Source organism: Cyprinus carpio, unplaced genomic scaffold (genome assembly GCF_018340385.1).
Source record: "Cyprinus carpio isolate SPL01 unplaced genomic scaffold, ASM1834038v1 S000006776, whole genome shotgun sequence".
Classification (NCBI taxonomy): Eukaryota; Metazoa; Chordata; class Actinopteri; order Cypriniformes; family Cyprinidae; genus Cyprinus; species Cyprinus carpio.
In genome coordinates this window covers 651956-724044 of record NW_024879365.1, presented here as the reverse complement: position 1 = coordinate 724044, position 72089 = coordinate 651956, and the positions used below count along the sequence as shown (strand labels likewise).

At 39.6% G+C, this 72089-nt stretch overlaps 3 protein-coding genes across 4 annotated transcripts; all 3 read right to left on the bottom strand.

Annotated features, from left to right (window-relative positions):
* Window positions 1-40942: 40942 nt before the first annotated feature.
* On the bottom strand, window positions 40943-47722 carry LOC109067640. 2 transcript variants are annotated; one of them, XM_042756033.1, is made up of 5 exons: window positions 47530-47722; window positions 44631-44936; window positions 42864-43169; window positions 42415-42447; window positions 40943-41959 (listed from the first exon to the last, which is right to left on the bottom strand). In XM_042756033.1, exons 1-5 carry the CDS (start codon window positions 47642-47644, stop codon window positions 41856-41858), a joined length of 864 nt encoding a protein of 287 aa, XP_042611967.1. In that variant the 5' UTR covers window positions 47645-47722; the 3' UTR covers window positions 40943-41855. The 2 variants fall into 2 exon arrangements, with proteins under 2 accessions (XP_042611967.1, XP_042611968.1); XM_042756034.1 differs by lacking the exon at window positions 42415-42447.
* Window positions 47693-49176, bottom strand: LOC122134324. Its single transcript, XM_042756043.1, has 3 exons — window positions 48888-49176; window positions 48280-48597; window positions 47693-47835 (listed from the first exon to the last, which is right to left on the bottom strand). The coding sequence occupies exons 1-3, from the start codon at window positions 49165-49167 to the stop codon at window positions 47693-47695; spliced, it is 741 nt and encodes a 246-aa protein (XP_042611977.1). The 5' UTR covers window positions 49168-49176.
* A 319-nt stretch (window positions 49177-49495) lies between these two features.
* Window positions 49496-55334, bottom strand: LOC109055065. Its single transcript, XM_042756042.1, has 4 exons — window positions 54818-55334; window positions 53877-54218; window positions 53427-53552; window positions 49496-49830 (listed from the first exon to the last, which is right to left on the bottom strand). The coding sequence occupies exons 1-4, from the start codon at window positions 55095-55097 to the stop codon at window positions 49496-49498; spliced, it is 1083 nt and encodes a 360-aa protein (XP_042611976.1). The 5' UTR covers window positions 55098-55334.
* Window positions 55335-72089: the final 16755 nt, after the last annotated feature.

Sequence of the window (72089 nt, the reverse complement as noted above, 5' to 3'; positions counted from 1 at the left end):
TGTGTGTGTCTCTTGATGGTTCGGATTAACCCTTTCATTGCTGTATGCCTTAATTCCAAACTGCTAAATCAGGTGTGCCCAGTCCCGTTCCTGGCGATCGACTGGCCTGCAAAGTTCAGCTCCAACTCTAATCAGTCACACCTACCTTTAATTTTCAAGCAATCCTGAAGACATTCATTAGCTGCTTCAGGAGTGTTTGATTAGGATTGGAGCTAAACTTTACAGGACAGTCGATCGCCATTAACAGAGTTGGACACCCCTGAGCTAGACGATTACTGTTTATGTGCCGCTGGGCACAGTTTTCCTGATGGCACCGGGGTGGCGTTTGCGCTGACGGCTCGGGCCCGCCATCGCTGCTTGCAGCTATATTTAGGGCTCAAGCCTGGAGGGCGAGAGCCCTATTGTATTCCTTATTACTATAAGGGCTCAAGCCTGGAGGGCGAAGAGCCCTATTGTTTTCCTTAGGATTATTAGGGCTCAAGCCTGGAGGGCGAGAGCCCTATTGTTTTCCTTAGGATTATTTATTATTATTATTAATTTTTTTTTTTTCCAAAGTCTCGGGGGCTTTTGGGGCCCTTAACGTGCTCAAAAACTCTTGAAAATTGGCACAGACCTTGGAATCTGCGGCCATTAGGTTCGGGCAGAGACTAATACACAGGCGTGGCACAGGGGCTCTACAGTGCCCCCTGGAATATGGAGGGCCATATATCATACATACTTGCACGTAGACGTATGAAACTCGGTACACATATAGATCTCATCAATCCAAACAACTTTCGCACTGCATGTCATAGGCTCCGCCCAACAGGAAGTTGGCTATTTAGGATTTAGTATGCTTATTTTTAGTCAAAGTTTTTGGGGCTTTTGGGGAACTTAACATACTCAAAAACTCTTGAAAATTTGCACACACATTGGAATCTGTGGCCATTAGGAGGCCGCAGAGGCTGGGACCCGGGAGTGGCACAGGGGCTCTACGGCGCCCCCTGGAACACAGTCAGAAATGTTGATGTATAGCTCACACATACTTGCACGTATTCATATGAAACGCAGTACACATATAGATCTCATTGTGCCGAACAACTTTCGTATTGCATGTCATAGGCTCCGCCCAACAGGAAGTCAGCTATTTAGAGCTGTGAAAAAAGCACATGCTCTGGAATTTGATATACTTGTCATAGGTTTTTTACCCGATTGCCACCAAACTCAGTCAACATGATCTCAAGACATTGGGGATGAAAAATTGCCAGGGGATTTTTTGATATCTCGAAACGGGTTTGCTCGAGGCGAGGCGTTGAAATTATGGCAAGAAATGAGAAACAGGAAGTGTCTAATAACATCCACATACAGTTCCTGATTTTAATGAAACTTCATCAGTTTTATTCGTTGTATGATGTCAGTCACATAGATGTCACTATTAGGAGTCAAAGTTATAGCGCCACCAACTGGCAGCAGGAAGTGTGTCATTTTCAAAATGCTTCAAATTCAGCATCTTATTTTTACTCAATTTGCTTCAAACTTCATCAGAATAATGTCAAAACATGGCCCATGTAAAACTGTTGAGGGGATATTGATAACTAATATAGTGTTGCCATGGCAACATGTCAAACTTGAATATTTTTCCGGTGATTTTGAGGCAGATAACATGCTCAGAATATCATGAAAATCAAAACACATATCAGTATTAATGATAGCTAGAACATGGCAATATCTCATAAAAGGGCGTGGAGGAGGCACTCTATAGCGCCACCTTTTGTCAAAAGTGGGGGGCTTAGTTTTAGCTACAGACCCCAAACTCTGTAAATATATTTTTCTTATTAAGATGGACAACTTTCTAAGAAGTTGGCTATTTTAATTTGAATGTGGATTTTTGGGAAAATATTAATAAAGAAGAATAATGTAAATAACTACAAATGAATTAATGCATACTGCTCAGAGGAGAGTAACACTATACACACCAAACTTTGTCTACATGTTGAAAAAACATTGAGGAACTTAAATTGTGAATGGATTTTGGATAGCTTGAACGGTTTTGTCGTGGTGATCTTTTGAAATGACAGTAAAAAGGAAATAATTACTTGTCTTGTATTTTTAAATTGCAGCTTCCAAATACTTCAAAACCTTTTTTTCATACAGAAAAAAAATCATTCTGAGTAAGAGTGTAACGATACGCGTACCGTGTACCGAACGGTTCCCGGGCAAATTCCAAATGGAAGTGATCATCCCTGTCCCCTTGGAGTGGGGACTTTGGAGTGAGCAGGGCACGTGCATGCCATTATGTAGTCGTTTGGAATGCACTTGGCAAAAGGAGCGATGTCATTTCCTCATTATCTTCAGCTGGGATGTTCCTGTGACAACGCTGCACGGCGTCCGTCAGCAGATTCGCTGATGGACACCAGCATAAAAAAAAAAAAAAAATTATATATATATATAATTTTTTATATATTATATAGCATATTTGAAAAAACTTTTTTAAAATAAAAAAAAAATGTTTATTTGCAACAGTTATGCTAACAACAATAAAAAGTCATTTATGACATTAAAACAGCGTCATCTGCTGACGGACACCGCCGTTGTCCGTGCAGATGACGTTGTCACAGGAACATCCCAGCTGAAGAGCTAAATATTTGTAATCATTCAAAAAATATTGGCCGCTTTCATAATGTTGTTCAGAATGAAGGCCACAATGCTAATGGTTTCCACACGATGGCGCCACAGGATAGCAAATACTTCAAGATCTGTTCAGAGTCTTGAAAATGTTTCATTTATGTGCATAAAAAAATGCAAATACATTCATTTTTTTCATGAACTTTAATAAAGCCCAATATAGTAATTATGCAAAAACTATCATCTCCTAAATACCATTACTTTTTTTATCTTATTTTAATAGTATTGACAACATATTTCTCAAGTTATCACGCATTACTGAGAAAGTGAAGAAGGGACACTATATTTGTTATCTATTGTCATGTTGTGCATATAATAATTTACTTGAAAAGAGACACGTCCATTGTGTAACTGCATCATCTACACAAACCATTGTGCTTTGACCCCTTATGATCACACTTAAACCACATTGTCTCAGTTACCTTCTGTGTCTTTGGCCACAACGGTTCAATGACAGGAATGTGAAATAGCAAACAGGAGACAAAATAAAAGGCATGACTTTATTTGCATCCAGATAGCCAACTGTATTACAGATGTTCCATAGCCAAGGCTTTTATTAGAATAGAAAATAGCAAGGGTTCAAATAAATAGATTATTAATCATATAATTTCACTTTCTTAATGAATATTGAGAAAAACCTGAGTGCCAGAGGGTTACTGTAAATGCATGTGCCCGCTGGGCACAGTTTACCTGATGCCACCGGGGTGGCGTTTGCGCTGATGGCTTGAGCCCGCCATCGCTGCTTGCAGCTATATTTAGGGCCCGAGCACCGATGGACCGATCTGCTTCGTTTCTTCTTCTTCTTCTTCTTCTTCTTCTTCTTCTTCTCCAAAATGAATCGCATTTTTGAGGGCCTAAACATGCTCGAAAAGTCCTGGAACTTTGCGCGTCAGACCTGGTGAAAATTTATGTCTGATATAGGTTTCAGAAGAGGGTGTGGCAAAATGGCTCGACAGCGCCACCTATCGTAAAAAAATCAACAGCCCTCGAGCTGTGTTTCACGTACATGCACGAAAATTGGCACACATATGTAAAGCATCAGTACCTACAAAAAAGACTCTTGGAGCACATATCCGAAACCCAACAGGAAGTCGGTTATTTTTAATTTTATGAGCAAATTTTGCATAATTTTTGTCATTTGCATGCCTTGTATTTTAACGAACTCCTCCTAGAGATTTATTCAGATCAACACCAAATTTGGTATGCCTAATCTAAAGGCCTTTGCGATGTTAAATTGCGAAGATCTTCAGTTTTCGTTGAAGGGCGTATCCGTGGCGGCCTGACGAATTTCGATGATTCGCCATGAAAAATGAAGTTGCTATAACTCAGACATACAATGTCCAATCTGCCACAAACTTCACATGTTTGATAAGACTCCTGACCTGAACAGATTGATATGCCCATATTCAGTTATAGTCATAGCGCCACCTACTGGCAACAGGAAGTGACATATTTTACACTGTATTAAAACTACCCCAAGAAATTTTATGACATAAATGTTTTTTTTTCAGTCACTCTATTCTAAAGGCCTATGCGATGTTAAATTGTGAAGATCTTGAGTTTTCGTTAAAGGGTGTGCCCATGGCGCCGTCACAAAGTTCGATGTCTCGCCATGGGAATAAAAGTTATTGTAACTCAGGCATAAAATGTCCGATTATGCCCAAACTTCACATGTTCGATAAGAGTCCTGTCCTGAACACATCTGAAGGCCAATATTCCATTGGGTGTGGAAAAATGCCTCGATAGCGCCACCTATACATCTTCAACGGAGTGCGCCTCGAGCTACGTTTCACGTACATGTACAAAAATCGGTACACACATGTAACACACCAATACCTACAAAAAAGTCTCTTGGTACGAAATTCGAATCCCAACAGGAAGTCAGTTATTTTGAATTTTCTCTGCAAAATTTGTGTCGTTTTTGCCATTTTCAGGGGTTGTACTTTAACGAACTCCTCCTAGAGATTTATTCAGATCAACACCAAATTTTGGTCAGTGTAATTTAAAGGCCTTTGTGATGTTAAATTGCGAAGATCTTGAGGTTTCGTTTAAAGGCGTGTCTGTGGCGGCCTTACAAATTTTGATGTTTCGCCATGAGAAAGGAAGTTGCTATAACTCAGACATACAATGTCTAATCTGCCCCAAACTTCACATGTTTGAGAAGACTCCTGACCTGAATATATCTACATGCCAATATTCAGATATCGCTATAGCGCCACCTGCTGGCAACAGGAAGTGACATGTTTTACACCGTAACAAACTGCTCCTAGATATTTTATGACATTTTATAATTTTTTTTGGTCAGTCTAATCTAAAGGCCTTTGCGATGTTAAATTGTGAACATCTTGAGTTTTCATTAAAGGGTGTGGCCATGGCACCATGACAAACTTTGATGTCTTGCCATGGGAATAGAAGTTGTTGTAACTCAGGCATAAGATGTCCGATCTTCCCCAAACTTCACATGTTCGAAAATAGTCTTGGCCTGAACACATCTGAAGTTCATTATTCCACTATAATCATAGCGCCACCTGCTGACAACAGAAAATGGCTTATTTTACACTAACTTAAACATGCAATGTCCAATCTGCACCAAACATCAAATATTTGATAAGAGTCATGGCCTGAAGATATCTAAAGGCCAATGTTCAGTTATAATCATAGCGCCACCTGTTTGGCAATAGGACACAACATGCTTTATACTAACTCAAACATTCCATGTTCAATCTGCACTAAATTTCATATGCTTGATAAAAGTGCTGGACTGAAGAAATCTACATGACAAAATCCAGTTATAGTCATAGCGCCACCAGCTGGCAGCAGGAAGATTGGCACATATAAATGACTCTGACATATTCCTCTTATATTTACCACATTAAACGCATATTTCTCGCCGTTCACAGTTTTACAAAAGCCACCCGGTGGTGGTGAGCCCGGGTGCGAGGGCCCGTTCATCGCTGCTTGCAGCTTTAATTCTTCTTCTTCTTCTTCTTCTTCTTCTTCTTCTTCTCCAAAATGAATCGCATTTTTGAGGGCCTAAACATGCTCGAAAAGTCCTGAAACTTTGGCACACGCGTCAGACCTGGTGAAAATTTACATCTGATATAGGTTTCAGAAGAGGGTGTGGCAAAATGGCTCGACAGCGCCACCTATCGTAAAAAAATCAACAGCCCTCCCGCTGTGTTTCACGTACATGCACGAAAATTGCCACACGTATGTAAAGCATCAGTACCTACAAAAAAGACTCTTGGAGCAATATCCGAAACCCAACAGGAAGTCGGTTATTTTTAATTTTATGAGCAAATATTGCATAATTTTTGTCATTTGCATGCCTTGTATTTTAACGAACTCCTCCTAGAGATTTATTCAGATCAACACCAAATTTGGTATGCCTAATCTAAAGGCCTTTACGATGTTAAATTGCGAAGATCTTGAGTTTTTCGGTGAAGGGCGTGTCCGTGGCGGCCTGACGAATTTCGATGATTTCGCCATGAAAAATGAAGTTGCTTATACCTCAGACATACAATGTCCAATCTGCCACAGACTTCACATGTTTGATAAGACTCCTGACCTGAACAGATTGATATGCTCATATTCAGTTATATACACATTCAACCTTAAAAATGTATTTTAAAAAGGTGACAAACATTAACCTCATCAGTCTGCGGGTGTTTCTGCTGAAAACATACTAATCAGTTCTAGAAAGATGCTGACCACGAGTGAAAAAAAAAAAAACCAATGAGTGTGAAAAGAAAAACAGCTGACCACATTCACACGGTCACAAAAATAAACGTGTGAACATCAGTCACGTCTTCAGTTTATATTCCACTCTACTCTTGGTTGATCTTTATCTCTCATCACGACTAATTTAACACATTTTTAATTCATGTCTGTTTAACTCCATGATCTACAATTTTGGTCTGATCAAGTATCTCCACTGTGTTCAGATGTTATAATGATTGTTTGATCCAATGTTTTTTCTCCCACAAACCATCATCAAACTCCACACACTGACTAAACCACCAACATCAGCTTCATCAGTCACTGAATCACCACAAGAGAAGATTTCAGCAAGAGATGAGTTCAGTACAACAATCTGAATCATTCACATAAAAAATAAAAAATAAAAAAAATATTTTGTGTGAATGTAGTATAGCAAATGATCAACTGAGATCAAATAAGAGAGAGGAACTGTGAGTGCAGAGGCACTTTAACCTTTAAACACACTGTGGTTTAATGAGCTTCTGCTAAAACAAATGCTGCTAAACAGTGCTATAAGAAACTGAAGCTCTCAGGAGCCAAAAAGATTCTGATACTTCTGTGTTTATGCATGTGAACATGTGTGAGAGAGAGACGGAGTGAGAAAACCAGAGAAGAAACTGGCCAGTGCATTTAAAATATTATTTTTAATACTAAACAATAACATTCAGATCTGCTTTACATAACATGTTGATATATCACATTAGTTTAAAATGACAGAACAGTATATAAGAGTACAGAGATAATGAGAGCTAGTACAGGATCAGCTGTGTTGACTGAAGAGAAAACTTAATCCTGATGACTCAATATGACTCACTTCTACAGGATTACTCTTTTTAACAATATTATATCAATTTTGAACCATTTACAGTTGATTTTTGACAGTTTAAGGTCACTGTGTGAATGATTTAGACTAAAGGTCAAACTGTCACACATCACGCACAGAGAGTTGATCATTATAAAATATGTCTTCATGTCAAAGTGTTTTTAATCTTCACACTCAGTCATTTTAACTCAGTTTAGTGGTGTACAGACAGTACATCTCTCCTAAAGACCTGCTGGAGCGCCAACTAGTGACCGAACATGTCAAAGGCCTAAATTATTTTATGAGTTCTGTGATCACCACCTGATCCTGTTTTTGATTTTAATTAAGATTTGATCTGATCATCATCACTAGAAGCTCCTGTGAAAATTTCAGTCTATTATTCAGTGATCTGTGTTTATGAGGAAATATCAGCAGACTTGTTATATAGAGCAGCTCATTTTCCTCACTGAAACTCATAGTGAAGGTTATTAAATCCTCTGTTTTGAGATGATATATAATATCTGAAGGAAAGTAATTGTATCATCATGTCTCATGGTGTGTGTTGTTGTTTTCTCTCTTCTCTTCCGGTCCATGATCTCCTCTGCTGGTGGATGTTGTTATTACACTATCTGGAGACACAGGGCTTCTTCTTCTTTTGAAGGCCATTCACACAAATATGTGTAGTTTAATGAAAGAAATGTATTTTCAAGCAACATATGAAACTGGAAATATTTCATTATTTTATATTTTATTTGTTACCAGGTATTGAAGGTGAGAGGAGTGAATGTACAGTGCTCTGTACCACGACTCCTAGCCCCCGAATCCTCCCGAGTGTGTGTTTATTTTCATTTTCACACACAATTTTCATATTCAGTCACAAGAGAGAGATACAGCAGCTTCATCAGGAGAGAGAAAGAGAAAGTGACCGAGTATGAGCTCTGCATTTATCCCATTCACACACACACACACACACACACACACACACACACACACACACACACACACACACACACACATTCACAATTTCATTCATTTATTGTGAGTGTGTGTAGGTGTGTGTGTGTGTGTGTGTGTGTGTGTGTGTGTGTGTGTGTGTGTGTGTAGGTGTGTGTAGTTGTGCGTGTATGTGTGGTGTGTGTGTGTGTGTAGGTGTGTGTAGGGTGTGTGTGTAGGAGTAGGTGTTGTGTGTGTGTGTGTGTGTGTGTGTGTGTGTGTGTGTGTGTGTGTGTGTGTGTGTGTGTGTGTGTGTGTAAGTGTGTGTGCTTGTGTGTGTGTGAATGGGATAAATGCAGAGCTCATACTCGGTCACTTTCTCTGTTCTCTCTCCTGATGAATCTACTGTATCTCTCTCTTGTGACTGAATATGAAAATCATTCCTCACTCTGATATTTCAGTCCTTCAGGAGCTGATATGTGGAAAATTTGTTAATTATCACTTTGCTTCTTTGATAATTTTTATACTGATTGGCAATCATGTTGATATCTTTCTCTTGTAATGTTTGGTTTTTCGCTTATTCTTCAGTGAAAACAGTTGTGCTGCTTATTCAAATCTGAAATATGTTGTGTTTTTTTGTTTGTTTTTTTGATGATGAACCAAAAGTTTAGAACAGATTAAAAATATGTAATAGAAAAGTGAATTATTTAAAATGATTTAAAATAGTAATGGTTAATTGTAAATGGTAATTGTAAACATCTTTACCCTTTTTTTTTTAAATAAATTTTTGCACAATTTGCACATTACAATGCAAGACAGGGATCATATCCCATTTACTAACATTTCATATTTCTATTTTCTTCTACTGCCATCATGTGCTGAAGAAGATGAAGTGCATTTAAAAGTCTTTTCATGGCATCACTTTTGAAATAAATGCCTAGATGGTACTTTTAAACTGTAGTACAATAAAAACAAAATGTAATAAATATAATTTAAAACGTCATATTTCAATTGACACACAGGAATTATTATTATTATTAGTAGTAGTATTATGCTGAACTTTTCATTCTCTGAATAATTAAAATAAATCTGATTTTATAGGCCCAATTTCAGTCCCTGGGTGTTTTTGATTTCAATTAACACAACTAGAAAATACTGTTTTATTTTATGTGTTCCCCCCCTCAACTATATCTGGTCATATTCAGTCACAGCTCATATTCAGCTGCATATACAATCTGCTATTCAGATCTGAGATTTGTGAATGAGAAACATTAAGTTCAGAACATATCTTTGGATAACATATTTAATAAAAAAAAAATTAATTAAACTGGATAAAAAAAAATTATATACTTAAAATATAATGCATGTTTTTTGCTTTATCTAAAACCAAATAAATGCAATTTAAAAAGCTCAAAACAGATTAATATCTTACTTTCAATGGACGGATTCTAGAGGCTCATGAAAGCAGAAACATGTTTGTGTTTTTTTTTTTTTTTTTTTTTTTACAACCATACAAAAACAGGGAAGCAAGACATAAATACACTCCAATAAGAAGCAATCATAAAAAAATAAATAAAAATAAAATATTCTGGATTTGCATGACAAATTATATTATTATGGATACATAAAAGTGCAAAAATAAACTTACATTCTTTTGAACATGTTTGTGTTGTTGAAGCTGGAGCTGAAATGTTGATGATGTCAGAGTGATTGGTGGGCGGGTCTTATGTTACTAAAGTGACATTCACTACATCCACATCCTCTCTATTCAACTCACGTTCTCAGTTCACACATACAAGTTTTAAATTACTATAATAAGCAGTTTGAACTGAATTAACTGCAGAAACAGAGCAAGAGAATGTATGAGGAGAGCCATAACTGCCCCATGGTTAGAGAATCTCCCATCAGCAGAGTTTTTGTGAAGGCGTTTGAGTTTCAGTGTAGGCTACCACACCTGCTTTTTAACAAGAATTAATGTATAGACACTGTTGTTTCAAATGTACTTATATTTATTTCATTTAACATTTTTGGGAGTTTATGAACATTAATGTGATAATAAAAACAAGGTCAAAAGGTCAAACGTTATAACATTATCCCAGTTAAAAATGTGATATTAATGGATTATAATAAATGGCTTTTGAGCAGTGTTATTGTCTTATTTATGTTTGTGTTAATATCAATATTTTTGTCAGTCCTATGTGTCTCTGCTGATGAATCTGCTGGAGCGCCACCTACTGGATAAACATGCTATTTCACTAACAGCTCCTCAGTCACATATTAGATTTTATAATGTAAAAGTTCTTACAAAGCTGGTATGCATCTGTATTATATATATATATATATATATATATATATATATATATATATATATATATATATAAACTCACCTAAAGGATTATTAGGAACACCATACTAATACCGTGTTTGACCCCCTTTCGCCTTCAGAACTGCCTTAATTTGTGGCATTGATTCAACAAGGTGCTGAAAGCATTCTTTAGAAATGTTGGCCCATATTGATAGGATAGCATCTTGCAGTTGATGGAGATTTGTGGGAAGCACATCCAGGGCATGAAGCGCCCGTTCCACCACATCCCAAAGATGCTCTATTGGGTTGAGATCTGGTGACTGTGGGGGCCATTTTAGTACAGTGAACTCACTGTCATGTTCAAGAAACCAATTTGAAATGATTCGAGCTTTGTGACATGGTGCATTATCCTGCTGGAAGTATCTATCAGAGGATGGGTACATGGTGGGTCATAAAGGGATGGACATGGTCAGAAACAATGCTCAGGTAGGCCGTGGCATTTAAACAATGCCCAATTGGCACTAAGGGGCCTAAAGTGTGCCAAGAAAACATCCCCCACACCATTACACCACCACCAGCCTGCACAGTGGTAACAAGGCATGATGGATCCATGTTCTCATTCTGTTTACGCCAAATTCTGACTCTACCATCTGAATGTCTCAACAGAAATCGAGACTCATCAGACCAGGCAACATTTTTCCAGTCTTCAACTGTCCAATTTTCGTGAGCTCGTGCAAATAGTAGCCTCTTTTTCCTATTTGTAGTGGAGATGAGTGGTACCCGGTGGGGTCTTCTGCTGTTGTAGCCCATCCGCCTCAAGGTTGTGCATGTTGTGGCTTCACAAATGCTTTGTTACATACCTCGATTGTAACGAGTGATTATTTCAGTCAAAGTTGCTCTTCTAACAGCTTGAATCAGTCGGCCCACTCTCCTCTGACCTCTAGCATCAACAAGGCATTTTCGCCCACAGGACTGCCGCATACTGGATGTTTTTCCATTTTCACACCATTCTTTGTAAACCCTAGAAATGGTTGTGCATGAAAATCCCAGTAACTGAGCAGATTGTGGAATACTCAGACCGGCCCCGCCTGGCACCAACAACCATGCCACACTCAAAATTGCTTAAATCACCCTTTCTTTCCCATTCTGACATTCAGTTTGGAGTTCAGGAGATTGTCTTGACCAGGACCACACCCCTAAATGCATTGAAGCAACTGCCATGTGATTGGTTGATTAGATAATTGCATTAATGAGAAATTGAACAGGTGTTCCTAATAATCCTTTAGGTGAGTATATATATATATATATATATATATATATATATATATATATATATATATATATATATATATATATATATATATATTGTGTGGCAAGCCAATGTGGGAAGGAGAAACCCCAGAACAGAGGAGCAGGCCCCCCGGCTAGGAAAGGTCATCAATCATGAGTACTTCCACCTGCTCACCCTCCAGACATGGAACCACTCACAGCTGTAGTCAATGATGACCTGATGGAGGTCGTCATAAAGTTAGGATCTCTGCTTCAGTCTGGGTGGGTGGCCACAGGAGAAGGTGCTGAAACCTTTGGATGGTCTAGAGTGGACAAGCTGAAGAGTAACTGAAGGCAACTGGCTGAAGAGCAAAGCGGGTGAATTTTGTTACATGTTGCTTACTGACCTGCTTTCTTCTATGCTCTGTCTCCCTTTCTAAGGTGGCTCTGCCATGAAATGGACAGAGTGAACACCTACAACAAAGATAAAGAAGATACCCCAGACTGGGAAGAAACTTAAGTTTGCGTTTAGATTTCTTTTTGGACCCTCCATTTTCCTTGGCTGAATAAAAGCCTCAGTTTGGTTAACTCTGCATCTGCCTTTCTTGTGGTTGTGTTTTGTGGCAACTAAAACCTAATTTCACCCTAGGAGCCCACAATATATATATATGAACCTGTTTCTGTACATTGTTAAATAAACATGCTTTGATATATTCTTTAAATATTCTTTAGGCCGCTTTCCTGATCTTTGGAGAGAAAAAAAACATTGCATCAAACATTGCATCATATGCATTTGTACCATCATTCATCACTTTATAAATACTGAAATCTAATATAAAAAGTGTTAACTATTGAAATCTCAGCATAAAGAGTGTTGAAATGGATTCAGAATAAAGTTTCTTGCTTTCACATGAGCAGCCAAAAAGACCAATCTAACCATTGAGAATAGAGATCTATACAGAATGACCCTCTGGAAATAACATCCACTGCTTTTTATGACATAAAACAAAATCACTTTATGTTTGTCACCTTTAATATATATATATATATATATATATATATATATATAGTGACGAGCGTCCCGAGAACAGATCAGCGTTGCCATGGAAATGGATACAAGGCACCTGCGGAAAGTCATCACCGGCTGATCGGCCACACCTGAGACTCGTTTGCCCGCGGCCAGATAAGCCGTGCGAGGCCCGACAACGGGGAGTCTAATGTCTCCAAAGTGGCTGAGAACTAACCTGTGTTTGCTCCCTGTTTTTTCTCCAGACACCAGTGTGTGACCGATCAGTGACAGAATGAGACTGCACAGCCGAGCACCCAGCACCGGGAGACCACACGGCGAGAGAGCACTCGGACACTCAGCACGCACCTTACTCACTAAAATCCTCGATTGTGAATAAATCCACCCTCCGGGGGGGTATTTATTTTGAGTCTCTCCTTGTCGTGTGTTCCTTCCATCCCCGTGACAGATGGTGGAGAATGCGGGCATGAAAAGAGGAAGTACACCGACAAGTGATCTCTGTTGACTCAACTTTTTTTTTTTTTTTTCCTTCTCTCGCCCCTTGTGTTTCCTCAGATCGGCGAGCGCTCCTCCCCACGAAAAGATGGATGAGCTATTGCAACGTCTGGCGGAGGTTAGTCTCCGTCAGCATCAAATTGTGGAACATCTGGCCTCTCGACAGAGTGAGACGGAGCAGGAACTCGCCGCCGGTGGTAAATCACCGCTCATGATGACGTAGAGGTCTATCTGCAAATGTTCGAGAACACAGCGACCCTGGAGGGATGGGAACGCTATGAATGGGTGTGAGCCCTGGCCCCCCTACTTACGGGAGAAGCGCAGCGGACCTTTTTCAGCCTGCCCGCTACGATGACGTCAAGCGGGAAATCCTGGCTCGCCTGGGGCTGTCCCCAGTGTGCGCAGCCCAACAATTCCACGAGTGGGTCTTCCAACCCCGTGTACTGGCTCGCGCCCAGGCCATGGAACTGACGAGGTTAGCACAACATTGGCTAATGGATGGAGATCCCACGGCTGCCCAAGTGATGGAACGCATGGTGATTGACCGCCTCTTGCGCGCCCTGCCCCATGTCCATCATCAGGCGGTCGCCATGAGGAACCCGGGGTGGAGGCGGTTGAGCTGGCCGAGGCGGCCCGGAGCCGGGAAGTGGGAGAGTGAGCGCTGCCGTTTCCCCGGAGGGTGGTCCAGGGACAATGCACGCCGGAGGGCATCCTGCAACCCATAGGCAGGCTGACGGGCCCTGGTCCCCGGGATGAACCGATGCCCACGGAGCACACTTCCAATCCCGTGCGGACGTGGCGGGCAGGTTGTATTCTGCACCAAAATCTACCGGTAGGAGCCCCGGAGGCCATGGTGAAAGTCAACGGCCGTCCCTTCAAGGCCCTGTTAGACTCCGGTAGTGCCGTGAGCCTGGTCCAAACCCACGTGCTTCCTCCGCGGAGTGACAGTAAAGCCCAGTTCCTGATAACTTGCATACACGGGGACACTGCCCGTGCTGCTCGGAAGAGATTAGCCGGGCTTTGAGGCCCTGTTGGCTGCCGCTACCCAACCTGCCAGCCCTGGAGGGGCCCGTCAGGGGCGACACACCCAACACAGGACACGCCGCCACCCCGTTCTCCTGGCTTCGGACAGTGGGAGATATGGTGAATCCCCCTCCCAAACTAATAATCTGTTTTATGATGTCTACCAACAGGTCACGGGAGGGGGCTCGTTTGGCCAGGCGCAGCGGGAAGATGATAGACTGAAACACTGCTGGGCACAAGTGTGCACGCTGGAAGGCAAGGATGTCCGGCCAAAACCCCATCCTCTCCCACACTTCCTTGTGGAGAACGGCCTGTTCTTTTGGGTTGCCCAGCGGAGGGGGGAGGAAAAACGGTTACTGGTGGTGCCCTGATCAAAAACGGAGGTGGTCCTGCAGTTGGCACATACACGCCCCCTGGCTGGACACCTGGGGGCAGCAAATACCGCACAGCGCATTCGTGACCGGTTTCATTGGCCAGGGTTGGACGCCGAAGTGAAGCAGTTTTGTCAAGCCTGTCCTGTTTGCCAGAAAACTTCACCCAAACCGCCTCCCCCCACCCCGCTAATTCCGCTGCCAATTATAGGGGTCCCCTTCTAGCGCATCGGGATGGATCTGGTGGGGCCTTTGCCAAAGTCAGCCCGGGGGCACGAACACATACTGGTGATTGTCGACTACGCCACCAGGTACCCGGAAGCCGTGCCCCTGCGGAAAGCCACCACCAAGAACATCGCGCATGAGCTGTTCCTGTTCTTCAGCCGAGTCGGAATCCCAGCAGAGATACTGACCGATCAGGGAACCCCATTCATGTCCTGGCTAATGGCTGACCTCTGCCGGTTACTCCGGGTAAAACAACTCAGGACGTCAGTATACCACCCCCAGACTAATGGGCTGACCGCGCGCTTCAATAAGACCCTCAAGCAAATGCTGCGACGTGTAGCCACAGAGGATAAACGGGACTGGGATGTGATGCTGCCGTATGTTTTATTCGGAGTCTGAGAGGTACCCCAAGCGTCCACTGGCTTCACCCTATTTGAGCTTCTGTTCGGCCGACAGCCAAGGGGGCTACTGGATGTCGCCAAAGAAGCTTGGGAACAACAGCAGCCTTCTCACCAATGTTCAGTCATCGAACATATTACCGAAATGCGGCAGAGGATCGAACGCATAATGCCATTAGTCCGGGACCATCTCGCCGAAGCACAACAAGCCCAACAACGGTATTATGACCGGCCTGCCCAGCCGAGAGAGTTCCAAACGGGAGATCGGGTGATGGTGCTGGTACCCACAGCGGCGTGCAAATTTCTGGCCACCTGGCAGGGGCCCTACACGGTTCATTGAAAGAGTGGGTCCGGTGACGTATCGGGTGCGCCAACCAGGAAAGCGAAACGCCGTACAGTTATATCACATCAACTTGCTCAAGAGATGGATAGGAACCCGGGACCAAACCGCCGCCCTCGCCGTTGTGGAACTAGTGACCGTGGACACGAACCCCGAGCTGTCAGCCGGACAGAAAGCGGAATTGCAACACCTGATCGGTCAGTTCTCGGATGTGTTCTCCACAGTCCCGGGGTGACCAGTATCCTCCAGCATGACATCAAACGCCACCAGGGGTCGTCGTTAAGCAATGGCCCTACGGATCCGAAAGAGGCTCGTCGGCGGGCTATTGAGGAGAGATTCAACACATGCTGAACTTGGGGGTAATTGAACCTTCCCGTCAGTCCATGGTCCAGCCCAATTGTCCTGGTCCCAAAAAAACCAGATGGCACCCTCCGCTTTTGTAATGACTTCCGCCGCCTCAATGAAGTCTCCGAATTGATGGTTACCGATTGCCACAGGTGGATGAGCTACTCGATCGCCTGGGGAGGGGTCCTGCTTTATATCCAGCCTAGACCTCACCAAAGGATATTGGCAGGTGCCACTAACGGAGGACGCCAAGCCAAGACCGCTTTTCTCCATGCCCAGCAGTCACTGGCAATATCGGACCCTTCCCTTTGGCCTTCACGGGGCACCCGCAACCTTTCAGAGACTGATGGACGTCCTGCTGCGAACGCATCAGCAATACGCAGCTGCGTCGTACCTCGATGACGTGTGTCATTAATTCAGAGCGGTGGAGAGGAGAGGATCATTTGGACCATCTGCGGAGGGTGCTAAGGGGAACTCCGGAGGGCCCGGACTAACCGCCAACCCCCGAAAGTGTCACCTGGCCCTATTTGAGGCAAAGTATCTGGGGTTTCAGGTGGGCCGGGGCTTGATCAAACCACAAGAAAAAAAAGTCGAAGTTGTGCAGGCGGCCCCCCGGCCCAACACCAAGACTCAGGTACGAGCTTTTTTGGGGTTGGCGGGGTACTATAGTTGTTTTATCCCCAACTTCTCCTCCATAGCCGCCCCTCTGACAGACCTGACCAGGAAGGGGCAGCCCGAACGAGTGGTCTTGAGTGAAGAGGCAGACGAGGCATTTAAAAGGATAAAGCAGGCGCTGACATCCGAACTGGTCCTACGCGCCCCGGATTTCGGCTGCCCCTTCCTGTTACAAACGGATGCGTCGGAAACAGGATTGGGAGCCGTCCTGTCCCAGCTCCAGGATGGTGAGGAACATCCCATTTTATTCATTAGCAGAAAGCTGAGGGCAGCCGAGAAGAACTATGCGGCGGTGGAAAAGGAAGCGCTCGCGGTGAAATGGGCTATCCTGGAGCTGCGTTATTACCTGCTAGGGAGAAAGTTCACCCTGTTCACTGATCATGCAGCCCTACAGTGGATGTCCAGAGCCAAAGAAACCAACGCCAGGGTGACCCGATGGTTCCTCGCACTCCAGGATTTCCATTTCACCGTCCGCCACCGCGCTGGCACCGCCAACGGCAATGCAGACGGACTTTCCTGGATCTGGTCAGCTTTCTCAGGTCTGTCAGGGGTCACTCCCCTACCACCCCCAGTTTCCCCCTTGTTACTGTCACATCTTTCCACCAGGACCAGGACAACGCCAGGGGGGGGGAGGGGGGGGTTTGGCGGGGTATGTGACGAGCGTCCCGAGAACAGATCAGCAGCGTTGCCCTGGAAACGGATACAAGGCACACTGCGTGAAAGTCATCACGGTCTGATCAGCCCACACCTGAGACTCGTTTGCCCCGCGCCCAGATAAACCGTGCGAGGCCCGACAATGGGGAGTCTAATGTCTCCAAAGCGGCTGAGAACTAACCTGTGTTTGCTCCCTGTTTTTCTCCAGACACCATGTGTGACCGATCAGTGACAGAACGAGAACTGCACAGCCGAGCAGGCCAGCACCGGGGAGACCCACGCGGAGAGCACTCGGACACTCAGCACGCACCTTACTCACTAAAATCCTCGATTGTGAATAAATCCACCCCTCCGGGGTATTTATTTTGAGCTTTCTTCCTTGTCGTGTGTCCTTCCATCCCGTGACAATATATATATATATATATATATATATATATATATATATATATCGTCGCTGGCCCGATGAAAACTCACGTATGTCCAAAACGGTTACTTTCAGGAAGTGAAAAAAACACCGTATTTTAAAAGCAGTCGAATGTAGCGTTGTCATACTTGGTACGGCATCTTTACATGTAACCATATTCTTGCCAGTGTAATGATATAATCCACATTTGACCAAAATTGAGTTTAAATGGACATACGTGCATATTTTACAGTAACGGTGGTTCTGTAACGCGTTCTTCCGATCATTAATTAGAATGGCCAAGTCGCGTTTCATATTGACAGATGAATACGCTCAGTTTTATTAAATAGCCTACGTCTTAGTTTATTAAATATATAATAAACTTGAGAACAGTTGTCAAAAAGGTAAAACGTTTTGCTGGATACTTTACCTCACACCGTGTTATTCGGGCTATCCAGTGCTGAGCTTCGATGAAACTTTCACGAGACCGGCGAGTGATGCTTCCACAGGGCGGGAGATACGTGGGCGGCTGATTGACAGCTTTGACACCAAATGGATATACGTGAAAATCAGATGACATGCTTTCACAACTTTTCATTGGCCATTTAGATATTGTGAATCATACTGTATACGGAAATGAACCTGGGACATTCAAATCCGTCGAAAAAAATCTCAAAATCGGCAAAATGGACATAATTGGTTTTCATCGGACAGCGACGATATATATATATATATACATATATTATTATTATTATTATTATTTTGTTGTTTTTTTTAAGGTGACAAACATTAACCTCATCATGTCTGTGAGTGTTTCTGCTGAAAACACACTGTTAATCAGTTCTAGGAAGATGTTGACCACTGGAGTGAAAAAAAAACGTGAGTGTTAAATGAGAAGCTGAGAAGAAAAACAGCTGACCACAGTCACTCGATCGCAAAAATAAATGTGTGAACATCAGTGACGTCTTCAGTTTATATTCCACTCTGCTCTTAGTTTGATCTTGATTTCAGCAAGAGATCTGAATCTGAATGCTTTACATGAACAAAACATACGTTTTGTGCAAATACAGAAGCAAGTTCAAATAATTCAATTCAAAATGATTCAAATAAACATGTAGATTTATTCTTCAACCTCATTATTGTGATCTGGGAGATAAAAGAGCTTTAGGTTTTCAAACCCCAACACAACATGCTTCTGTTCTGCTGTCTGTCAGCTCTGGCCTTCTGTTACTTTTTGATTTGGTTTTACTTTTACATTGATGAATTTAACAGATGCTTTTTTCCCAAAGTGACTTATATGTGACTAATATCTTACATGATCTTTTAAGATTAGATCAATGCATCACATATGGTCACGTTTGCCTCATGATTGATCAAATATGCTGCATCCCAACATACAATATTCTACTTTAGAATCAATACCATTTCATTATGTTTTTTTTTCCATTCTATTATAATTACAATTGTCCATATAGCACACTATTTTAACAAGAATATACCACAAAAACTACTAGACCTTTTATTGCAAAAATAAAATAAATAAGGACGAAACCTTCAGTGAATACACATTCAAACCTTAAAAATGATTTTAAAAGATGACAAAAATTAACCTCATCATGTCTGCGTGTGTTTCTGCTGAAAACATACTGTTAATCAGTTCAAAATAGGAGTGAAAAAAAAACGATGAGTGTGAAATGAGGAGACACAACTGAACACAGTCCCACGATCACAAAAATAAATGTGTGAACATTCGTCATTTCTTCAGTTTGTCTTCTACTTTGATCTAGTTTGATCTTTATCATGACTATTTTAGCATTGATTTTATACGGTGCATGTCTGTTGAACCCCACGATCCACAGATGTTTGGTCTGATCAAGTAATCAGTGGTTTTCCTCCACAAACTATCATCACACTCCACACACCGACTAAACCACCAACATCAGCTTCATCAGTCACTGAATCACCACAAGAGAAGATTTCAGCAAGAGATGAGTTCAGTACAACAATCTGAATCATTCACATCAACAAAACATGCATTTTATGTGAATATAGTAGCAAATGATCATATGAGAGCAGAACTGCAACTTTAAAGACACTTTAACCTTTAAACACAGTGTGATTTAATGAGCTTCTGCAAAAAAAAAAAAAAAAAAAAAAAAGACAAATGCTGCTAAACAGTGCTTTAAGAAACTGAAGCTCTCAGGAGCCAAAAAGATCCTGATACTTCTGTGTTTGTGCATGTGAACATGTGTGAGAGAGACGGAGTGAGAAAACCAGAGAAGAATCTCACCAGTGCATTTGAAATATTGTTTTTAATACCAAACAATAGCATTCAGATCTGCTTTACATAACATGTTGATATATCACATTTTTGAAAATGACAGAACAGTACAGAGATAATGAGAGCTTGTACAGGATCAGGATCATTTGTGTTGACTGAAGAGAAAAATGAATCCTGATGACTCAGTATGACTCACTTCTGCAGGATTACTCTTTTGAACAATATTATATCAATTTTGAACCATTTACAGTTGATTTTTGACAGTTTAAGGTCACTGTGTGAATGATTTAGACTAAAGGTCAAAAGGTCAAACATCACACACAGACAGTTGATCATTATAGGATATCAAATTATTTATTATTAGGTTTTTTTTTTAAACAATCTTCATGTCATAATGTTTTTTAATCTTCAGATTCAGTCATTTGAACTCAGTCTAATGGTGTACAGACAGTACATCTCTCCTAAAGACCGGCTCGAGCGCCAACTAGTGACAGAAGATGGAAAAACAATATTATCTGACAGTGCCCAAGGCCTATTATTAGTGCCCAAGGCCTATTCAGTGATCTGTGTTTATGAGGAAATATCAGTAGACTTGTTATATAGCAGCTCAGTTTCCTCACTGAACTCATAGTGAAGGTTATTAAATCCTCTGTTTTGAGATGATATATAATATCTGAAGGACAGTACTTGTATCATCATGTCTCTCATGGTGTTGTTGTTTTCTCTCTTCTCTTCCTGTCCATGATCTCCTCTGCTGGTGGATGTTGTTTATTACACTATCTGGAGACACGGGGCTTCTTCCTTCTTTGAAGGCCATTCACACAAATATGTGTAGTTTGATTGTGCGTATGTGTGTGTGTATGAGTGTGTGTGTGTGTGTATGATGTGAACCGCAACCGTCGGATCAACCACCCCTCGTATGATTGTGTGTGTGTGTTTGTGTGTATGATTGTGTGTGTGTGTGTGTGTATGATTGTGTGTATGATTGTGTGTGTGTATGATTGTGTGTGTGTGTGTGTGTGTGTGTATGTGTGTGTGTGTGTGGGTGGGTGTGTGGTGTGTGTGTGTCTGATTGTGTGTGTATGATTGTGTGTGTGTGTGTATGATTGTGTGTGTGTGTGTGTGTGAGAAAGTGTGTGTGTGTGTGTGTGTGTGTGTGTGTGTGTGTGTGTGGTGTGTGGTGTGTGTGTGTGTGTGTGTGTGTGTGTGTGTGTGAGAGAGAGAGAGAGAGGAGAGTGTGTGTGTGAGTGTGTGTGTAGGTGTGTGTGTGTGTGTGAATGGGATAAATGCAGAGCTCATACTTGGTCACTTTCTCTTTCACTCTCCTGATGAAGCTGCTGCAGCTCTCTCTCGTGACTGAATATGAACATCACTCCTCACGCTGATATTTCAGTCCTTTAGGACAGTGTTTCCCAATCCTGGTCATAACCCCCAACACTGCACATTTTAGATGTCTCTTTCCCTGTCTCCCTATTCAAACACCGCCTGTGTGGCCAGGACTCATAGTGAAGACTCCAAGAGACCTCAGGATGTGGTGTGTCAGAATAAGAGAGAAACCAAAAACCTGCAGTGTTGGGGGTTCTCCAGGACCAGGATTGATAACCACTGCTTTAGGAGCTGATATGTAGAAAATGTTTAAATTATCACTTTGTTTCTTTGATCTATTTTATTCCGATTGAAAATCATGTTAATATCTTTCTCTTGTGTTGTTTGCTTTTTTGCAAAATTACCCTCTTCCTCATCCTTCTTCTTCTTCACTGAAAATGGTTGTGCTGCTTATTCAGATCTGAAATAGGCATATGAGGTGTTTTTTTTTTTTTTTTTTTTTTTTTTGATGATGGTGAACCAAAAGTTTAGAACAGAATAAAAATATGAAATAGAAATTTCTATTTAGTATAGGCCAGGGTTCCTCAAATCTTGCCCTGGAGGGCCAATGCACTGCAGTGTTTAGCTCCAACCCTGATCAAACTCACCTACCTGTGATTTTCTAATGATCCTGAAGACATTTATTAGCATGCTCAGGTGTGTTTGATTAGGGCTACAGATAAACTCTGCAGGAAAGTGGATCTCGTGGGCCAGATTTGAGGATCCTTGATATAGGCATATTTAAAGTGATTTAAAATAGCAATGTTTATTAATTGTAAACGTCTTTACTGTTTTTTTGTTTTTAATACTTTTATTGTGCGTTGTAATGTGCAAATTGTAAGACAGGGATCATATCCCATTTACTAACATTTCATATTTCTAATTTTTTTCTACTGCCATCGTGTGCTGAAGAAGATGAAGTGCATTTAAAAGTATTTTCATGACTGCACTTGAATTGCAATAAAAACCAAGATCAGGGGTGTCAAACTCAATTTCTGGAGGGCCGGTGCCCTGCGGAGTTTTGTACCAACCCTGCTTCAACACATATAGCCTACCATTATACAGTCTATGTTCAACACATACACCATTGCTGCGCTCCAGTTCAGACACGCACTCGCGAACTTCCCTAAGCACTTACACTCGGGGAATCCCATAAATCCCCGCCGTCATTTTGAAGTGCGTTCCACTTCGTCAAGTGGACGAGAGAAGTTAACTTGCACATACCCTCGACCCCTCGATTTTGACCGAGGGAGCGAGTCTGCTTCATAAGCACACTTCAGACCGCTCTGTATAGACCATAATGCAACAAGATTATGATGCCATCGCATATTGCGTTTCATTTATCCCTACCTAAACAACTCTATAATATAAATTATTTTTTTAAAAACTTTTATAACGGTCCAGGAATACCTATATACATATGCTGTGTAAAACACTTTATCTGTTCATCCCCCCAAAAAAACACTTTATCTGTTCATATTCAGTTACAGCTCATATTCAGCTGCATAGCCTACAATCAGCCATTCAGATCTGATTGAGATTTGTGGATAAGAAACATTAACATATCTTTGGATAACATATTTAATTTTAATTATTTTAAATATTTAAATTAAACTGGATAAAAAATGATGTAATATACTAAAAATATAATAAATGCATGTTTTTTTGCTTCATCTAAAACAAAATAAGTTAAATGCAATTTAAAAAGCTCAACACACCCAGATTAATTTCTTACTTTCACTGGACGGATTATAGAGGCTCATAAAAGCAGAATTTTTTTTTTTTTTTTTTAACAAACCTGTACAAACATACAAAAACAGGGAAGCAAGACATAAATACACTCCAATAAGAAGCAAACATAAAAAAATAAATAAAAATAAAATATTCTGGATTTGCATGACAAATTATAGTATTATGGATACATAAAAGTACAAAAATAAACTTACATTCTTTTGAACATGTTTGTGTTGTTGAAGCTGGAGCTGAAATGTTGATGATGTCAGAGTCATTGGTGGGCGGGTCTTATGTTACTAAAGTGACATTCACTACATCCACATCCTCTCTATTCAACTCACGTTCCTAATTCACACATACAAGTTTTAAATTACTATAATAAGCAGTTTGAGCTGAATTAACTACAGAAACAGAGCAAGAGAACGTACGAGGAGAGCCATAACTGCCCCATGGTTAGAGAATCTCCCATCAGCATATATATATATATATCTATATATAGCTATATATATATATATATTATTATTATTATTATTATTATTATCCATTTAAGAAGTACATTCCACTGTGCAATAATAAATAAAGCCTATTTGTTATCATTTCTTTAGGTAATACTGAACTATTATTTTGGGGTTGTTGTGAAGGCGTTTGAGTTTCAGTGTAGACTAACACACACCTGCTTTTTAGAAAGAATGAATGTATAAACATAGTCTACAATTTATGTTCATGGAAAAAACACATAGGTGACCATTCATTTGTGTTTTCTTTCAGAGGTGTAAAGAGCAGGATAATGAGGTGTACACTGGATTATCGAGACACTGACCAACTCTTGATCAAACTGGGATTCTGGTTTTGGGTTAGTGACTTTTTACACCCCAACTACGGGGCAGGAGATAAAAACGTGTAAATATACAAATATATGAACATTAAATGTTCATAAAAGTGGTGCATTTGTCCATCATATGAAGGGTTTCCCCTAGTTTACAGAGGATTTCATTAAGGCATATATAGATTGCACTTGTTTCTTACTAATTTTGGAGTGCTGCTGGCAAAAAATTGCATCTTTTAGGCTTCAATGTGCACTTAATGTAGTTTTGTAGCATAGTTTGCTTTCAACAAGGATTTGTAAGATGAAGTTCTGTAGTTCTGTCCTGGAGTGAAAAAACAGCACTGAGTGTGAATTGAGAAGCTAAGAACAAAAAAAAAACAAAAAAACAACACATTCCATCACAAGGTTGCAAAAGTAAATCTGTGAACCTTAGTCCTTTCAGTCCATGTTCCATTCTGCTCTTAGTTTGATCTTTGATCCCTCATCACAACTATTTTAACCCATTGTTGCATTCATGGCTGTTGAACCCAATAATCTACAGATGTTTAGTCTGATCAAGTATCTCAGTCTTTTTCATTCGGTCAAATCTGATTCAGATGTCATTTGTTTAATTTGAACTCAGTTTAATAGTGTACAGACCTCTCTTTAAGACCCTGCTGTGACCAAACATAAACAGTGTGTTATTTTGTAGGGACAAAGGTCTTAAAAACTGATATAAAAACTGCTATGTGGAAACTTCAGTTTTTGTGGAAGTGTATATTAAATATTCAACATTTCAATAATCAGTTAATATATTTTTTCCTAGATTATTTTATAAATTATGTGATCACTGCTTGATCCGTTTGATTTTAATAGAGATTTGATGTGATAATCATCAAGCTCCTGTGAAAACCTTAGTATATTACACAGTGATCTGTGTTTGATCAGGAAATATCAACAGACTTTCAAAAATGACAGAACAGAACAGAACAGAATATCAACAGCTCATTTTTCTCACTAAACACTGATTAAATGTCTTTAATGGTAATCATGATGATAGTGATTGAAATCATTTGTTTGTTTATCTAAGATGGATTCATGAAATAGTCTCCTACCAGTAATATTGTGCTTTTAAATACATGCACATAAAATACATTCATTATACTTATTCTTAGATTTTTTCACAGTAAATGTAATGGCTCATGGTACGTATTGTTTCCTCTCTTGTCTTTTAGTTTTGGTCTGTTCGTCTCTGCTGGTAGATGTTGTAACTACACTTATCCACGAACACAAGACATGGCCTTCTTCTTTGAAGAGCATTCAGCAAATACTGTATGTTTCTGGTGAAATAAATGTATTTTCTAGCAAAATATACACCTGCAAATATTTAAATATATGATGTTTTATCAGTGACTGCTTTCAGGGTGATGCTGCCTAATGAAGATGATGTTACTTTAGCTTCCTCTTGTGTCTGAATATGAAAACACATTTGTAACACTGATGGAAATGTCAATATTAACTTATTTGAAGTGTTTGTATAGTAATTAATATCCAAGTCTATTTCAAAATCTGTTCATTCAGTGACAATATTTGAAAAGTATCCGGGCAGATATTCTGGGTACCCAAGACCAAGTGAATCTATCTGAATAAGGAAATCCTAAAATCTAAAACGGTGGATTACGCTCATAACACATGACTTTTCAAAAGTGTGTTTTATTTTTCTGTCTGTAGTTGTGTGCACAATGTTCATTCACTTGCAGGCCAGAATGTTTTAAATAGGTGACTAGTTCATTTTTCAGAATGTGGCCAGCTTTGGGTGTTTTGGGTGTTTTGCGGATGAGAATGCACGAGAAAGAATTAAATTAATAAAAAAAAAAAAGAAATAATAATAATAATAATAATGAAACCAGCTGTGGATCATCCAGGTAACAACAGAGTATTAAGAATCAAGTGTGTAAACTTTTGAACGTTTTTTTTTCTTGTGTACTATATACGTAAACATTTTATGTGAAATATCTTATTCAGGTCATTAGGCCCTATAAAAAATAACACATTTTGTATGATCACTCTTGCTTTGGTAAAATAATGAACATTTTGCAGAAACTGCAAAGTGTATGTAAATTTTTGACGACAACTACATGTATATGACATTTAACAAAAATATAAAAATTTTTTTTTTTTTTTTTTTTTTTACTGTTAATAATGAATTAACATGATGAGTTATGCTACGAAAGAAGAAGCAGCATTTTTTTCTCCCCAAAATCTGAAAGACTGTAGTGAACCCTCTTTGCTTCTAAAGCCACAGTAATATTTACCCTTTTATGCGCATGATCTGAAACTATAATAGTGTATTAGCGCCATCTGCTGTTTGCATAGACCACAAACTGCCTTTTTCTCTTCATCAGTCAGTCAACAAAGCTGCACTGGAATGGACAACAACAGAAATACTATATATGCAAACACACACACACACACACACACAAATATATATATATATACATATATAAACACACACACACACACACACACACAATACACATATGTGATATATATATATATATATATTATATAATATATGTGTGTGTGTGTGTGTTGTGTGTGTGTGTTTAATAATAAAAGAGAAAATGTAGTTCTAAAATCAACAATAGTGCATACAACATTGTAAATAGAAAATAACTATAAATATAACTATAATTATGACTTACCAAGATGCGATTTCAAGTTGTAATAGTAAAACAGTAATAGTAATATAGTATAAAAGTAATAGTTTACAGAAAAATAAAATAAAATAAAAATGATGTTTGATGATGATGAAGATGATATGATGCGATTTCAAGTTTTCCTTTCTCTTTGGAGTGTTACAAGCTCTTGGTGCATAAAGAAGATCTCTGAAGTTGCAAAGACTAAAGTCTCAAACCCAAAGAGATATTCTTTATAAAAGTTAAGAACCGACCACACCCCACTAAAACTGCTCATTCTAAGAAAGACTGTATAAAAAGACAGTACAAGTTATTATAATCACTAATTATGTCCCCACTGGATGCAACAAATGCTTCATTTGTAATGGGTTTTATTGGTTTTGTCTTGTCTCGCCGGGACACAAAGCATCACAGTTTGTTTAAGGGGAGTAACATTTCTGTCACACGCTTGAGGAATTCGGCCAATCACAATGCACTGGATAGCTGGCCAATCAGAGTACACCTCGCTTTCAGAACGATGAGCTTTGTAAAAATCGACGCGTTTCAGAAGGCGGGGCATAGAGGAGAAACTATAATGTACAGTATGTGAAAAATAATGTGTTTTTTTGAACCTTAAACCGCATAAACACATTTAATTACACCAAATACACAAAATAATGTTATTTTTAGCAACATCATATGACCCCTTTAAAAACATTCTTAATGTGAGTTTAACAGCTAAACACATTACAATATTTCTTTCTTTTTTCTTCATAAAAGCAGAAAGATGTTGAGTTCAGTGATTGGCACTGGTGGGCATGTGTTATTAAACTGAAGTCCCCTGCTGCTCATCCTCTTAATTCATCAGTGGTTTCTCTTCAGTTGATTCATTCACTGTGGAATATAAAATAAATAGAGAACACAGAAATTAAAAAGAAAGAAAGAAACAGTTCTGTTACATATACATCTACACATGGATGATGTTACAGCTCCACTCAAGAGTCCCTATACATGCTGAAAACAACAGAACATGAAACAAAATATAATGATTGTTGTTTTACAGATGTGCAAGCTGACTCTATTGAGTATGTCACTCAAAAAAATTGTGATTTTGAGAGACCAAAAGCATTCACTGCATGATGATGCCTATTAGAATGCTGTTAATGACCCAATAATTAAAGGGGTCATCGGATGCCCATTTTCCATAAGTTGATATGGTCCTTTAGGGTCTTAATGAAAAGCCTATAACATACTTTGGTTAAAATTTCTCAATGGTACACAATTTTTAAAAACAAAACTCATTTTTTGACCCTGTCAAAAACCAGCTCTGCAGAAATCAACCCATTTTTTAGCATGTTGCTTTAAATGCTTATGAGCTCTGCTGACCCCGCCCTCTCTTCTGTGGGATGACAAACTGTGCTGAGAGACTGTTTACTTTAGCCACGAAACTTGCTAACTAGTAGCGGTGTAACGATTCATCGATATGGATGTATACAATGTCTGACGATACAATGCACCGATGCCACGCATAAAATATCGATACATGTAGTATAAATAGGCACCTTTATTTTGGCACTGTCCACATTTTCACAACTATGCTTTACCGCCAATGCGTGCATTCTCGTTCAAACTCATGTATCAGGACTTGATATAAGGACTGCCTGAAGGCACAAGGTGAGCATAAAAGACGCTTGGGATTGTTTGCGGAACAGTCGAGCTATGTGTGAGAAGTTCTCTGTGTACACATCTGAAGCGTGTGCACGCACACAGATAGCCGTGTATACCCTGTGTAAATACTAAATTGAGCTCTCTTCCGCTTTTTTATGCATGGGTGAATAAATACAGACACAATCAAATCAAAATGACGTTTTGGTGAATATCATAGTAAGCACTGTTGATAAGGCACATGTCTTAACGTAAACAGCAAGTAGTCTATATTAAATCCATGCTTGGTTATTAAAGTGAAAGCAAACTAATAATAAATCTAATGCTTTCAAAGAAGTGCTCACTGCTCCTGACTTAATAACCTTTGTAACATCAAAATGATTAATCTATATTTAATTTATAGTTAAGACTATGCAGTTATTTTACATTTGATTATTAAATTTCTGTAGTGTAGGCCTACCTGAAAATGTATTTTAGACTGAGCTGAAAAACCTGAAAAGCACTGTTTATTGAACTTGTGTTGTATTGTATTTATTTTCTGTTATTGCTTGTAATTTGGTTATCTGTAGAAAAGATTTTTAGCACTGAGCCCATAGTAGCAGCCAGAATTGTGTTTCCAATTATTTATTTTCTTATTAAAAATAAATAAATGTGTAGGCCTATTTTTTTATGTGAATGTCCCGTTTGAGGAACAGGATGTGAAAATGTCATAAATGTTCATGTTATATATTTTGGTTGCATTTGCGAGTTAATAAAAATGTAGATGGTGGTTTAAAATAGATATATAATATCATAATATCGCTGTATCGATCGATATACTCGGGAAATATTGTATCGCTGGGTATGAGAATCAGTATTTGTATTGTATTGTATTTGTATTGTGACGAACCATCCGATTTAGCTATTGCAAAGATTCAGAAAAAAAATCATCTTAGAGTACATACTGTAATCTTAGAATAAAACAGACTAATAATTTAAATCTCTTTAAATAAATAAATATTAAAAAAATCGCTCTTTTCTGTCTGTGTTTTGAAATGTGGCAGTTACTGTGCGTACACAAAAGCGATTTGCAATTGCATTTCGATTATATCACAATTTATGAATATTCCTCCATAAAGAACAATAACTACAAAGATAACTTACCAGCATCCACACCAATATTGTTCTGTTTATTATAAGCGCACGGTGCAGTTTTGTAATTTCAAACCTTGAATGCTCAAGCTCTTCAAAGCAAGATGGATTCTGATTGGCTCAATATTTTTATCACTCACCACCAGGAAATATTATTTAGAAAATCAATCTAATTATATTGTTCTGTATCGTTATCATTTTAGTTGGGGTGTTGACACTATTCTTCTGTTTTTGTTATCGTCCATGTTGTTAGCATAATTTATTCTAGTAATTTTAACAGGGAACTAATTAAAATGAAAAACACTAAAATCTAAAAGTAGATTAATTGCATCATCAAACAAACAACACATAACAAAATTACTACTCAACACACAAATTAAAAAAAAAACTAAACTCATGTATTCAGTTCTTCTGTTTTTGCGGCTGATCTGTAGTTTGTAGAGTCCAGAGTGAAAGGTCCTGATATCATTGATGATGAGATTTCCAGTTTTCTCATCCAGCACCAATTTGTTTCTGAATCTCGCATCAGAAACACCACATTCGAAATAATCTTTATCATCTTTTTTACTGGTTTCTTTTCTGAATTCAGTGAGGATGAGATCCTCAAACCACCACTTTATCTCATCCCCTCTCTGTAGTTCAGTATCAGTCTCTAGATTGACAGATCTGCCTTCCTCCACTGACTCTTTCTTCACCTCATCACATACACACACAGAAGCAGAGAACAGAAATGTGTTCATGTGATCAATCTTAACTTTACAAAGAGCATGTTTTAACATGTTGTTAAATTAAACATATCATATGATGTTATTTCAAGTTTTCCTTTCTCTTTGTCGTGTTACAAGCTGTTCGTGAATAGATAAGATCCCTAAAGTTGCAAAGACTAAAGTCTAAAACACAAAGAGATATTCTTTATAAAAGTTAAGACTCGTCCACGCCCTCCTAAAACACCTCGTTTAAACACGCCCCCGCACTGCGTCACTGTGTGGAACGATTTGCATAACGCCACCCAAATGTTTACGCAAAGAAAGAAGGCATAACTTTTATTCTCTCTGTTGCTGCCGCTGTCATGTCGTGGAGACACTGTGTTTCGTTGTGAAAGCAAAACTATTTTAGTCTTCCAAAAGAGGACACAACTAGAAATCAAGTTGTATTTAAAACACTGTTCCAGAACAGTCCACCCCGATATATTCAGATGAGTGCAGCACATTTTACGGAGGACTGTTTTCCTGAACCTGGGAAGGCTGTGCACAACGGCTGTTTCTATAAAGTGGGGCAATTCCAACTTTGCAAGGACAGTCTGGCGCTTCTGACTCACAGCCTTTAAAGGGTAAGTTCACCCAAAAATGAAAATTCTGTCATTAATTACTCCACGTTGAAGGTCCAGAAAAGTACCAAGATCCTTTGTTCATCTTTGTAACACAATGTAAGATTTTTTTGATGAAATCTGAGGGCTCTCTGTCCCTCCAGTAGACAGCAAGGTAACTACCACGTTGAAGGTCCAGAAAAGTACCAAGATGATTGACAAAGTAGTCCATGTGAGTTACGCCTTCTTTCTTTGCGTGAACATTTGGGTGGTGTTATGCAAATCTTCCCACACAGTGACGTAGAGATGTGGGGGCGTGTTTAAACGAGCCATTTTAGGAGGGCATGGATGAATCTTATTATTTTTAAGAATATCTCTTTGGGTTTGAGACTTTAGTGTTTGCGACTTTAGGGATCTTATCTATTCACAAACAGCTTGTTACACTCCAAAAGGAAAAAGGAAAACTTGAACTTGTATTATATGATCCTTTTAAGCAAGCATAAACAACAAACTAATGAGCAGATAAGAGGCGATTGATTCATTGATGCTTGACATATCTTTTTTCTTGTTTTTACATCTACTATCTGTGAGGTGATATGAAGAGCCCAGGCAGACCAGCTTCAATTCAAAATGGCCAAAAGAGAGCAGGATTATGATTTTAGGTCTTGTGCAACATCACAGATGTTATTATTAAACACTGCAGTAAAACAATCATTAGCAGATCTTGTAACAAAAATAACTATTGACTATGGAAAATCATACTATACATTTAAACTCTACTGTGACATAATAAAGCTCATGTTACACTTGCTGTACGAGTTGTAACACTTACCCATTAAATGCTTTAGATCACAGATTCTGTGGCGATAGTAATAAACAACAGCAGCTGCAGCTACCAGCAAAACAGTAACACATGTTCCTGCAATAGCACCTGAAGACCCTCCTGGTTCTGTAATGATAAAGAGAGACAGGAACAAACACTTTAAACATCAGCACTGAATAACACGAGTGAAGATCTGATAACTACATCTCTGTTCATGATCCTTAAATTCATTTTAAACATTGAAACAGTAGTGAAGATTAAACAATTACAATATTGTAACATTATTATCAGAAATCCGAGAACAGTCCATATTTATCGCTGATGAAGCTTAGAATTCTTCTGGGAAAGAAGTTTTGAGCTCTGAATGTTAAAGTATAATGTCATGAAGTTTATTTGAAAAGGAAAATCTGCTTCCTCATGATTAGGACATCATCACATCATCTGAATTACAGACAGCTGATGAACAATTATTTCTTTCCGTAGATTTGAATCTTTCTAGAGCTGTTGTATAAAATCAACTTCACGCTTGCCATCGTGCTGCTGTTCTGAGTATCAGTCATGTGATCACCTGCGGACCAATCACAGCTGTGATGATATTAAAAAAAAAATAACTACTGTGATATCGTCAAACTAAAACTATGTTAGATTGCTGAACACACTGTAACTAATATTTTGTAGCTGCACCTTAAAAATCAGTTTAATTCAATTTCATTTATAAAGCAATATACATTTGAAAACAATTTATTAAAAAAGTATCCTCACCTAAAACACTAACACTTCATAAGTGAGATCCCAGTGTTGCGGTCGATCTGTATTTCATAAAGTCCAGAGTGTTCGGTTCTCATGTCCGTGATGGTCAGAGATCCAGTCTGAAGATCCAGGAGCAGTCTGTCTCTGAATCTCTCATCAGTTTTATTTAACCCAGAATCATTTTCAGAACTGTCAGCAATGATTATACCTTCAACTCCAAACCTCCACACTATCTTATTAATCCCTGTATTTGAGTGAGATCAGGGTTCAGAGGGACAGAAACCCCCTTCATCACTGGCACTGACTACACTTCTTCTTTATTTTTCTTTATTCAATCAGTATCTTTCTTTCCTTTCCATATCTTGGACACTTCATTATTACATGCTCTACATTTTCCTCCATATTACAATATTCACATTTTCCAGTTTCATGTCTCTCCATTTTAAGAGCAGTGTGACCAAATCTAAGCCTTGAGATGATATTTTCTGTCTATTTCTTCCTGATACTCTACTTAACAATAATTATTTGAATGCTATAAAACCATCTCCCTGTTCTTTCTTCTTCCCAATATTTCTGCCATCTATTCTTCTCATTTTGCTTGATTAAACACTTCATTTCACTCTTACCATACTTTATTTGCATATCTATGTCTGCTTTCTTTGTTGCTTCCTTTGCATATTCGTCTGCTAACTCATTTCCTTTTACTCCCACATGCATAAATTCCCATCATCTGGATCCTATTGTTTGAAGAATCTCAATCATTATATCTGCTCTGCTCTCTGAATGACATTTTTTAATTGTAATTAAAGATAAACTTGAATCAGAACATATGAGTGTCTGCATTGGCTTATTTTCCTCCATCCATTGCAATGCCAGTAAAATTTGCAATCATTTTCTGATTTTGGCATTAAAATACATCTGACTTACTGAATGCCACACCTACTTTGTATTCCATATTTTTCGATGCATCAGAATATATTTGAACATAACCATAATAATTTTCAAGAATGTACTTAATCTGAACATTTGATTTTAACTTATCCTTATTTTCCTCACTTAACAATGTCATATCCACTGTAGGTCTTAATTCCTAATAAAAACCACCTACTGTCACGGACAATGGAAAAAAAAGAAAAAGTAAATTATTTCTACTATAAATTAGGGATTGTCAGGGGCAAGGGAAAAAAACAAACAAAAAAAAAAAAAAAAAAACAAACAAAAAAAATACCTCCCAATAAATAAAACCCCAAAACACGAAGACCCAATTCCAAATTTCCAAAATACCCAACAATTACCTTTCCTTCCTTACCATCATATCATATAATAATGCCCAATATCCCTTAAAAAAAAAAAAAAAAAAAAAAAAAAAAAACTATTAGTTCTCATATCCTATTATAAAGCCCAGTTTCCTTAAAAAAAAAAAAAAAAAAAAAAAAAAAAACCTACCAGTTCTCTCACCTGTGCTCTATCACTCATACCTAGGGTTGTTTTTAAAGTAAGTTCCTGCACCCCACTTCCTTCAGATTATTTTCCATTATCTCTCTCTGCCTCTGGTATCTACTACAATGTGGAATTACACGCTCCACTGATTCCTCTTCCTGGCACTCCTCACACAGCCCCGTCTGATGTTTCCCTACCATTTTTAATGTTTTATTTATAGCACAGTGTCCCAGCATTAATCTTGTTAATACAATTTCCTCTTTCCTGTTTCCACTTCCTACCTTATTTACTTTGATACTCTTTTGAATATGGTATAGATGTCTCCCTTTCCCCTCATTATCACACATTTCTTGCCACTTGTGGTTAATTTTCTTTACTTATTCTTAATTTCAAAATTATGCACTTAACTTCTGCTTTACTGATTCTTAATTTCATTCCTACATTTTCCTTCTTTAAGACCTTCTTTGCAACCTTGTCCATTCTATCATTCCCCTTCACTCCTATGTGCGCCGGGACCCATAAAATTTTTACTTGTCCTCCCTGGTTTGTTATTCTTGGAACAGAGTAGAGAATTTCATATAGTATATCTTGTCAACTTTTTGAATGGAAAGACATTAAACTTACTAAGACTGAAGCTGAGTCTGAGCATATTACAACTTTGTCTATTTCCGTTTTTTCCAACCAATGCAACTAAAATTGCCACCATCTCCAGTGGTGCAGTGACAACAACCTCTCTCTGAATGTGGCGAAGACGAAGGAGATTGTTGTTGACTTCAGGAGACCGCACACTCAGCATGTTCCTCTGACCATCAACAGTGCAACTGTGGAGAGAGTGAACAGCACCAAATTCCTGGGTGTGCACATCACAGAGGACCTCTCCTGGACCGACAACACCGCAGCACTGGCCAAGAAAGCACAGCAGTGTCTCTACTTCCTCTGCAAACTGAGACGAGCCAGAGACCCGCCCCTATCATGTACACCTTCTACAGAGGCACCATTGAGAGCATTCTAACGAGCTGCATCACTGTGTGGTATGGGGCCTGCAACGCGTCCTGTCGGAAGCCTCTGCAACGCATAGTGAGAGCAGCTGAGAAGATCTTCGGTGTCTCTCTCCCCTCCCTTTTACGGAACCCGTCTCAACCGTAAAGCCCTCTGCATCGCAGGTGATCCCTCCCACCCATCACAACAGCTTCTTCAGTCTGCTACCATCAGGGAGGAGACTGCGTAGTCTGCAGGCCAGGACCAGCAGACTGGAGGACAGCTTCATCCATCAGGCTGTCAGGAAGCTGAACACGCTCCCAAACTTGCCCCCCATTCCCTCCTCTGCCCCAGGCACCACAGAACTATGAACCCCCCACCCCCCCACCCCAGATCCCACATCCCCAGGTCCATCCACTGCCCCCTTCCACTAACATACGATGACATGCACCAGTCACTTTGTGCAGCATTGGTATGCTCACTACCTCATTCAGCATAGAACTGACGTCATTCTACTTGTCACTTTAATCAGACTGTATAAGCTCTTTTTGCACTACAATCTTTTTATCTGCACTGTTTGTTCACTTCACTGGTTTGCACTCTATCTGCCATGTGCCTTGCGCTGCTTTATTTAATTAATTAATTATTATAATTTTTTTTTACATGCACTTATTGTATAGTGTATTGTATAGTTGTATTTTATATTTTATATTTGATTAGATTTTTAAGCTCTACTGTTAAGTGTTATCTGTATGCACCGGGGGTCTGAGAGTAACGCAATTTCAATTCTCTGTATGTATGTACTGTACATGTGGAAGTATTGACAATAAAGCAGACTTGACTTGACTTGATTTGAACTGATCATCACCACCTGAAGCTCCTGTGAAAAAACATTCAGTATTGTTCAGCGACTTTATTATCTGGCAGCTCAGTTTCCTCACTGAACTCTGATTAAATGTATTCAGTGTCTTTCATAGTGATGGGGATTGAATTCATCTTTGTTTCCAGAGATGGATTTTTCAGATATGACCCGGACGACAAAACAAGTCAAAAGTAGCACGGGTACATTTGTACCAATAGCAAAAAATAAATTGATTGGTAATATGCATTGCTAAGAACTTCATTTGGATAACTTTAAAGGTGATTTTCTCAATATTTAGATTTTTTCATCCTCAGATTTTCAAATAGCTCAACCAAATACAAACATATCCCAACAAAAACAAACCATACATCAAAGGAAAGCTTATTTATTCTTAGCTTATTTAACTTATTTGTTGATGTATAAATCCTAATAAAAATGGACCCTTATGACTTTTGTGGTGGTCCCCTGCTGGTGTAGTAACTACACTCTAGGAAAAGGAGGCAACTTCCTCATCTTTTATTCAAAGTATTTATGTATTCTGATGAAATGAAAGTATTTGCAAACAACATATGAACTGATTTTTTTTTTATTTTGTAATATAAGTTCTTTCTTTATTTGGATGCTTTTTGATATGACTCTCCTGATGCAGATGCTGCTGCTTTAGCTCCCTCTTGTGACTGAATATGGAAACACATTCTGTTCAGTACACAGTCCATGTGTTCGGCCTCTACACTGCCATTTATTTTCACCCGTAGGTGGCAAAAAGTGTTTGTCTTAATGTGTGACACCCATGCAGGTCCATTTCTGGACACAGACAAACCCTGAACCAGGCTGGAATATTTTTTTAATTAATAGAAATGTTCTGCTTTCAACACACATACAGTACATTTATTGTAAAGTTGATAAAACTGATTCCGTATGTCGGTAAATACAGTCAAATGCTGGCAATCATTTATAAAAAAGAATTCATAGGAAGTGCCGACAAACATGAACTGCAAAACCCACAATTATTTGTTGATGTCACAGTCCATCATCTGTACTTCATATTTGTCTAGAGCATGTTTTTTTTTTTTTTTTTTTTTTTTTTTTTTAAATTTGCAGTGTGGTATTAAAATAGAGTGGTAGGCAAACAGTCAAGGACTATGGTTCATGCTTTTGCTGTGTTTTGTTTGTGCTTGTGGCGTCTGGTTGGCAAGTTATTAATGTGTCTTCTTGAAGTTTTGATAGAGTAATAGGGTTCTGTTAAAAATCTGGCCTCACATAGTAAACTTACATATTGAATCACACATGAACCATGGGAAGAACTGATGACAAGTTTTGGTGTGAGGTAAAACTTGGTTATTTAGACCAAGATCCAGTTTTGATACAGTAAGGGCCCATTTCAAAGACATGATTATGAAATGTATAACTTTTGCAATATATAGATTTAAATAGTAAATCTATATAGATTTAAAATCATAATATGGCAATGTCTTGCTGAAGTGCACGAAAACCAGCATTAGACCCGGAAATAACGTCTCTCTCTCTCTCTCTCTATACTGTATATAAAGTACATTATATATTATTATGTAAAGTTTAATATTATACACTATAATATAATATTGTATTGTATTATAGATATTATATCCAAGTTGTCTGTCTGGAACGCAGCATTCGGTTAACATCTCAATAAATGATCGTGTACTACAATTAAGAGCCATTCTATAAGGTGACATTTCAGCACTTGACAAACGGATAGCGACTCCTCTGAGTTGCAGCAATGATGGCAATGATTTGACTACCCCACCCCGGAAACTAGCTGGGGACCCACATGTACGCCAAATACCATAAGCACACAGATAAGTAGTGGCTGAGATGGATAACAGACAACGATGAAAAGTTTCACAGTTTATTCAATTTCAAGAAATTACAAAATCCAGTCTCTTATAAACATTAAAAAGGACTACAATCATATAACACTACTGGCACACACACAATTTTAACACTTCAGAACTGGTCAAATAAACACACCAACCAAACAAACACACCAACAACACGTAACACCAAACAACACAACACCAAACCCCCGTTGTGAACACTGTAGACCGACAGCCAAACCACCACCACACACAGAGGACTCTGGCTAATACTTGCACTTCAATTCTGAAGGGAGAAGAAAACAGGATGAGAAACGAAAATCCCACATACACGAATGCACTTTCCACGTTATGGTTTGTCAAAAACTCTCATCATGTGCTGCAGCACGTCACACAATAATGGTGACCGCTCACTAACTGTTGGAAATCACAGAGTTATCCTATAACAATATCATAAAAAAAAATAAAAACACAAAAACATGCAAAGCACAAACACAACAATTTCCAAACAAACAAAATGCAAAATGCAGCAGCGTTCACAATGAAATGTAGCTTCTCGCCACTGTAGTTACCCCATCTCAAGTCCTCTGGTGAACAAATGCTGAAAAATACTAAATTTAAATGCGCCACCACCGGCAGGAAACACACTATGGTTCCGGTTCTGGTTCAGGCATTCATTAGGGACAGTATATACCACATATATACACTTTTAAACGACACCAACACTTTTAAATACCAGTATCGTTGATATTGATACTAGGCACAAATGATTCAAGTGCACAAGCACGGATGTTATGCGAACCAAGGCTACACTCAAGCTGTATGATGGCACGCTAATCAAGCCTAAGGGTGAATGTGACCTCAAAACAGTCCATGAAGGGCACAAATACAGATTTCAAGTAATAGAGACATCACATATACCACTGCTTTCAGCTGAAACCTGCTAGAAACTCAATTTACTTCAAATAAACACCAACCATGCAATACACAATACTGACAATACTACAGAGGTGTCAGGCGCACCCAACACAACGGATGAAATCATCTCCATGTATGATGATGTGTTTGATGGATTAGAATGCCTCCCAGGGGAGCTACACCTTGAGATTGACCTCACAGTCCAGCCTGTGCAGCAGTTACCAAGACAGATTCCTATTCCCATCAAATCAAAAATTATCAAAGCCATTCAGGAAATGGAACAAAAGGGACTCATCACTAAAGTTACAGAACCGACTCCGTGGATAAGCATCATGGTGGTTATAGAAAAGAATGACAAGCTGCGCATATGCATCAATCCTACCCCATTGAACAAAGCTTTGCTCAGATCACACTTCCAGATTCCTACAATTGAAGAAATCCTTCCAGAAATAACCAATGAAAAAATATTCACAGTTCTTGATGCTAAGGATGGCTATTGGCAAATAAAGCTGGATGAGGCCAGCAGCTACCTCACCACATTTTGGACGCCTGAAGGAAGGTACAGGTGGCTACGGATGCCATTCGGAATAAAACCGGCAGCTGAAGGGTACCAAATGAGACAGCATGAAGCATTGCAGGGCCTCAGAGGAGTCAGTGTGATTGCAGATGACATTCTTCTATGGGTGTGGCAACACTACAAAAGACGCAATGGCAGATCATGACAGGAACATCTCAGCCTTACTACAGAGAGCTAGGGAAGTCAGCTTGAAGCTGAACAGAAAGAAACTTCGGCTGAAGCTCTCTAGTGTGACATACATGGGTCACCTCCTCACAAATGAAGGCTTACACCCAGACCCGCAGAAAATAACTACAATCCAGAACATGCAAACACAGACCGATGTAAAATCCCTCCAAAGGCTTTTGGGGTTTGTAAACTCCTTGTCAAAGTTCCTGACCCATCTGTCTGACATATGTGAACCTCTCAGACGACTGACAGACAAGTATGGACGTGGCTACAAAAGCATTATGCTGCTCTGGAGAAGATCAAAGATTTAGTCACTCACTACCCTGTACTGAAATACTTTGACATCAAAGAGGAGGTCACACTGCAATGTGATGCCAGCGAGAAAGGCTTAGGGGCAGCCCTCCTGCAGAATGGACAACCTGCGTCCAGGACACTGACCCCAACAGAACAACAATATGCTCAGATTGAGAAAGAACGCCTTGCCATTGTCTTTGCATATGATAAATTTGACCAGTATCTGCATGGAAGAGAGCACATCACTGTACATAGTGATCACAGGCCACTTTAAGCGATATTCAAAAAACCCTTGCTGACAGCACCCAAGCGGCTACAGAGGATGCTATTAAGGCTACAGTGATACCAGATACACCTGCAGTACAAACCAGGCAAGGATTTGCACGTCGCCGACTTCCTCTCTAGAGCGCCTCAGACGAGCATGACACACTCACAAATGCAGACACCAGCCTCAGTATACGCAATGGGTCTTACCTCACATGACTTTAAACAAGTTACCCATCTCCACAAAGACACTGGAAACCATCAAAACACACACTGCCAAAGACATGCTGTTCCAAATGCTACATGCTTGCATTAAAACCGGGTGGCCCAACCACAAATGTGCTGTCAACAGCTTATTGCGACCATTCTGGACTTTCAAGGAGGAACTAGCCAGTGACAGTGGCCTAATATTCAAAGGACAGAGGATTCTCATTCCTGAAGCTCTGCGGCCTGCTTTTTTAGAAAAGAATCCACACTGGACACTCTGGAATTGAGGCTAGCCTAAAAAAAGGCTTGTGAGGCAGTTTTCTGGCCTGGCATCACAGATGAAGTCAAAAACTTTGTCAGCAGTTATGCCACTTGCAACACTATCCATGTGAAACAGCAGAAAGAAATATTGATTTCACACAAAATACCTCACCTTCCATGGTCTAAAATAGGAATGGATCTATTTAATGCACACGACTCCATGTTCCTAATTATGGTGGATTACTATTCTGACTACTGGGAGATAGACAGAATGCCAGATTACACCTCATCCACAGTCACTGAGTGCTGCAAAAGACAGTTCAGCAGACATGGCATTCCCCTCGAGGTTTTCACAGACAACGGACCACCATTCAGTGGCATGGACTTTCAGGAATTCGCAGAGGAATGGGACTTTAACCATGTCACATCATCACCATATCACAGCCAAAGCAATGGTAAAGCAGAGTCAGCTGTAAAAATAGCAAAAACACAGATAAAAAAGTCTACCTTGGAAGGGGGAGACCTCTGGAAAGCAGTTCTGGCATGGAGAAACACCCCAACAAAAGGCCTCAATAGTCAAGGAGAACACGCACCACATTTCAAGAACTTTCCTTTGCTATGTGAAGGGAGATGTTACGATATAGGCCAGCCAATAGAAGGCACTAAGGAGCTATCATAGTATGGGGGAGAGGGAGTGCCGGAATGCTGGAAAAGGGATGCACGAGGATAGCTAGGGAAAGTGAGCTGAATAAAAGCTAGTGTTTGACCCATCGCAAGTCTCCTTTATGAACATGAAACGGTCATGTGTACTTTGATTTCTCTCTTTTCATGATCTGTTAGTCTCTGCTGGTTAGACTACACAGTCTAAAGTAACTACACAGACATCTTCCATTGAAGGCCATTCAAAACGAATTTGTGTATTCTGATTAAATAAAGCCATATGCAAACAACATATACATTGCTAGTATTTAACTGTAACATTTTAGCAGTTTTTACCATTTTAAATTATCTCGTTTCTTGAAACCTTTGTATATTAACTGACAGTCATGTTGATATGTGTCTCTTTTTTGTTTATTTATTTACAACATTACCCTTCTTCTTCGATGAAAACAGCTGTACTGCTTATTGATATCTGGGAGCCTATGTGTATTGAGGCACATTGTTTGTGTGTTGCATTTAAAGACAGCTGTTAGGAAGCAAAAGCTGTATCAGTGTTTGTCCACTAGAGGACAGAAATTATCCAACATTAAGATCAATATGTCAATATCTATCACACAAACATTATTCATCAAGCAGATGCTGTTGTCAAATTTAATAAAACAACACAAAGCACAACACATGTGGTATCAAATCACTACTAAAACCGAACAGATGTGAATTTCCATGTTTTTGCTACAAGTGCAATAAAGCTAATTTCAAATGCTTCAGCTTGAATACAGAGCTTTGAAAAGAGACTTTGACCAATACTGAACCTCAACATTAATCTGGTACTGGTGCTTATTATATAAAAACAAAGAATACAATGGTTAGAGAAACACTGCAGTGGTAAAACATACAAAGCACATATGACACTTTCTGTCAAAATCAAAACTGAGTCCAACTAGCATTATGTTAATTAAGTAACAGGTATTAAGTGTAACATTATTAAAATGACAAAGAAGCTTTTACATGTGAGTTTAACATTTCTCGCTTTCACTGGACATATTCTAGAGGCTTATAAAAACAGAAAAATGTTTGTGTTGTAGCTGGAGCTGAATGCTGATGATGTCAGAGTGATTGACACTTGTGGGCGGGTCTTATTTTATTAAAGTGAACTTGTCCCCTCCTCATTCACCCCATCAGGATCCTCTCCATTCAGCAGCGGCATCTCTACAGTCACTGATTCATTCACTCGCTCCTCTGCGCAATCTGAAGGAAAATACAGAGACAATGATGAATTAAAAACAGATAATGTACTGATCTAAATTTCTTCATTTGAGACATCAAAACTAATGTCAAGCATTTACAATGTACAAAATACTTTAACACAGATTGTCAGCAGTACATTTTGCTCGTTTGATGAGTTAAATTTAGTTTAAGCACTTTTCTCACAAATGAACATTTATTATATTTGTGAATTCAGTCATGCATCTACTAGAATGCAAATTGAAATGTAAAGTTTACTTTTTTTCATTTAGACTTCTACATCTCGGATGTTTGAAGCACGAAAAGATTCAGCAGAAGGCCATTTCTCTCACTCTTTAATTCACTTACAGTCATTTGTTTGAAATCTGAATGAAAAAACTGAATGAAGCCAAATCACACATCAGATCATGATAGTGTTGTAAAGTTAAAGATATTCAGCGCAAACAGCAGATTCTTACCAGTCTTTTCCTTCAACAATGATTTCTCCCTCGCTTCATTTGTGACAGCATCACATAGAAACAGAGAAACACAAAGACATCCATAGGATCAAATGTGTTCATGTGAACAACAGAGATCAAGATGATACAGAAACATCATTCAGATGCAGTTTCATCAGTTCAAAACAAAGACAGTTTGCCGTGTTTCCGAGGAGAAGAATCTAATATACATTTCTGTGTTATTTACAGAGGGCTGATAGAAATAAAAGCTGAATGAAATACTCATTGAGGTGAAGCAGCAACTTTAATCATTTTTAATCTTTAATAATAGATTTTTAAAGAATGAACTGCAGAACAAACTCTGAATGAAGTTTGAACATTAAGCACTTTGATCTGAATTACCTGCAGAAAAAAATCTGAATCTATGAGGAAGAACTGTGATCATTATTACATTGACTGGAGAGACTCACCTGTGATAATAACAATGTATGTCCTGTTTGTCTTCCCTTCACTGCTGCTGATCTTCAGTTTATAACGTCCAGTATGTTTAGTTCTAGAGTTCTTGATGATCAGATCTCCAGTCTTCTTGTTCAGCTCCAGTCTGTCTCTGAATCTCTCATCAGGACCATCACGTGTCTCTCCAGTCCCTCCTTTGATTTTAGCGATGAGAGAGTTTTTATCACCAAACCTCCACTGTATCTCATCATCTGTCTGTATTTTAGTAAGAGCAGTGTTTAGATGAACAGATTCTCCCGCAGCCACTGCCACAAACCTCGCTTCATGTGACAGCAGCACATAGAAACAGAGAAACACAAAGACATCCATAGGATCAAGTGTGTTCAAGTGAACAACAGAGATCAAAATGATACAGAAACATCATTCAGATGCAGTTTCATCAGTTCAAAACAAAGACAGTTTGCTGTGTTTCAGAGGAGAAGAAAATACAAAACACTTCTTTATTAACAAAATACCGATTGGGGTGGCAATATGAGCTAAAATTCATATCACAATATTTTACACTGTCCAGGCGATATCAATAGTATATTGTGATAAAAGAAAAAAAAAATTACAGTAAAAATATTTTAAACTTAGTATATAACTAGAAAAATTAAGGGATTGGAAGGAGAGACATGAAAAGTCTTTTTTATTGTGTCATTGTTTTTTTGCCATTGTGCAGTTGTCAGGAATTGTTGATTATATGCTCACCAAGGCTACATTTATTTATTAAAAATACAGTAAACACCGTAATATTGTGAAATATTGTCAGTTTAAATTATCTATGATTGTTTTAACACAGGCTACTGTATTTCTGTGATCAAAGCTGTATTTTCAGCATCATTACTCCAGTCTTCAGTGTCACATGATCTTCAGAAATCAGTCTAATATGATTTGCTGCTCAGTAATATTTTCTGATTATTCTAAATGTTTTAAACAGTTGTGTTGCTTGATATTTTTGAGCGAACAATTTTTTCATGATTCTCTTATGAATATTAAAAATGTTTTTTTTTTGTGTCAGAGTTATTTACCTCAATATAACTCCAATTCATCAATCGTGCAATCTAGTGGTCTGATAACGGAGCACTCACGCGGGTGCTGCGAGTCATGTTGAGGTCATTAAAAAATGTCAAATTAATATTTTGGCAAGTGGCCGCATGATAATCAGGAACGTTATGCAGTTTAGTTTTTATCATCCTGTAGAGGTTTCTTTTGCAAAATAATCTGCTGGCTGTACACGATCCCTCAGTTTGGGAACCACTGAAGTAGGCGATTTCCGCGGTATTAGTTTGGTCTGTTACGATGCTCTGTTTTTGATTACTAATGCCTTGGACACAGGAGACAAAAATGTTCAGCCTCGGCTCTTTATCGTCATTTGTGTTCAAATTTGCAAAGCGTAACAAATTACTATAACAAAAGTACATAAATGCAAAATTTGAATTCATGAATAAAACGGTATCCACTGTATCGCAAAATCCATATCATGGAACAACATAATACCAGTAGTCACTTTCATACCGATATAGCGCCCAGAAATAAAAGCTGAATAAAATAATCATTGAGGTGAGGCAGCAACTTTAATCATTTTTAATCTTTAATGGTAGATTTTAAAGAATGAACTACAGAACAAACTCTGAATGAAGTTTGAACATTAATCAGTTTGATCTGAATTACCTGCAGAAAAAAATCTGAATCTATGAGGAAGAACTGTGATCATTATTACATTCACTGGAGATACTCACATCTGATAATAACAATGTATGTCCTGTTTGTGTTCCCTTCACTGCTGCAGATCTTCAGTTTATAACGTCCAGTATGTTCATCTGTAGAGTTCTTGATGGTCAGATCTCCAGTCGTCTCGTCCAGCTCCAGTCTGTCTCTGAATCTCTCATCAGGACCATCATGTGTCACTCCAGTCCCTCCTTTGATTTCAGCGATGAGAGAGTTTTCATCTCCAAACCTCCACTGTATCTCATCATCAGTGTGTATTTCAGTAAGATCAGTGTTTAGATGGACAGAATCTCCCGCAGTCACTGCCACATACCTCGCTTCATGTCACAGCAGCACATAGAAACAGAGAAACGAGGAGATTATAATATCAGTAAAGTTTCATTAAGGGTGTGTGTGTGTATCTGTGTGTTAGCATATACAGGTGCTGGTCATATAATTAGAATATCATCAAAAAGTTGATTTATTTCACTAATTCCATTCAAAAAGTTAAACTTGTATATTATATTTATTCATTACACACAGACTGATATATTTCAAATGTTTATTTCTTTTAATTTGATGTTTATAACTGACAACTAAGGAAAATCCCAAATTCCAGTATCTCAGAAAATTAGAATATTGTGAAAAGGTTCAATATTGAAGACACCTGGTGACACACTCTAATTAGCTAATTAACTCAAAACACCTGCAAAGCCTTTAAATGGTCTCTCAGTTTAGTTCTGTAGGCTACAAAATCATGGGGAAGACTGCTGAATTGACAGTTGTCCAAAAGATGACCATTGACACCTTGCACAAGGAGGGCAAGACACAAAAGGTCATTGCAAAAGAGGCTGGCTGTTCACAGAGCTCTGTGTCCAACCACATTAATAGAGAGGCGAAGGGAAGGAAAAGATGTGATAGAAAAAAGTGTACAAGCAATAGGGATAACCGCACCCTGGAGAGGATTGTGAAACAAAACCCATTCAAAAATGTGGGGGAGATTCACAAAGAGTTGGACTGCAGCTGGAGTCAGTGCTTCAAGAACCACTACACAAAGACGTATGCAAAGACATGGGTTTCATCTGTCGCATTCCTTGTTTCAAGCCACTCTTGAACAACAGACAGCGTCAGAAGCGTCTCGCTTCAAAAAGGACTGAGCTGCTGCTGAGTGGTCCAAAGTTATGTTCTCTGATGAAAGTAAATTTTACATTTCCTTTGGATATCAGGGTCCCAGAGTCTGGAGGAAGAGAGGAGAGGCACACAATCCACATTTCTTGATGTCCAGTGTAAAGTTTCCACAGTCAGTGATGGTTTTGCAGCAGTGCCATGTCATCCTCTTACAGTTTGGACCACTGTGTTTTCTAAGGTCCAAGGTCAACACAGCCGTATAACAGGAAGTTTTAGAGCACTTCATGCTTCCTTCTGCTGACCAACTTTATGGAGATGCAGATTTCATTTTCCAACAGGACTTGGCACCTGCACACAGTGCCAAAGCTTCCAGTAACTGGTTTAAGGACCATGGTATCCCTGTTCTTAATTGGCCAGCAAACTCGCCTGACCTTAACCCCATAGAAAATCTATGGGCTATTGTGAAGAGGAAGATGCGATATGCCAGACCCAAGAATGCAGATGAGCTGAAGGCCACTATCAGAGAAACCTGGGCACTCGTAACACCTGAGCAGTGCCACAGACTGATCGACTCCATGCCACACCGCATTGCTGCAGTAATTCAGGCAAAAGGAGCCCCAACTAAGTATTGAGTGCTGTACATGCTCATACTTTTCATTTTTATACTTTTTAGTTGGCCAAGATTTATAAAAAATCCTTTCTTTGTATTGATCTTTGTATTCTAATTTTCTGAGATACTGAATTTGGGATTTTCCCAAATTTTTATAATCAACAAAATTAATAGAAATAAACATTTGAAATATATCAGTCTGTGTGTAATGAATGAATATAATATACAAGTTTCACTTTTGAATGGAACTAATGAAATAAATCAACTTTTTGATGATATTCTAATTATGACCAGCACCTGTACATGTACATGTAGTATTGGTTCTGGCTTATTTGGTGCCCACGGCACAATAAGACACATCGCTCACAAAAGGTATAAAGATGCAACATACACTGATAAACTTTTATTGTAGAACTATATAAGCACTTAAATCAAAAAATAACTATCAAATAGTAAAAATTCCTACAAAACTGGCTGACTAAAATTGAAGCTCCTATAATGAAATTTGTATCTTTGACATACAATAATGGATCTTCATTTATTTTCAATTAAAAGGTACACTATGTTATTTCACTGGTAAATCAAATGGTTGACAGATTATAACAATATATTGCAAAGGATAATGTTTGAGCACACACAATATCAGAGAGAGAGCCGAGCCAATTAATAACAGCACACTGTATATCTGAGAGAACTGTGCTCACACATTACCTGCATGTGCTCTCATGTTAATGCACTCTCTACATTAAAATAATGACATGAGAGAAATATAAATGAGAGAAATCACATCTGAAAACTTCATGCACAGACGTTGTCTCATGCCGCCCCTCAGCGTGTTGCGAGCCCTGGGCAGATGTTTATATTAACTCTACTATCTGACACTGTACTAATTATGTGACATTAATAACTATAATACTTTAGAACAAAATGATACGTTTTAATACACATTCAATATTTATAAATGCAGGTATATTATTTATTCTTAATAGGTATATTAATGCTCATCAAATACAGTCATAATTTTGAACAGATTGGATAAATTGAGAAAAATACTAAATGAATGTCAAATTACAGTCATACACTATAATGAGCACCTTTGATTGTTAAGTTCAGTGTAAAACTGTTCATTCAGTGCATCATCACTCTTACACTTGTGTACAATTTACAAAATAAACTAAAAAACATTTACTTACTTTGTATTGAAACCTTGAATTTCTTGTACAAGGTTCCTCTGCTGCTGATGATCTGTAGTTTATAGAGTCCAGTGTGTTCAGCTTCAATCTTTGTGATGGTCAGTGATCCAGTCATCTTGTCCAGCTTCAGTCTGCCTCTGAATCTCTTATTAACATCATCATATTATACTACTGTCCCTCCTTTCATTTGAGCTATGAGCTTGTCTTGATCTCCGATCACCTTCATGACCTGATCATCTCTCTGTATTTTAGTATCAGGCTTTAGAGTGACAGAATCTTCTTCCAGAAATTTCCACTCCACTTTATCTGTCACAGCAGCACACAGAAACAGAGAAAAACAAAGAAATACTTGTCTTTAGATCATGTGTTCATGTGAATATCAGAGTTTGAAATGACTACATCATGATCATTCAGATGCTGTTTTAACAGTTGATTAAACAGAAACTTTATATTACTGTCTGCTTCAGATTTGATAACTCAAAGACAAAACTATAAATCCAAGAGAACTTTATACAGAGTGCTGATATAATTTAATAGCTTAAGGAAGTACTTTTTGGGCAACAACAGAACAGTGTTTCACAATGTAGTTTAATGGGAGATTTTAAAACTGAATGAAATAATCTACAGAACAAACTCTGAATGAAGTCTGAACATTAAACAGTTGGAGCTGAATTATCTGCAGAAGCACAAAATTATGGAGAATGCCAATGAAGATCTGTGATCATTATTATACTGACTTGAGCTACTCACCTCTGACAGTGACAATAAATGTCTGTTCTGAAACCCCACTGCTGGATCTGATCTGTAGTCTATAGACTCCAGAGTGTTCAGTTCTGGTGTTTGTGATGGTCAGAGATCCAGTCGTCTCGTCCAGCTCCAGTATGTCTCTGAATCTCTCATCAGCAACATCATCATATATAAAGATCTCTCTGGCCTTTCCAATGAATTCAGCTATGAGAGTCTGCTGCTCTTCATCTCCAAACAGACACTGAATCACATCATCTTTCTTTATTTCATAAGCAGGCTCTAGAGTGACAGATTCTCCCTCCATCACTGTTATCTTCCACTCTTCGTGTGTGAGAACAGTTCATAGAAGGATAGAAACACACAGATGTTATTAGATCAAGTGTGTGTGTATATGAACAACAGAGTTAGACATTTCTACACACAGATCATGCAGACCCTGTTTTTATTAGTGATGGTCTTTACACTGCTGTGTGAAAAATTCTGTATAAAAACATTAAATACAGCTCTCACTGACATTATCCTCTAAACATTAAGCAGTTTGAGCTGAATTTACTTTAAAAAAAATAATGAATGAGGAAGAATGTGATGTTACATTTACTGGAGTGACTCACCTTTGGCATAAATGTAGAATCTTTTGTATATTTTGTCTCTGCCTCTTGTGATTTTCAGAGTGTAGTATCCATTGTGTGCAGCTGTTAAGTTTTTGATAGTCAGTGAGCCTGTCTCCATCAGCTCCAGTCTGTCTCCAAATCTCCAATCATCATATTTAGTCACCTTTGTGTTCTTGATTTCAGCCAGGACAGTCTGCTCTTTATCATCAAACAGCCACTGAATCTCATCACCTTTCTGTATAGCAGTACCAGGATGTAGAGTGACAGGATTTCCCTCCATCACCAATCTCCTCTCTTCATGTGTGAAACAGTGCATAGAAAGACAGAAACACACAGATCTCATTAGATCAAGAATGTGTGCATGTGAACATCAGAGTCAGAAATTTAATTTGTAATTTAATTTTGGGGGGCTTTTGTCCCTTTGTCACAGTATGTTGTTATATGACAACACAGGCCCATGGAGCGATTTTTAAAAAAAACTTTATAATAACCAAAGACAGAAACACAATGAAGACTGAAATGAACTCAAAAAACTAAAAAATTTGCGCTGAATTCACTTCAGGAAAAAAATGAATGAATAAGGAAGAATGAGATCAAAAAAACAATAACTAGATCAACACAAAACTGACAGAAATCAATGAAACTCTTACAGAAACAATGAATCTTTTGTAGAAGGTTTCTCTGCCTCTTCTGATCTTCAGAGTGTAGAGTCCAGTGTGTTTAGTTAAGATTTCATTGATGGTCAGTGATCCAGTCTTCTCGTCCAGCTCCAGTCTGTTCATGAATCTCTCATCAGCACCTTCATGTGTAGTCATCTCTCTGGTCTCTCCTTTGATTTCAGCTATGAGAGCGTCTTTATATCCAAACAGCCACAGTATCTCATCTCCTGTCTGTATTTCAGTATCAGGGTTTAGAGGGACATCATCTGCCGTCGGCACTGACCCTGACAGCAGCACAAAGAAACACAGAAAAGAGGAGATTATTATTGAGTTTGCAGATGAACATGTCAGTATCATTTAATGACTGAGATGATACTGTCTGATTCTTCATATGTGCTTCTAATAATCATTTCATCTTCTGGAAGACTTTTACTAAAGATCTGTAACAATTTGCAATAGTTGCATTTGATAACATGGATTAACTGGTTATTAAAATATTTTCCACTGAAAAAAATCAGGTTTTAGTCATAGGAACAAATTTGTTTTTAAACTGTTAATTTGGGTAAATACTAATATACATCTTTTTCATCATCATAACTAAATATAACATTGTTATTTACGCGCCCTCATCCGTCTAATGAATGAGCAGATTTAAAAAAAAAAATCATGCAGCTCTTTTCCATGTAATGAGATTTATAATGGCCTTCACAAAGTTGCATCCACAAATGACATTTAAAACACCAGAAAATGAGTTCATGTTCATCTTCTGAACTCACACAACAGCTTCATGTGCAGTTTAAGAATTTTCTGAAAAAACACTTTCTGCCATCACCAATAAAAAAAAAAAAAAAACACCACCACCCATTCACTAAGCTCTGGCTCATGTACTATTTGCGTCTCACGGACATTTGCATTATCAGGACGTGGTGTTCATGTTTTATGAACAAAGAATATAGTCCTATAGTGTGTTATGAATTGTCTTTAATCTGATTACTCTCCAGTTCCTGAGTTGTATTTTGTTTTGTTTTCCCCTGTGAACTACCGAACTTCTCTGCAGATTGGAAATATTTTGGGTATTGTTATTGTTGTTTGTCTTTGTTTTCACTTAATACATGGTACCAATACCAAAATTAAATTATTTGTCTCTGTGTTATTATTTACTTTTTCCAACACCTCCTTAAGATGAACTCTATCTTCTGTAGCCCAATCAATATTTAACCTTCTATAGCTATATCCATCTGCTATTTAACACATATACCCCACGTGTATGCTACATAAATGTGGCGAGCCAGCCAGGAGGTCTTGAAAGGTTAATATACATATTTCTGAACATTCAGTCTCACCAATATTAATCTGACCATGAATATTTTTGAAACACTTGACATTAAAATATCAAATGCAGTATTGGTCACAGAGTCCGAGGTTGCTGTTGAAGTGGAAAGGTTTCTCGAGCAGTATGGTAGGATAAATCATTCTCTTATTGTCGATTCGCCCGAGTCCGAGTTTCACAATATGCTAGTTGTTGAGTTTGAGTCTGGCTTACTTTTGACTCTACTGAATCCACTTCTACCATATACGCAAACTTCCGCGACTGGTACCATTTATTATATTAAGAATCTATCTCAAGTATATACTGCAAATGTGGGAAGTTCTAAAACTCAGACATATTTAGCTGACTTAAAAGAAGTTGCTAAACTGACTGGACAAAACTATGCTGAAGTGCTGAACGAGATGATGGGCCAGATCAGCAAATCAATCTCAGAGCTGCGCCCTGATGTTGAAGTCAGTGTTGGTGTTAAGGCAGAACAGTCTTTAGGGAATACAATAACTCAGTCACCGTATAAAATGGCTGCTCCATCTTCACTGCTTGCCACTGCTCCCATAGCTTAGCCAGGGGAGCGACATGCCATATAGTATAGAACATATTGTGTGTTTTCTGGAGAGGTGCCACGACCACAACATGAAGTGGACTATGACACATTACTGTCTATCTTGTACCCAGTTATCATTCCATACCTCAATATCCAAAATCCAACGATCGGGACAAATCCTTGATAGTCTCCTGCCACCAGCTGTCCTGACATGTCTGTTAACATCTACATCCAACAGCTTGATTCCGCCTATGGGACAGTGCAGGACGGGGAGGAGTTGTATGCAAAATTTATGGATACTCTTCAAAATGCTGGTGAAAAACCTTCAGGTTACCTGCAGCGATTACTAGTTGTTTTAAATCTTGCAGTGAAGAGGGGAGGTGCACCAAAAGCTGAAGTTAATAAACATCTTCTTAATCAGTTCTGCAGAGGATGCTGGGACAATGTCATGATATCTGAACTGCAGCTTAAACAGAAAAAAAAGAAACCACCGTCTTTCGCTGAGCTACTGCTGCTGTTAAGAACTGAAGAGGATCGCAAGGCTGTAAAGACACAAAGAATGAAACAGCATCTGGGAGGAGTCGGATCCAGACAGAAAGTAACATCACAAGCCCAGATTGCATATGGAGAAGAGGAAAAAAATTATGTGAGACTCTGACTATTATTACCAAACGACTGTTCGGCTGTTCTAACTGTAAACCAGTCTTACACTTCAAGACCCAATCCAGTTCTAAAGTCACATGGAAAACAGAACATGGCAGCCGCTGTGAGTGCTCACTCTGCAAGTCCAAAGCCCGGGTTCTGTTTCCGCTGCGGAGAAGTTGGACACATTAGGCCGCAATGTGACAACCGGCCGAAGCCAGAACTTCATCTTCTGTAGCCCAATCATTATTTAACCTTCTATAGCTATATCCATCTGCTATTTAACGCATATACCCCGCGTGTGTGCTACATTTATCCAAATATCTTATTTTGTATTTGACAGAAGAAATAGTCATACGCATTTGCAATGACATAGAAGTGGGTAAATGATAACAGAATTTATATTTTAGAGTAAACTATCCCCTTAAAGGAATAAATAAACAACACTAACTGACCATACATGTTCAGATATATTTGCTGAATTATAAACATGAGTGTCATTTACAGTAGATGTACAAACTCTCACTCCATGTCATTTCCTTGGTTTTCAGTTTAGAGTTTCTGTGATAATAGTATGTGATGTTTAAATGAATAAAATGAATGGAGCCACTCATAATGATAAAAAACACATATGCGAGGTGCTATTAAAGACTCCTGATAAAACTCAAAAAGAAAGACAGAAGGACTATTTCAGGCCAGTTTCTGCTAAATATCTCAACCTTCATTAGAAGAGTAAAACTACATAAACACAAACATCATCAAAAACATCTTAAATTCACCATTTTAAAAAGACTGATTCAGTAATTAGTGTATTTATGTAATTCTGCTCAATTACACACTACATTAATTACGGCAAAATTTAGTGAACGTGAAAGTGAAAGTGGTGACATTTGCCAAGTATGGTAACCCATACTCGGAATTGGTGCTCTGCATTTAACCCATCCAAGTGCACACACACACCAGTGAGAAGTGAACACACCGTGTACACACACCTGGAGCAGTGGGCAGCTATATATCCAGCGCCCGGGGAGCAACTGGGGGTTCAGTGCCTTGCTCAAGGGCACTTCAGCCATGGGTATTGAGGGTGGAGGAAGAGAGTTCATTCACTCCCCTCCACCTACAACTCCTGCCAGCACCGGGACTCAAACCTGCGGCCTTCGGGTAAATACCCCGGCTCTCTAACCATTAGGCCACAGCTGCCCCTAAATTTAAATTTAAATTGCCCCTAAATTTAAATTTACAAGCAGATACAACAATTAGAAAAAAACAGAAATGTTGACTAAAAAGTCACACTATACATTTAAACTCAACTGAACCACAATAAAGCTCAATGTTTTTTCTCTTGCTGTATCAACTTTAATACTTACACGTTTGGCTTGGTAGATTGGTGGTCCTGGGGCGACGGTAGAAGTAAATCACACCAGCAGCAGCTGCAGCCAGCAGCAGAACACCAACAACAATCCCTGCTACAGCACCTCCAGAGAGACCTCGTTCTGTAATGATAAAGAAAGACAGTCATTAGTGTGAATGTTTGTCTAATTGATAACAAACACTAGAACATCAGCACTGTATAACCAGAGTGTAAATTTAACAATCACATCATAATCCTAACAATAATCATAATTACATATAAACATTAAAACAATGATGAAGATTAAACTAATTAAATGTTAACATTGCTATTAAAAGCCTGACAATAATCAGTATTACAGATATTTTCACAGGTGTCAGTAATGTAAGAGAGAAACAGTTTTAGCTAATACAATTATTCACAGACAGCTGATAAACAATCATTACTTCAAAACTCAGTTACTCACCACTGACAGTAACAATGAATCTCTTGTATAAGGTCTGTTTGTTGCTGCTGATCTTCACTTTATAAAGTCCAGAGTCAGTGGTTCTGGTGTTTGTGATGGTCAGAGATCCAGTCTGATCATTCAGCTTCAGTCTGTCTCTGAATCTCTCATCAGTTTCATAATATAATGATGAGCTCTTGGCCTCTATATCAGCTTTAACTATGAGTTCTTCTTCATCTCCAAACCTCCACACTATCAGCTCATTTCCTTGTATTTGAGGAACATGAAGAGTGACAGGATCTCCCTCCTTCACTGACATGAGCTTCATTTCAGCTTCAGCCCCAGCAATAACAGATGGAGACTCTACAGGAGTCACAGACAAAAATAAATATACTGAACACTGTTACTGGCACTACAATATGAAGCTTTACAGTTACATATTATGGTTACATGCGGACTGCTCTACATGCCTCTATTATGGAGATTTCATGAAAGTGGCTGCCAGATAACAAGAGTTGAAATCCCCAAATCAGAGCTTCACTGTTACAAGGATACATTTTCTGCCTGGTGTTTGCTAATTTTAAGCAAAGAGCCGTGACGTAGACGCTAAAATAAGCGTAAGCACTGAATTTAAGATTGTAGTTTAGGTTAGGGAAATTGGAAACGGATTTTAAACTTCAGACAAGCGCCCCCACAATGTGAATTTATTTCTAAAACTTTAGTATTCAAGCAGTATCACACTCCACATCATGCTGTTTGTGCTAAGTATCAGTCATGTGATCACCTGGGGTCCAATCACAGCTGTGATGATATTCAGAACAACAGCATGACTGTTTCATTGTGAAACTACAATTCTATAATGCTTCTTATTTGCTGGCTGCACTTTAAATATCAATTTAGTCAAGTTTATTAAAACAACAAGAAATTCAAAAAATCTTATTAAAAAATAATTATATCTTCACCATAGACAGTTATACTGAATTTCTGATTTGAGGTTCCAGTTTTGTGCCTGATTTCTGCTTCATAAAGTCCAGAGTGATTGGTTCTGACGTTTGTGATGGTGAGAGATCCATTCTGGTTCAGCTGCAGTCTGCCTCTAAATACCTCATAATCTTCATATGAGGTTTTATTTCCATCAGTTTGAGCAATTGTGAAACCTTTCTCTCCAAACCTCCACAGCATCTCAATAAATCCCTGTATTTGAGAGAGATTGGGGTTTAGAGTGACAGAATCTCCCTCCATCACTGACTTCACTTCATCTGCATCAACATCAAACACACCTGAAGAACAAACAGAAACAGTTTCTCAGAGATTAAACACAATAACACTGCTGATAATGTTAGCAAACAGATAGCAACTGAGATTAGTCTTGTCTAATATAAACACAAATTGACTAATTCACGAGTTCACATTTACTTATAATTAAATAAAGGTTATGCGTATTTGGCGTGCTGTCCAGGGAGAGAGCTCCCGAGCCCGGCAAGACTCCCGAGCCCTGGGGCACCCCCCCGCCCCCCCTTTGGTATATAATTGTTGCAGCAGTGTCTAGGGAGAGAATTTGACTCTCTGTGGAAGCATCCACTTGAAAGAGAGAGATGACAACTCCTGCTGGAGATGCGATTATTGCGGCAGTAGGGAAGATAGAAAAGGTTCCTGCAGGAGCTGACACTGCTGCGCCAGTGGGGAAATATGGAAGAGCTCCTGTGGGAGCAGGCAATGCTATGGCAGTGGGGATATATGGATAGAGGCTCCTGCGGGAGTGGGAACTGCTACGGCATCTGAAAAGAGAATATAGCTTCTACAGAAGCGAGCACTGCTGCAGCAGATTAAAATACAGACAAAGGCTCCTACTGGAGCGGGAACTGCTGCGGCAGTGGGAAAATAATGGAATAGCTCCTGCGGGAGCGGGGACTGCTGCGGCAGTGCGGAAATATGGAAAAGCTCCTGTGGGAGCAGATACTGCTGCACCATCCGAAAAGAAAACTCATGTGGGAACTGCTACAGCATCTGAAAAGAGAAATTGGCCTCTGCGGAAGCCGCTGCTGCTGTGGCATCTGAAAAGAAAAAATGGGTTCTGCGGAAGCGAGCACTGCTGCAGATTCAAATAAAGATGAAGGCTCCTGCTGGAGCAGGAACTGCTGCAGCAGTGAGGGAATTTAGGCAAGGCTCCTGCGGGATTGGGAACTGCTGTGGCAGTGGGGAAATATGGAAGAGCTCCCTGTGGGAGCGGGCACTGCTGCGGCAGTAGGAAAAATACAGAAAGGCTCCTGTGGGAGCTGACACTGCTGCGGCAGTGGGGAAATACGGAGAGGCTCCTGTGGGAGCATACACTGCTGCGGCAGTGGAGAAAGACAGGAAAGGCTCCTGCGGGAGCGGGCACTGCAGTGGCAGTGAGAAAACAGAAAGGCTCCTGCGGGAGCTGACACTGCTGCGGCAGTGGGGAAATACGGAAAGGATCCTGTGGGAGCATACACTGCTGCGGCAGTGGGAAAATAAAGAAGAGCTCCTGTGGGAGCGGGAACTGCTGCAGTGGAGAAATGGAGAAAAGGCTCCTGCAGGAGCGGGAACTGCTGTGGCAGTGTGGGAATTAGGTAAGGCTCCTTTGGGAGCAGGAACTGTGTGGGAATTAGGTAAGCTGCAGTGGCAGTGGGGAAAATGGAAAAATTCCTGTGGAAGCGAGGACTGCGCTCGGGGCCTGCACCATTAGCAGAGGCATGCTCACGCTTGGGACGGCTCAGGGAGGGAGCGCTGAGGGGGGGTGTAGGGGAGGGGAATGGTGGCTTCAGGGCCTGTGCCAGGAGAGTTCAGAGGGATGGGTGGGGTGTGGGTAGCGGAGAGGGAGGGGGGAGCATAAGAGAGAGGAGGAAGATAACTGCTGGAGCCGCCTGCGGAGATGTGCTCACGCTTTCGGAGGTGTGCTCACGCTTGGGATGGCTCCGGGAGTGGAAGAAAGAAGGGAAAAGAGAGGGGAATGGCAGGCATCGGGGCCCTGCGCCATTAGCGGAGGCATGCTCACACTTGGGACAGCTCTGGGAGTGGAAGAGAGAGGGAAAAAGAGAGGGGAATGGCGGGCATCGGGGCCTGCGCCATTAATGGAGGCAGCCTCACACTGGGGTTAGACTGTGGGGCTGCAGGCCATGAGTAGGGGAGGGGGTTTTCGGAAAAGGGGTTTGGGATTGGTCTGGCACCGCTATAGGAGGCATGCTCACGCTAGAGTCTGCTACGGGAGCTGGAGGCCACTGAAAAGGAAAAAAGGGTAAGTAGCAGCAGGAGGAAGGTCTGAGATGTGAGGGTCTGTGTTGCAAGCAGAAGCAGCTTCGCACTTGCTTCATGTGCTGTAGGCCACAGGAAGGGAATCCTGAAGACCCTGTGTGCAGCCTGCACTGCTAGTGGAGGCAGCCTCACGCTAGCATTTACTATGGGAGCTGGAGGCCGCTGAACAGAAAAATGGTTATTAGTAGCATGAGGGAGCGGAAGAGTTATGGGCATTTTTACAAATGGAGGCAGCCTCACGTTTGCTTCAGCTGCTGTAGCTGTAGGCCGTGGGAAGGGGTTGGGGTGTATGATGTCTTGAAGAACCTGTGTAGCCTGCACTGCTAGCAAAGGCAACCTTATGCTAATGTCTGCTACGTGAGCAGGAGGACACTGAAAAGAAAAAAGGGGGTTAGAAGTAACAGGATGGAAATAATGGGATGTGAGGGCCGGTGTTGCAAGTAGAAGCAGCTTCATGCTTTCATCGGGCAACTAAAAAATTAATGCTTAGTCAAATTAGAAGCCAGCTTAGCGATTGGTTGTCTAATTTGACATGCCTGGGTAGCCTACTGTGTTTGCCGGTTTAGCAATTGGTTGCCTGATTTGACAATTCCTCAAGCCTTGTCCACATTAATACGCTCCTGTTGAATAGCATCTTTTCCTCTCTTTTTGGCCTTCAAGCCTTTTTAAACGCTCTCCAGAGCAGATAAATTTGAGACTGCTGTTTTCACGTTGTAGTATGGACTGTGGAAACAGAGGCTTTTGAAAATGATGAGGCATGCTTAGTCTTGTAACACATCAGGATTTCCCACACATTGATTTATTTGTGGCGGGCCACCATAATATCAAAACTGACCACCACAAATAGATTTTCCAAAAGGCTTTGAATTCATTGAATAAACATGAGCACTGCAAGTTTCAAAATCAAAAACCGATGCGGGTGTTTTTATATCACTGTATTTCAGAAGGAAACCGACTGTATTTAGAAAATTTTCGATTTAATTTTAATTTTTATTTTGCAAGTAATGCTTGATAAGGCAGCGTTTGTGAGCTCAGCGCTGTTTTGCAGCCGTTACCGGATAATCCTGTATCTCTCCCGCTCTTAAAGCGCCTCCTGCTGGCAGAAAATGAATTTGCATATATATGTATATATGAGGGCGGGGGAGTGCCGCCACAAATAGAGTGCAAGGCTATGGGAAACACTACACATTGTACCAATAGACATGTTTATAGCAGTAACGTTAATTTGCAGATATGTGCTATTCACTTTCAATACAATAAACTGACAATAAACAATAAACTGGACTTCATCCGATTACTACGTTCAACTCAAAGGACTGTAAGAGACTGTTGTGTTTTTGTGTTCACGGAAACATGGCTTAGCAACAGCGTTCTGGACTGCGCTATTCAGCTCGACCAGCTGACGTGCTATCGAGCAGACAGAGCTCTCGTTGCGGGAGGAAAAACCCGCGGCGGCGGGCTTTGTGTTTACATCAATGACGCGTGGTGCCGCAATGCTGTTGTGATCTGCAAACACTGCTCACCCCTGATGGAGTTTATGATTATTAAGTGCCGGCCGTTCTATTTGCCAAGGGAATATATTGCCATACTGTTCGTTTCGGTTTACATTCACCCGAACAACAACAACAGCAACAGGAACGATGCACTAAATGAACTGCACCAGCACATCAGTGAGCAGCAGACAGCCCAGCCTGATGCTTTTCTCATCATAGCTGGGGATTTCAACCACGCAGACTAAAAGAGTGTGTTTCCAAAAATGCACCAACACATTAATTTTCCAACAAGAGGTAAAAACATTTTAGACTTTGTTTACACCACACAGAGAGGAGCTTACAAAGCACTCCCCCTCCCCCGCTTTGTAGTCTCAGACCACATCACTGTCATGCTAATGCCTGCATACAGACCGCTCGTTAAAGTCGCCAAACCAGTTCAGAAACAGATTCAAGTGTGGCCGGAAGGGTCGTCAGACGCTCTTCAAGACTGCTTTGATACAACTGACTGTAATATGTTTAAGCAGGCTGCCACTTACAGTAACACCACAGACCTCCAGGAGTACTCAGAGACTGTCACTGCTTACATCAACAAGTGTATTGAGGATGTAACAGTCACAAAAACCATCACTGTCCGGGCTAACCAGAAGCCGTGGATGACAGGGGAGGTCTACAGACTCCTGGAGACACGGAACGCTGCATTCAGAGCCGGAGATGGGGTGAGCCTGAGAACAGCCAGGGCCAACCTATCCCGTGGCATCAGAGAGGCTAAGAGACAGTACTCCAGGAGGATAGCCCATCGTTTCAGAGACAGCAGAGACACTCGTAGCCTGTGGCAGGGGATACAGGCCATTACGGACTACAAGCCCCCACCACGGACCTGTGACAGCAACATTTCTCTGCTGAACGAGCTGAACACCTTCTTCGCTCGCTTTGAGGAACAAAACGGCACCACTGCACAGAAACAGACTCCACCTCCTCCCGTTGACCAGGTGATGACGCTGACCCCGGACAGCGTGAGGAGATCCTTCAGCTGGATCAATGCACGCAAAGCTCCGGGTCCTGACAACATTCCTGGGCGTGTACTGAGAGACTGTGCAGTGGAACTCACTGATGTCTTCACAGACATTTTCAACATCTTGCTTAGTCAGGCTGTTGTTCCAACATGCTTCAAAGCTACCACCATCATTCCAGTCCCGAAGAAGCTGTCTCCATACTGCTTCAATGACTACCGTCCTGTTGCACTTACTCCCATCCTCATGAAGTGCTTTGAATGGCTAGTCATGCACCACATCAAGTCTGCCCCCCCCCCCCCCCCAACCCCCTGGACCCATTCCAGTTTTGCATATCGGTCCAACCGGTCGACTGATGATGCCATCTCAACTACCCTCCACTCAGCACTCACACATCTAGAGAAAAAAAGACTCATACGTCAGAATGCTGTTCATAGACTTCAGTTCAGCATTCAACACAATCATCCCTCAACAGCTCATTCACAAACTGATCGAGCTGGGGCTCAACACTTCGCTGTGCAACTGGCTGTTGGACTTTCTGACCGGAAGACCTCAGGCAGTACAGGTCGGCAGCAACACATCCAGCACCATCATACTGAACACTGGGGCCCCCCAAGGATGTGTGCTGAGCCCCCTCCTCTTCACTCTGCTGACCCACGACTGCACACTGTCACACAACTCCAACCTCTTTATTAAGTTTGCAGATGACACAACTGTGGTGGGTCTCATTAGCAACAGAGATGAGACAAACTACATTAGCGAGGTGAGCCGGCTGGCCGGATGGTGCAGTGACAACAATCTCTCTCTGAACGTGGAGAAGACGAAGGAGATTGTTGTTGACTTCAGGAGAGCGCACACTCAGCATGTTCCTCTGACCATCAACGGTGCGACTGTGGAGAAAGTGAGCAGCACCAAGTTCCTGGGTGTGCACATCACAGAGGACCTCTCCTGGACCGACAACACCAAGCACTGGCCAATAAATCACAACAGCGTCTGCCGGAAGACTCTGCAACGCATAGTAAGAGCAGCTGAGAAGATCATTGGAGTCTCTCTCCCCTCCCTCCAGGAAATTTACGGAACCCGTCTCACTCGTAAATCGCTCTGCATCGCAAGTGATCCCACTCAACCTTCACACAGCTTCTTCAGTCTGTTGCCATCAGGGAGGAGACTGCGGAGTCTCCAGGCCAGGACCAGCAGACTGAAGGACAGCGTCATCCATCAGGCTGTCAGGAAGCTGAACTCGCTACCGAACTTGCCCCCCCCATCCCTCTTCTGCCCCAGACACCACTAAACTATATGAACCCCCCCCCAGATCCCACATCCCCAGGTCCTTCCACCCCACCTCCCACTAACATATGATGACATGCACCAGTCACTTTGTGCAGCATTGGTCTGCTCACTACCTCATTCACCATGGAACTGACGTCATTCTACCACCTCATCAGTCAGTTCAAAAAAAAAATAACTGCTCTTGAGCCCTTTTGTCACTTTAATCAGACAGAATAAGCTTTTTTTATGCACTAAAAATCTTTTTATCTGCACTGTTTGTTCACTGGTTTGCACTCTATCTGCCACTGCTTTATTTAACTTTATTTTTATTTTTTATTATGTCTTTTTTACATTCCCTTATTGTATAGTTATATCTTATATTTTATATTGATCTAGATTTTTAGGCTCTACTGTTAGTGTTATCTGTATGCACCGGGGGTCTCAGAGTAACACAATTTCCATTCTCTGTATGTATGTACTGTACATGTGGAAGAATTGAGAATAAAGCAGACTTGACTTGATTTTAGCTTATTTCCCTTTTCTTCTTTACTGTGCAATATGTACAGTTTTTTTTAATAACATAAGTGGCTGAACTGAAATGATACCAGCCTCATTGATTATAAATGCAGGGCTCTTTGCTTACTTTATCTACATAACAAATTCATAATTTAAACAAAACTTTAATTTTTTTATGCTGCTAAGTACGTTTCAAAAGTGACAACCATATTAAAAAGTGGGACTGAATCTTAAATGGCCATGTCTGACAATGAGCAAAAAAAAAAAAAACATCAGTATAAGATTTGGCCTATTTGCATATATATAAAAATGTCAACTTAAACCGCAGATAAATCCAGATCAGTGCATCCCTAAATTTAACACTGTCTGAAATTAAGACATAAATATTAGCATTATTATTTTTTCTATTTAACAAAATTACTTTTATTCAGTACTCTTATTCTGCAGTACAATAGTATTATTGCTATATTTTTTCTTATCTTTTAATATTTTTATTTAATAATTAAAAATATTCATATTTTATAATCATATTAAATGGGTCAAAAACAGTGGCAATGTAGTCTGTGAAAACACAGGTGGAAAGAGTTTTTTTTAAGTTCTGTTCACTTTATGGTTACTTAAAAAGGTATTAGTTGGTTTGTGTAAAGAGTAAACACAAGTGTGAACACCCAGTCTGTTTTCTGTTAATATATCTAGAATTTAAGGTTGTGCTACCTTTACATTCATTCGGCTGAAACTTTTATACAAAGCTACTTATACATGAGAAATGCAACATACATCCTAAAGAGGCAGTGATATGAGACATGCCACAGTACAAGATTTTTAATTAAAAAGAAAAAAAAATACAAAATATTTAAAGAGGCCCTCTTTGCCCACTGGGGCAAGAAGCCCTCTGAATAAACTTTTGCAGAATGTATAAATAAGTTTTGATTATTCTTATTAAAGGGTTAGTTCACCCAAAAATAAAATTATGTCATAAATGACCCTCATGTCGTTCCAAACCCGTAAGACCTCCATTCATCTTCGGAACACAGTTTAAGATATTTTAGATTTAGTCCGAGAGCTTTCTGTCCCTCCATTGATAATGTATGTACGGTATACTGTGCATGTCCAGAAAGTAGGGCTGTGAATCTTTGGGTAGGCAGCGATTCGATTCGATTCACGATTCATAGGTTTTCGATTCGATTCAAGAACAATTTATGCAAATTTAGAATGATTTGATTCGATTCACAATTAAATTTGATTTGATTTAATTATGACGATTCGATTCTGCACTCTTTAACTGAATTCACACGATTATTTAAAGGCTTCCCCTAAATTCTTTAAATGCTTAGTCAGGGGGCAAATTACACAGCAGTCTTTATGGCCATAGGTATTATTATTTTTATTTTATCTTTTTACAATGAATTCTCTTCTTTTTTATTACTTTTAATTTGCTGTACGAAATCAAATACACTGCTCAACAATAATCATTTGTAATCGATAATTTTATGATTGATTTATATAGGCTACTACATTATTAGCTATTATTTTAATTTTCTGCACAGAATAAGGTAGAAATTATACTTTATAGTTTCTGTACTGTAATAAATGATGTCAATTAGCACTGCATCATTCATACATTTTATTTATTTATTGTGTTTTTTTCTTAGCGTTTCATCAGTTTATTCTGCTTTTATTTAGTTTAGCTGCAGATATAGCCTGGCTTGTCTATGATGCTGCGTTCACACCAAACGCGAATAGAGCGTCGGGCGCGAATGATTTCAATGTAAAGACGCGTTTATGTGCGTCTGGAGGTCTCGCCGTGAATTTTAATGGAGAGCCAAAAGGGTCAAAAACACGTGAATTTTAATTCGCACGAATGACGCGAATTGAACGACGTGAATGGTGCGCGCGTTAAGCGCGAATGGTGCTTTTCACGAATTTATGTGTTTGACGCGAATTCGCGTCTGCCGTCCGAGTTGAAAAATTTGAACTTTGGCGTCAATTCACGCCACGTTAACCAATCAGGAGCCTGCTCAGGAGTCACTCATTCAACATGGAGGAACGACTGATCTTGTCAGTGAGCAGTCAACCGGAGCTATATGACAAAAGTTTATATTTCTATAGAGACAGGAATAAAAAGGACCTATATATATAACATATTAAAAGATTAATTGAATAAAGGCCAAAGATAAGATTTACCACAAACGAATTATATTTTATCTTGAACCACTGAAGAAACATCAGAGCCAGCGGCAAATGTCAGAAGGTCTAGCCGAGGTGAGGCTGCTCTCTGCGGATACATGATCACTGAGCTCCCGCTGATCGCATGGAGCTCATATCCGAAATCGGCGAAACACATTTTTTTAATAGACGCTGTCTTTATAAATAAACCACATATTTGAGTTTAAACAACTACATTCTCGCCTGAAATACTTCTAAAACTACATTTCATGACACGATAACAGTAATATTTTTGAAAATTATCCGAATAAAAAATGGTGGTTGAAAATGCTGCGTCAACTTACGAATGATCTCAAAATGTTCAAGCTCCAAAATCGTCTGTTGTGAAGATAATTTCTCGCGCGAATGATCTCAAAATGTTCAAGCGGCAAACTAGACGCAGTAGAATCAAATTTGACACTCAATTCGCGTTTGGAGTGAACACAGCATGAGAACGAGATCACTTCTCTTTCAGTGTGAAAACTTATTTATCTCATTTTCACAAAATAAATTGCTTTTTAACTTTTCCTCTCCATCAGCGAATGATGATTCTGAGAGAAAACGCGCCCGATGCCTGTTTGCTAAAGCAACAAACACTACTTTCATGCATCTGATTATCAGATAGGCTAAACCTTGCGCTCTTATTTCAAGGTCGTTGTTAATGCTGTGGTTATTTTAACAGTTTCCTTCGTACATTTGGTTCATCAGCATTGTTAAAACACATTTATCATTCAATGGAACTGTGCGTATGATTTAGACACTTACATTTCTGCTCCGTCCATGCAATAAATTTGCAGCTTTCAACTGCTTAGGTAACGCTGTCAGTATGCAGAGAGCCATTGACAAACTACAAAAAAGTAAAGCTACTTCACTTTAGTATTGAAGGAAATTATGACTTTATTCAGCATTGTCTTCTCTTCAGGGTCTGTTGTGAGTGAGACTGCTGTGACAATTCGTGGTTGGATCCAGATCCAACTTCTCCCACTTTACATATACCTAAGCCTACCCGTCTCCACCCCCTGATCCCTAAACCCACCCTTCTCCACCCCTAAACCTACCCATCTCTACCCCTTAACCTACCAAACTCCACCCCCTAGATGGGGATTCAACCACGCCCCCTGGATCTTGTGTTCTGTAGTGAGGGGCTACTGAGTCCTGAGGAGAGATCACACATCAGCTGCTGCGCCAGAGTCGAACGGAGCACGAGCGACAGTCTCTGTGACAGTCTCGGGCGGTAATAGTGGAGCGCGTGAAGGAGAGATGCGAGGCATGAACACTGTTCAAGGTCTCCATTAATTTGTGCGTGTGGTAATTTAATGTGTATATATTTTGAAAGCATTGAATCGCTATAGAAATCGCGATTAATTCGATTCTTAGTGTTTAAACCGATTACTGTCCGAGATCAGCAATTCAAAAATCGATTCAAAAATCATGTTTCAAGATCGATGCATATGAATTGTCAGGGTATGTAATCGATGCATCGAGAAAACGAGTGAATCGTTACACCCCTAGCAGAAAGGTAATAAAAACATCATCAAAGTAGCCTATATTCAGCATTGTCTTCTCTTCACGGTCTGTTGTGAGTGAGACTGCTGTGACAATTGACGTATGACAGAAATTATGACTTTATTCAGCATTGTCTTCTCTTCAGGGTCTGTTGTGAGTGAGACTGCTGTGACAATTGACGTATGACACTGCTGACGTGTTTTCTGGTGCGCCCAATAACAAAGAAAACACGTCAGCAGTGTCGTATGTCAGCGGCGTCACTGCAGTGTTGTGAACGCGCTCACAACAGACCCGGAAGAGAAGACAATGCTGAATAAAGTCATATTTTTTGTTATTTTTGGACCAAAATGTATTTTCAATGCTTCAACAATTTCTAACTTTCCCTCTGATGTCACATGGACTACTTTGATGATGTTTTTATTACCTTTCTGGACATGGACAGTATACCGTACATACATTTTCAATGGAGGGACAGAAAGCTCTCGGACTAAATCTAAAATATCGTAAACTGTGTTCCGAAGATGAAGGAGGTCTTAAGGGTTTGGAACGACATGAGGGTGTCATTAATGACATAATTTTCATTTTTGGCTGAACTAACCCTTTAATATTAGTGTTTGATTTGAAGTGTCAATGCAAAAAAAAAAAAAAAAAAAAAAAAAAAATTACACAATTTGGCTGAATAATTAAATAACAGACAAAGCAGAATTCAGCAAAAGAGATTCATCTAAAAGGTAAATTATTCTGTGACATAAAGAGGCCTATTAACATATTTTATTGTCATAATAGCAACACTATAAACTCAAGCTGAATGATTTCACTCAATTAGCCTATACAGGTTTTAATTAAAAAGCAAAGAAGTCTGAAATGTAAATCTAACTAATGGAATTATTGAAAAACCTCATTAATTACAATAAGATATTAATATTAAATCTAATATATAGGTGCACATGGCAGTCATCAGGGTGCAAGTATTAATGGCCCTTGTGGATAAGCCATCCTTTTGAAATGTATCTTATTATGTGTTTTTTATAGCACCATAAGTCCATAGTCTGTCTTGAATCTTCACTGGAAGTTAAGGTTTGATCATAATATGTGTGGACTCATATTCAACATTCAAATTTATATGAAACATGTCACAGGATGTCACTAGGCTTGGGCCGGTATGATATTTTGACGGTATGATAACCTTAAGCAAAAATATCACGGTTTCAGGGTATCACAGTATTGTTGTTAGAGCTCTGAAATGTGTTATTTTTAAATGACTGGGTAAAAAAAAATATATATTTATTCCAGCTAGGCACATTATATTTTGTTTTTGAGCAACATGCAGAATATTAGAAACAGTAGAATTAGTTTATTTTTTTTCTTTGATTTGTTTCCTAAAAAGAAAATAATTAAAGACTAGCATCTTTATTTAACCTAAATCTGTAATTACAGTTATTTAATTTTAGTTATAATTTAATATACATATCATTCAGTTATATAATAATAATCATACACATAATATGATTAAATAATAACCCAATTTGTAGCAAAAACAATGTTCTGACAAGCTTTGTGTTTACCACGTAAACTTTTCAGAAGACAGTCAGCTCCACTCGGAAACACATTCATACAAACCCCCAAATCAATATTGAGGATTTTCTTCCAATAGTTTGTGCATCATGAACAGTGAGTGATCTGCCTGCTACAGTATTTTTCTCTGTGCGTCCGTCTTCAGCGTCTCTGGCCTGTGTTAACATGCGTTAATAGACTTCATATTATCACATAAATGACATTGTGCACGTCCAGAACAGAGAGTTGCAATAAGGTAAAAAACGGCCGGTTGCCGATGATGTAAAGGCTAAAGTATATTTTGTCCACGCACCATTGTCATTACGTTATTTTCATCATCAAGAGGGCTCGCAGACAGCCGCGCACCCCGTGGAACTGCGCATGTGTCAAGCTCATCTGTCTGCACTCATTCGTGGTTTAGTAAACTTTTGAAAGCTGTGCGGACGTGGCTGTGCACGAGACTGAAAGGAACGCTGAATGTGAAGTGTACCCAGGCCATCCTACACACGTGACTGATCGCTCGCTAGCACCAACAGGAGGAGGAGGGGTCAGTGTTACTCTCTACACTGCACTGAGCCTGAGGGATTCCTACTCTTTCAGTCTTTGAGGACATGGAAAACACAGCATACTGCAGGAACGGTATAATGGAAAATATTAGTGGTTTTGAAACCGTGACATTTTCATATCGCGGTATACCTTGAAACCAGTAATCGGCCCATGCCTAAATTTCACAGGACAATTTCAAATGAATGTGAAGATATAATTTGCAGGCCAAAATCTTATTTATCTGAAGCATTTATCTTGAGTGTCTTTTCATTTCTATAATTTATTTATGGTTGCAGTTAAACAAGTGATGTTTTAAAGTGTTTGTTTTATCATCCATACCACAACACTAAATGTCTTAATTTTATAATATATTATTGTGAATTTATTTTTTAAATAAATTAATAAATAATAGAAATGTATAAAAAGTGACAGTAAAGACCTAAAAAGTTACTTTTTTTTCTTCTTCTTCTTCAAAATAAACGTCATTCTTCTTAAATTGTTATTCGTCAAAAAAGTACCACAGGTTCCCAAAAAAATATGAAGCAGCACAATTGTTTTCTACATAATAATTGAGCTCGGGCTATAATTGAGCTCGGGCTAGTGCGGTGAGGGAATTTTGAGTGGCTCAATAGCGCATAATGCGGTATCATCATTATCGTATTTGTTACAAGTAAATCTTTTAAATGTATATTTTAAATATTCCTTTAATAAAACAACATGTATTTTTGTCAGGCACAACTTTGTTATTCGTTACCTGTCCTTTATTTTGACAGATAACTTTTTGGGAAAAAGATATCTGTTTGTACACTGATTAAGAAATTGTTGCATGTTTTTTTTAATTATTTCCTTTATTTTAGTAAAATGTGAGGCCCTGTATAATTTCACTCCCATTATTTAGACCAAACTAAAACAAGAAACGAATAAATTTAACCTGCACGATTTAGCTAAATCACTGAAACTGAAAAGAATGGACTGATTAATAAATAGTCCCCACGTTTAAACTCAAGTTCTCTCATTATAATCAACAAAGTGCACACGATGTAAAAAGAGCTTCATTAATTGACAACTTCAGTGATTTTAAAATGGAGCTGCCTTTACTTGCTTTTGTACATTTATATATATTTATATAAAACTAAAAAAAAATAATAATTTGCATCCGCATTTCGATGCAGGGGTGTAGCCTATACTATGCCTTAAAATATCAGAATGGAAGATTTGTTCATATTTAAAAATCTTGGTTGGCTTTATTTTGGATAATTGCATGTAAAAAATAATTAACTTTGTAATGCATATGCAAAAAATAATTAACTTTGTAATGCATATGCAAAATGTGAAACTGAAATCTTATTCACAGTCTATAGCATTTTAGCATTATTATTGTACAATAATATTTAATTTAACCTGCTTTGTACCTTATTATTTAATGCAAAAGAGGTTTATTAAATCAAGTTTATAAGAGTCATGCATCCATTTAATCTTGATCAGGAACAACTAATGATCAAAGAATTGGAGCGGAATCAGCCATTAGATACAGAGCCCCGCACATGGCATGCAGGAAAAAATAGTAGGCTAAATCGTGCGGACGATTTACTAATTCGTTCCCTCAATGTACTAAAACGTGCACATGATTACTATTGCGTTCTCTCGATTTACTATTTTGTTCACTCGATTTATAAATTGTGCGCACGAGTTACTAATTCGTTCCCTCGATTTGCTAAATCGTGCGCACGATTTAGCAAATCGAGGGAACGCAATAGTAATCGTGTGCACGTTTTAGTACATTGAGGAATGAATTAGTAAATCGTGCGCACAATTTTTATTTTTTTCTTGCATGTCATGTGCGCGGGCTCCGTAATACCATCATTTTAAAATGTCAAATATTTAATTCAATTTAAAAGGTTATAACTGCATCTGTCTTGGTTGTAGACATGTAAAAATTTATTTTTAATGCAGATCCCATACTGTAACCTTAAAAATAAATGTGCTCTATTACCATTCATATTTAACATTTGTGTGGAAAATGAATACACATGCATAACAGGGCGGAGTCCTCGTGATCACTTGAATTTTTTTCTTGATAATGAAATAACTTAAAATTGTGATGCCTCAAATTCATGAGAAATATATCTAAAGAGAGCTTGAAATGTCTACTTTTAAAGGAACCAATTCAAAACTAAAACAAATACTCTGATTATGTAATCTGTGAAGGTTGCACTTCTCTCGAAAGGCGCGTCCATGTAGAGAGAGTCAGCACCGTGAATGTCATCTTGCAGCAGACAAGAAAACATTAGTTTATTAATAAATAGATAAAATGTCTAATTTTTCACAATTATTAGGTTACTTCTGCCTGTGCTTTGTGGCAAACCTACAGTAATGCGTGTGCTTGAGCACGGACTATATTAAATATACTGTGTTCATTTAATATGAACGTGCGATTAGTTGAATAATGAGTGGCCACCGGGGGCAGGCGGATTAATAAGAGAACAAAACACAGGCTTTATCTTTGATACATAAAAGGCGGGATGAATTCTCCTGTACGCTGGAGGAAGATTAAGGCGGACTGCCACCAGACTAATGATCTTGGTGACAGTGAACGGGCCAATGAATTTGGGAGCAAGCTTATTTGAAACGGAGCAGAGAGGAATGTTCCTGGTAGAAAGCCACACTTTTTGACCAACAGCGTATACAGGAGGCTTAGACCGGTGGCGATTGGCTTTAGCCTTGGTGCGCACACCCACTTGGAGTAGAGTCTCGCGGGCTCTAGTCCATGTGCGGTGACACCTCTGGACAAAGGCGTGAACGGAGGGGACCGCGACTTCGGATTCCAGACTGGGAAAAATTGGTGGCTGGTACCCTAAACTACACTTGAATGGGGATAGGCCAGTCGATGACACTGGTAACGTATTGTGGGCGTACTCCACCATTGACAGTTGTTGGCTCCATGAGGAAGGATTCTTGGAGACCAAACATCGCAACACCCTTCCCAAATCTTGGTTGGCTCTCTCGGTTTGACCATTGCTCTGGGGATGAAACCCTGAGGACAGACCGACAGTCGCTCCCAGCAATCTACAAAATTCTCGCCAAAATTTGGACATAAACTGGGGTCCCCTGTCGGAAACGACATCTGTCGGGAGGCCATGTAAGTGAAAGACGTGATCTACGATGGTCAATGCTGTCTCTTTGGCTGAGGTTAATTTGGGAAAGGGAATAAGGTGGGCCACCTTCGAGAACTGGTCCACCACGGTCAAAACTACTGTGTTGCCCTGGGAGGGCGGTAATAAAATCTAGCGAAATATGGGGCCAGGGTCTCGAAGGGACCGGCAGCCGTTGAAGTAACCCATCTGGGGTTCGATTGGAAGTCTTAAGCCATAAGTGGCCACCAGAACCATAACTTGACAAAAAAATCATTACAATAAAAAAAACTAAGAGACAATTAAATCCAGGAAGAGCATATATCAACCAATCAAACATATATTAACAAGCCACATTGGAACAATGCCCCCACTGAATGACGTCGGACCATAATCCCTCCGACACAAATAACCGATTCAGTGGGCAACCGGGCGGAGGCATTACCCCTTCTAAGGCCATCTTGACCTTCGATTCGACCTCCCATGTGAATGTGGAGACCACTAATGTCTCGGGTAAAATACACTCGGGAGTAGACGGGCATTCGGAACGGTCAAAAATGCGTGATAAAGAATCGGGTTTTCGGGTGACCGAAAAAAGTGCCCACCGAGCCTGCCTGGAGTTCAATCTTTTGGCGGTTCTAATGTATTCTAGATTTTTGTGATCAGTCCATACTATAAAAGGTACCCCCGAGCCTGCTAACCAGTGGCACCATTCTTCCAATGCTAACTTGACTGCCAACAACTCTCGGTTACCAATGTCATAATTACATTCGACAGGGGATAACTGATGGGACAAAAATGCGCAAGGGTGCATCTTGTCATCTGTGGGAGAATGTTGGGATAGCACTGCACCTACCCCCACCTCAGACGCATCGACCTCCACCACAAACTGATGTGATGGATCAGGGGTAATTAAGATGAGGGCTGAAACAAAGCAACCTTTCAGTTTGGCAAACATAGCTTCGGCTGTGTCTGACCACCTGAACGTAGTTCTGGGGGAGGTCAAGGCGGTCAGAGGCGCGGCTAGTTGGCTGAAGTTGCGAATAAAGATGCCAGTAGAAGTTGGCGAACCCCAGAAACCTCTGTAGGGCCTTACGAGAATCTGGACTTGGCCAATCTACCACAGCCTTAACCTTCTCAGGATCCATACGCATTCCCTCAGTCGAAACAATGTACCCCAGAAAAGGAACAGACTGTGCATGAGAAACGCATTTCTCTGCCTTGACAAAAAGCCCATTCTCTAGCAACCTCTGAAGCACTCGTCAGACGTGCTGCACGTGTTAGCACGTCGTTGACAAATGCCTGGAAGATGTCATCCAGGTAGACATATATGAACTGATCGACCATATCTTGCAGCACGTCGTTGACAAATGCCTGGAAGACCGCTGGGAGATTGGACAAACCGAAAGGCATGACCAAATATTCAAAGTGCCCCCTGGGGGTGTTAAAAGCGGTCTTCCATTCATCCCCCTCCCTAATGCGGACCAAATGATAAGCATTACGTAAATCCAATTTCATGAAGATCGACACTCCCTGCAACCTCTCGAATGCTGAAGACATCTACGGCAAAGGATAAGTATTCTTTACTGTGATGCTGTTCAGTCCCCGGTAATCAATACAAGGTTGCAGAGATCCGTCCTTCTTTCCCACAAAAAAAGAACCCCGCCTCCGCTGGAGAAGAGGAAGGGCGGATGAACCCCGTAGCTAGAGAATCAGAAATATATTTCTCCA

Coding starts and splice junctions, on each gene's coding strand:
- LOC109067640 (XM_042756033.1), bottom strand. CDS start 47,644: ATGACTGGATCACTGACCATCACAAAGATTGAAGCTGAACACACTGGA. Junction 44,937..47,529: donor ATTCAAGGTTTCAATACAAA/GTAAGTAAATGT, acceptor TGTGACATGAAG/CGAGGTATGTGGCAGTGACT. Junction 43,170..44,630: donor ATACATTGTTATTATCAGAT/GTGAGTATCTCC, acceptor TGTCACATGAAG/CGAGGTTTGTGGCAGTGGCT.
- LOC122134324 (XM_042756043.1), bottom strand. CDS start 49,167: ATGGAGGGAAATCCTGTCACTCTACATCCTGGTACTGCTATACAGAAA. Junction 48,598..48,887: donor ATTCTACATTTATGCCAAAG/GTGAGTCACTCC, acceptor TCACACACGAAG/AGTGGAAGATAACAGTGATG. Junction 47,836..48,279: donor ATTTATTGTCACTGTCAGAG/GTGAGTAGCTCA, acceptor CTGCTGTGACAG/ATAAAGTGGAGTGGAAATTT.
- LOC109055065 (XM_042756042.1), bottom strand. CDS start 55,097: ATGGAGGGAGATTCTGTCACTCTAAACCCCAATCTCTCTCAAATACAG. Junction 54,219..54,817: donor ATTCAGTATAACTGTCTATG/GTGAAGATATAA, acceptor TGACTCCTGTAG/AGTCTCCATCTGTTATTGCT. Junction 49,831..53,426: donor CAATCTACCAAGCCAAACGT/GTAAGTATTAAA, acceptor TGCTGCTGTCAG/GGTCAGTGCCGACGGCAGAT.